The sequence below is a fragment of the Boleophthalmus pectinirostris genome, unplaced genomic scaffold (assembly GCF_026225935.1).
Source record: "Boleophthalmus pectinirostris isolate CB_2022bp ecotype Guang Dong unplaced genomic scaffold, ASM2622593v1 HiC_scaffold_7, whole genome shotgun sequence".
Taxonomy (NCBI): Eukaryota; Metazoa; Chordata; class Actinopteri; order Gobiiformes; family Gobiidae; genus Boleophthalmus; species Boleophthalmus pectinirostris.
Genome location: NW_026571473.1, coordinates 8,360,363 through 8,415,986, shown reverse-complemented (window position 1 = coordinate 8,415,986; position 55,624 = coordinate 8,360,363). Strand labels below are relative to the sequence as shown.

Genomic DNA, 55,624 nt, shown 5'->3' with positions numbered 1-55,624 from the left:
GAAACACAAATTTATTACAGAAATCTTTTTTTTTTTTTTTATTAAATCTTTCTTTTACTAAATATATTATCATGAACAAGCTGAAACTTTAAGAAAAATGCATTTTCAACACAATGTTTTAACAATAACTTGTATGCAAACAGGAATAAGTCCATATTTCTTGGAAAATCCTGGACTCGGCTCCACTTTTCTCATTTTTGACATTTTGTTGATGAGGGTGTCACGGTCAACAGTCAAAACGATCGTCCTTTAAGAGCGTTTGGAAAGAGACAAGTCTTCATTTGTGCTGCTCTGGTGGGAGGGGCCACGTACGGAGACGCTGGAGACACTGCTGTGATAAACACCGCAGAAAATTACCAATATTTTAATAGAAAATATAATTAAAATATTTTAGTAGAAAATCAGCCGAGGGCCAAATTAAAGGTCTTGGAGGGCCGGATCTGGCCCCCGGGCCTTATGTTTGACACCTGTGCCTTAGGGCCTGTTTACACGATAACGCTTGCGGGTAAAAACGCCAAAATATTTTATCGGAAGTGCCTTTCGTTTAGACAGTTAGGGTTAGGCGTTTTTGGTGCTTAAAAACACAAAAATCTGAAACCATCCTCCAGACTGGAAAAGTTAAATACATTCCACCATAGCTGTCGCCACTTTTGCATCTTCTGTTCAAACTGTTATCATATAAACATAACCTAAAAGTAACAGTTACCTGTTAATTTGAAAACTATCGCTTCATTACATCACAAGGTAGAACACCAAAAATATACATATTGAACTTTTAATAATCAATCTGTATTATCTAATTATCCAGGAATGTCCTACCGGGAGGAAGGAACATCTTGGGGTCCCAACAAAAGAGCTGGACGAAGTGTCTGGGGTGGGGGAAGTCTGGGAGTCCCTGCTTAGATTGCTGCCTCCGTGACCTGACCCTGGAGAAGAAAAGAACATGGATGGATGGATGAATATTATCTAATACAATGGGGAGGTTGAACTTCAGTCACGGTTGCCCCCAGTGGCTCATGGGGCCCCTAGCAAATGTGGTCTGTAATACAATAATCTGCTTTGGGAATTCTTAACTTTTACAGCGTTTAAATAACAAAACACAACACTGAGTCCAATACACTTGCTCTGCCCACTCTGTGTTGTATCTAAACAGCTGCTGAACTGTTTTATTTCTTCATACACCGCCTTCACTGTCTCTAGTTTCTGTGCAAACCATTAGTGTATGCACATCACTTACACTATAGCTCTGGTACCAGGGGCATTCACTGCAGATCCATCTGAACACATGCTGATAGAAGCCAAATGTGGTTGGGTTGGTTGGACAGCGGGAGAGCAGGGGGACAGTTGTACAGGCAGATGTTTGGCCCCGAGAACGTGTGTGAATCTGAACCCCTAAGACGAACTAGTCAGGAAAAATCAGCCAGAGAGTGATTCACTAACGTTTTGTGGGGAATACAATGCAATCAGATACGGCAAAACTGTAGACAAACTCTCTGGTGTGAACAAACCACAAAATCCGGTGTCTATTATTTGATTTGTTCAGCTACTCAAATGAAAAGTAAAAACTGACATCGCAAACGTGTTCCCATAATGAGGTAAATGTTAGTGTAGTATTAGCTTTAGTCCGTAGGGGGCACTAAGATAAAGAATTTTCAGACCGTGCCAAGCAATGAAGAAATACACTTTTCCATTCAAAGCACTATTTGTTAACCAATACGATATAGGGTCGCTTCTGAAGTCAGCCAATATTTATCTAGGAACTCAAGCAAAACAACACACTTTCTTCCACTTATTGACATTAATTTGGTGTTGACAAGACTAATCCACTAACAGTGATGGGAAGAACACTTTGAAAATGTATTTAGTTATAGAATACTGAATACTTGCATTCAAATGTATTTTGTAATGTATTCCGATACATGGTCCAATACTCCAATAAGAGTACTGTACTATTCTGAATACTTAGAATATGTAAAATCCCTCAGTTGTACAGGTGGAATCCATGGAAATTCAATTTGTGAACAAGGCAGAAGTTGTTGTTTTTTTGGTCGAATATGTTTCATAGCTCATCCAAGCTACTTCTTCAATTCATTCCAGTTCCAGAACAGAAGATGCAGCTTGGATGAGCTGCGAAATGTATTCAACCAAAAAAAACTTTTGTCTAGTTGACAAATTAAATTTCTCCTTTGCCAATACTTAGAATACTGTGACAAAGAGTTGTATTTAAATACAGCCTAGGATAAAAACAGCATATTTGTTTCACCATTTATTATGCATTTATTTATCATTGATCAAAGAAGAAAAAATCACACACACCACACAAGCATTGTTTTATATTTTTCTCACTACTTCTGTGCAGTTTGAAGCTTAAATTGTGTTATGATGTATTCCATGTATTCCTTTGATTTTAAACAAGTAACTGTAAACTGAATACCGCCAAATTGAGTAAGAGATGGTAAGTGTAACTGGACCAGAATATAGTTACTCAAAATTAATATTTAGAATATGTATTCTCATTAGTATCTTACTCACCGTTCTATTTTATCTGCTGTCAGTAATTCTTGTTATGTGAACCTAATATTTGGGGTCTTGTTTAAAGTCCCCTTTATCCATTCAATATCTGTTGGAGGCATTCCTTTTCTGTGCTGTACTGAGCTGGCAGTGAGTGCCCTCAGCACAGAAATGGAATATCTCTAAAAATATCTGTCTGCTATGATTAAGTAAAACTGTTTATTTAGTCTCCAGCAGACAATTTTAATTGATGTAGCAGCCTCTATAGAGGGTAAGAGAATGTCAAAACTACTTACTACATACGCATTAAAAGGTTTTTCTTATGATTTTTGTTATGTATTCATTGTTTTTACATTTAAGGTCTATTTATTTTAGTGTGTGATGAACCATATGAATCTTTAAAAGAATTATGTTCAGAGTGCACATTGTAAACAACTCTAGGAGAACTGACATTCAAGAGAAGACTATGAATATGATAAAATAATACAAGAATCCTATGCATTTCAGAACCTGTTTGTAGAGGTCTAAACTACAGTTACAACAAGATTTGTTTATATAAAGGTAGAATATTTTGTTCTTTGCAGAGGTCATTCTATTATCAACATAATTACAGCCTTTACAATTGAATGATTGCACCAACTCAAATTTTGACTTTGAGATATATTTGTCTGGGCTTTTTATTTTGTCTCTTTGTTTTTTACTCTGGACCACGAGCCTGCAATAAAAATATCTAATTTCTAATATTATACGGCCCTAGTACATTATGTTTCAGTGTGTTTAAAACCTGTTGAGTTCTAGCCTCGTAGTTTAGACATCTGCAAACATGATCTGAAATACTGGAATTCCAATCTTCTCTCAAATACCTAATGCGCCGTGTAAATCATATCGCAATCGCTATTCACATCAGAAAAAAATGTGAATTTCCAAAACTGAACTGCTCTAACTCCCAAAATAACAAACGCAGGGACACTCATTTAACTAAAGCGATTGGATTTCACAAAGTTACAAGAAGCCTTCAGATGATGTCATGTTTGAAACGGTCTGCTGGAGATCTGACATACGGCACCTCCAATGTAATTTACACAAAACAGAAACTTTATCACTGTTACAGACCACATCAGAAGCCTTCCATGTGAACAGCAGAGAGTGAGAGACCATTCAACTATTGGATGTGATCATTATGTATTTAACATGTCAGCAAACTGTGTCATCCTCTTAATCTGCAGGCTTTACAAGTTTATACTTCGATCTCGAAAACCGCCCAAAGTCACTGAAGTGGTCTCAAATGATTTCCTACATCTCATCTGTAAGTTATCCTGTCTGTCACTTTTGGAGTTTTCAAAAATTAGGATTCGATTTTAGTCTTGCATTTATTTTGACAATGGAAAAAAGAGCTGCAGCATCTCTATGTGGTAAGTTAATGCAAGTGCAGTTTAAGGAGTGTAAAGCTTCAAAATTACACCAAACTGTTGTGAGCTTTTAGTCATGTTAGAATGTTGTTACATCATCAAAACTATACCTGGAGTTATGCTTTGTTTCATGCACACATGTTTGAGTAACCTTTTATTATCACTCTGTCTACATCTCCAAAGCTCAAAGTGCTCTGTTTTCACCTTAGAAGATGTATGGAGTTTAAAAACACAGTGGAGAGAGAGGATTCAGTGCAGGAGGAATGGTCAGGGAGAGTCAGCAGATATTGTGGAAGAGCCAAAAGTGTCCCTCCTTTGTATCCTGCAGCATCACAGCAGAGTCCAGGGAGGAACCAGGTGAACACAGCAGTCCATGTGGTCCATTCTCTCAAAGTGTTTCCTCTGGAAGACCTCCTGCCACATATGGTGTAAAAAGATTGTAGCATCTGAAATGTCCATAACTAGCTCCTTAAGTAGCCTCTTGCACAGCCTCCATGGATACGAGAAAAACAAACAGTTCATTTCACACAACTGAACAGTCCCTTGTGCTCCTTCCCTCAAAGTGTTTCCTCTGAAGCTCTTCTGACACATTTAAACTTAGACAAACTTTACTGATCCAGAAGGGAAATGATCTGGACACAGCAGCTCACACATAATAATATAATATCATAATGAAGAGCAAAAATATAAATGGTAATAATAAATTCTAAATAAGTAGCAAAAAAGATAGCAAGAGACTGGTGTGAAATAAGACATAATTATATAAATATAAATGTGCAGGACAAAATAAAATAGAAAGATAAGTAATAAAATATAAAATCACAGCTTTATACAAGAGATCATAGGAAGACAATGCAACAATGATATGATGATTAACAGGACATAGGGCTATCTGTTATATAAGGGTGAATTGTTGTACAGTTGTAGGGAGTATTATCAGTTACATAAGGATGAGATATTGTACCGTTGTATGGAGTATGGTATGAATGTAGTCCTGTATCTCACACTGTTTGAACCTGTTGGAGAATGAGCTCCTCTGTCCCTCTATAGTCTGGTGCAGTGGGTACATTTGCTATCACATATGGTGTAAAAAACCTGTAGCATCTCAAATCTCCATAGTTAGCTCTTTAAGCAGCTCCTTAGCTAGTCTCTTGCGCGGTTTCCATGAATACAGGAAAAACAAATAACAAAATCTCATGATATGAAGTTAACTGAGCTCAAAAAACAAAAATTTCAAAAGCTCTGTGTGTGAGCCAGGTAGCCACAAAACACTCTGTTGCCATGGGAAACATGCAGGGTGTGTGTGTTAAAAATGTGTGAATGAAACACAACACAACTCCAGGTATGTTTTAGATGAGTAAACAACATTGTAACATAGATCAGAAAATAGAGTATTATCCTCTTGAGACGTGAGCTTTTGTCTGGTGTGCATTTTTTATTACTCCTTGCTATTTGGGATAAGTAGAACCTAATAAATAGTACCATAACTAAACTTTGTTTTTATATAGGAAGTAGTTTTTGCAAAAAATGATGTCCTCATGTGAGGACAATGGGTCGATCTTACTCTATGACACCAATAGACACCATTGGTTGAAAAATTATTATCTTCACCATCTGACATGCCTGTTTACGCCTATAAACTTTTTAAGTATATTAAAACTTTACTTAAGCAAATATATCACTTTTTTAACTGTTAACAACTGTAAATACTATTTACCTACTTCTATTGGTCTTGAGGCCAGCCTCGGGCTTGATGGTGCGTGGTCTCGGTTTTGTCTCGGTTTCGGCCTTTAAAAGTCTAGGTCTTGTCTCGATCTCGACCCTCAGAGGTCTTGGTCTTGTCCTAGTCTCAGGACTCCGTGGTCTCAGACTGGTCTTGGCCTCGATTAGTGTGATGTTGACTACCACACTATTAAACTCATCTAAATATTCTCAAGTTTAGCTAACAACATGGTACAGTCAATGACATTACATAGTCCCACATTTACTGATGCTCTAGTCTGCTATGATTACTAAAATGTATCACATTTTAATGCCATATCTATGGAGTAAGAAAGCTGTCAAAAATATTCGTGCGCATAAAATAGAAATCCGTGCGTATTTGAAAAATTACGACGTCGTAATTTTTCAATTCGTATTCTGATGGATAAAATACACACAATATATTTTATGTACGACTGGACTCATTTGAGAGTTTACAAATATTTATTTTATGCGCAACTACAGCCAAATATGCATGGATTTCCCAAATACGCACGGATTTCAATTTTATGCGCACGAATATTTTTGACAGCTTTCTTACTCCATACATATCAAGATAGAGACATTATTGTACATGAATACATTGGTTTTATTAATAAAATTTGGATATAAACTTTACCTTGCCATTTTTTTTCTTTTGGGATATTCCCGCCATTTTTCTTTGACTGAAATTGGTGTAATATTGTGATATGGTGTGGGCAGTGTCCCTCAGTGTGGCTAACTGGTCAAAGTTTTCAAAAGTTGAGTATTGTGGTGCTAAAATGTAATGTGAGACGCAGGGTCTCAAGAGGTTAAGGGCCCTTCAATAATTCAAACTATTCACACACGCTAACCACATCAATATTTGACACGTTTGAGTTTTCAGTTAGTCTTTGGCTAGAGAGACTACTTTGCCTTTGTAACTTTGTGGTAAAAAGCTGAAAGTTTTGTTTTATCTAGACCTATTATTTTCTTTCAGAGACAAGATTTACAATAAGGACGGGGTGATCCTTGCCTCAGCCTGGAAAACTTTTATCTGCATATTTTTGAGTGCTCAAGGAGACTACAGTATAAACATAAACACCCATATTTCTGACCTTGGCGGCTCCCTCCTGCTCCCGCACACGGTATTTCCACTCTAGTTTTGCATTCTTCACTTCACAGGATAAACGAGCGACAAACAGATCGACAATAAAGTGTACAATTTTACCTTTCTTTGGACTGTTTCGTGCCATTCCTGTGCTGTTGGGGGCAGTACGTGTCACCTGTGCGAGGCTTTTGTCGCTGTAGAAGTGACAAAGCGGAAGTTTTGGTTTGTCAGGATCAATGGTGAAAGAAGAAGTGAGGTGACTTCACTAAACTCAGGTATTTTACTATATATTCTTATTTTTTAAGTATTTTCTGCAATGATCGCGATCCACGGCTATGTAACACCATGCGACACGATGCTAGCTTTGTGTTTTGACGCGACATTTAGCGGAGCCTCCAAAAATAACTGGTTAACTGTTGGTGGAAACTTGGAATACGACCAGATTAGCATATTATTGTTGTTATAATACTTATTTGTGATCACTTTATAATAGTTAGCTTGTTTTAGCTCGTTATTTTTTTTTTACATTTGAAACTTAAACAGATTTAAGCTTTCAGATGGACAGAAACAGGTGTCAGCGTGATGGGAGACTGCTAGCTCAAGACAAATGATTGTTTACGATGTTATTTACACGTTTTACTTTGTTCCCTGCTGTTTAATTTAGTTCAAGTTGTTGTAAAGAGTATGCAGGACAATTTACTTAGTTGTGTTTGCCAAAGATGCTGTGAAGTTATGTGAAACGGCTAAAGGATGACCAGATGTTCCTATTTACCCAGGACAGTAAAAAAATTTTGCCCTGTGTCCCCTGTCCTAGCAGATTTATCCAAAACCACTGATTTGTCCCAGTTTTATATAAGAAATTTTCCAGTTGTATCCTTTACCCACTAATAGCAAAGAGGGGGACAGATTGTCATTTGTTAAGCTAAAACACAGAAAACTGTAGTTGAAAATAGTACTGACAGAAGTCCCTCAGATTATGACTGATCCACAAATGAGTCGAGAATGGACAATGTTGCGCACTCTTTTCACAATTTTATTTACATCAACCGTCCCAACCTGAGTGTGTCGCAGTTTTGAATTTTGAAAATCTGGTCACCCAACATACACATGAAACTGTATTTTAACTCCTACAGATATTGATTCTTTCTTTTGTCACTTTGTTTTGACCAAGCAGATGTGAGCTCCATAAAATAATATCAGCAGTTGAGCTTCTACTATAAAGTCAATGGTCAGGCTACTATGCTGCAGTTATCCACCTCCAAATACACAGTTATGTAGGTTTCAAAATAAATCTTAGTTTGAAATTGAAATTATGCTAAATTAGTTTGACCAGATGTCCCTGTTTACTTGGAACTGTCTCAGTTTTGAGCCCTGTGTCCCCTGTCCCAGCAGATTTATACAAAACCAGTTATTAGTCCCAGTTTTATACAAGAAATGTCCCAGGTGTTCCTATTTTTGACTGATTTGTTCAGTGCCAACAGTAAAGAGAGGCATAAATCGTCATTTGTTTAGGTAAAATTCAGAAAAGCTGCTTAAAATGACCAAAACACAAAGAATATGTGACTATACGGACTCATATGTTAGTCATGAATGGGCTGAGTGCGGAACAGTTTTCTTTAATTACGCACTCCTTTCCCAGCAGATTTATCCAAAACCAGTGATGAGTCCCAGTTTTATACAATAAATGTCCCAGGTGTCCCTATTTTTGACTAATTTGTTCCCAGCCAACAGTAAAGAGAGGCATAACTTGTCATTTGTTATAGAAAAGCTGCTTAAAAATGACTAAAACACACAAAAAATGTGACATGTTAGTAATGAATGGGCCAAGTGTCGAAAAATTTTCTTTAATTACTCACACATTTCACAATTTTATTAATTCCAACCACCCCAAACCGAGGGAGTCCCAGCCAAGCATGCTGTGAAGTTATATGAAACGGCTAGCTACAACTTAGAACAGGTGTCTCCAACCTGTAGCTCGGGAGTTACTAGCAACTCTTCACCAAAAAGTTCCATAGAATTTTATATATTTTTTTTTATTTTTGCAGGACATGCCCAAGAAGAGGAAACGCAGGAAGTCTACATCTTCAAGTGAGGATGATCATGCAAGGGTAAGGAGTGTTAGGCATGTTCTATTCAAAATAACGACTGGAATCGATCGATTAAAAGCAGAAAGAATTTATTCCCTATTCAATACAATTCTAATACAGAGCTCTGGGTTAAATCGCTGCCCCTGATGGCCTACAGCTACACAGGACTTAAATCAGGCGATCTGAAATATAAAACATCAGTATGAATATGCAAGTAATATGTTATGCAGGTATACGCCTTGGATCCTCCCTGAAGCTTCTACATATTCCTTCACTGTGAGGGGATGACAGCCAGGTTTAAATTACAGCCAAGTCAGTTTTGGCTTGGTACCAGCCAAGACAGCTCCACTTCAGCTGCTCTGTAAAGACTTTCCTTAAAAGCACACAACCTTCATTTCTGCAAAGGGATTGCCTTAAAAGCATATATGTTTTCACACAGTGGTACCTTTAAACAGATATATCAGATTTCAGTGGTTAAGCATTAATTCATTGTGTAATATTCAAACAAATTCATAATTTCAGTATTTAATATACACGTGTGGTGCACTCACAATAGTTTATTACTTGATACAGCCTTCAGGAGTCATTGGTTTTCTGTGATGCTGATTTGTTTATTTTTATTTATTTGTTTATTTAATTTATAATGTATAAAAAGACATTAGCATTGTCCTAACTTTAAACATACAAGAAATTAAATTAAATGAAAAGGAAACAAGAGTAATTTCCAGACAATTAACACTGATAGTTGCTTTAAAACATTTCAAATTAATAGATTCCATTTCAGTCACAGATATTAATAAATTGCCGAAATCTTCACTTTTATGTACAGCAACTTAGTTTTCTTTTTCATACATACATATTGCACGACAGGGGTGAAACATTGCATTGTGTTGTGCAAAGAATTTCTAGTCCTAAATCCACTGTTAGGAAGAAAATGTATTTAGTTACAAAATACTGAATATCTGCATTAAAATGTCAAGGTACCAGTCAAGGTACTGTATTCTGAATACTTAAAATGATTCACGCAGAGTTGCATTTAAGTTATAGTGTTAAGACGCAGCATAGGATTCAAAATAGCCTTTACTTTTGTTTCCCTGTTGGTTGTGCATTTCCTATCCCTAACTAATTATGAGCAGTTTGAGGCCTAAATTGTGTGATCAAGCACCACCAGGTATTTGATTTTAGAAAAGTAACTGTATTACCGCCAAATGAATAACACTGCTTAAATCACCAGCTTCACCACAGCCACATCCTAATGGTCCACTTCAGCCCAAATAGTGTTCTTAAGAATATACCTATGAATGTATGTTTGTTACCTTGTTATTTATTGTTTTTAAATCAATTTTTTGGAAACATTTAATTTGTCTCTAAATGTCCAAATGGCTTTACTCTCACTTCAACAAGGCCTTATGGCATGCAAATCTTTTCTTTTATTTAATTACATGTTGGTACTGCATTGTCTGTCAAGCCAAAACCTGAGCTTGCTTTGTACCAGTAATGTTAAATATTATGTTCTCCATCCCCAGACATCAACAAAGAAAACTAAAAAAGCCAAGAGGAAATATACATCGCACCACAGCAGAGAGAGGAGGTAGGTGTAATTTATTGTGAATATGGATTACTTATAATTATATACTTACTTACTCTAATTACTAACGTTAATGTTTTCTCTCTGTTGTTTCATGTAGCAGGTCACCTAAAACCAGAGAAGACCACCGCTCTCGTAAAGATGAGACCCAAAGCATACGCCAAACTAAAAAGCTGGAAAAAACAAGATCCAGAAGAGCAGAGTCCCCCATTTTTAAGGAAGAAGAACGTAGAAACAGTAAAAAATCTGAAAGCAAGTCATCCAAACACAGTTCTAGTAAAACATCTTCCAGGGATAAGATTAGAGCACAGAAAAGGGACATTTTAATACCAAGATCAGTTTCAGTTGCTCAAAAAGTTCAAAGCCAGAATGAATCGTCAAGAAAAAAGAGATGCGATGTTTCAGAGACCACCTCCATTAAAGCCACAGAAGCAAAAAAGCCCTTGCTAATTCCCAAAGATCCAGCGCCTTCTAAGAAAAGTGAGCCAGAAAAACAAAAACGGACATATGCAAAAACTAGCCTTAAACCAGCTACCGGTGTTTTGCCATTGCATCAACACAAGATACTGAAAGCTAGCTCCATTGTCCCTGCTCAACTTCCTTCTAAAAAAACAGATGTGGCAGAAAAATTTGCAAAAGACTACAAAATTTCAGAGTCATCCAGTGGCAGTACAAAATCATCAAATCAAAATGTTAAAAAGACAGATTCCAAGCCAGCATTTCGTAACAGCTTTTTACCTGTGGACCCCTCCCCATCTCTCACCTCTAATTTGCTTTCAGACTTCAAAATTCCTGCTGTCAGTGTTAAAACTGTTGCCGAGGGGAAATTGGCAAAAGACAAAAATAAGACATTGCCAGTAAAAAGTGATGATAAAGCTTTACCTGTGCACTTTACAGACCAATTGTCATCTAAAACTACTGCTACTAAAACTACTACCTGGGCAACCACAGCTACAACATCTAACCTTAAAACAACAGTTAAAGTCTCACCATCACAGCAGCGAAAGACTCTAAAAGAAACCAGTACTGTCCCTTCTTTTCCACCCCCTGCACTTCTGAAATTTAAAATCCCTAAAAAGAAAGTTGTGGCAGAAATATTAGTAAAAGATAACACAACTCTACCTATTCACAGTGATCAGACCTCTTTAAAGCTTGAGTCGGCATCATCAGTTACAAAGCACCATGAAAGTAGCATGGCAATATCCCCTGTTCAAAATGTCCAAACACAAGATCCCTGGATTTCAGCTGCAAACAGTTTTTCTTCTCATGCTGTTCCATCACCATGGCAAGACCAGGTAAAGCACTTTCTCATACATTTTCAAAATTTTAAAGGTTCACTATGCAACTTTTCTAGCTGATGGTCTGCCACATACTTGCTTTGCATGAAATATTTTTTATTGTTTTCATATATTTTTTTATTATATAATAGAACAAATATATTAACAAGATAAGCACGAAGACATTCCTAAACACTTTCAATGGAGGCAACCCTAACCCTGGTTATGAGAAACCGGGATACTGAAGCTGGTATATTCCAATAGTATCACGGTTACTGCAAACAACAAAGTTGAGTGCGCTTGCGTCCAAAAGACAAACACGTTTCAGTCTTTCTGTGACAACAGTAGCCAACATAAACATGAGTGAAATGACTGTAAAAAAAAAAAAAAAAAAAAAGAGCTGCGGCTCGCTAAACCTGCACAATCTGCACTTGTATGACCTGCACATGTATCATCTCTGAAAAGTTAAACATGAACCATCTCCAGCACAGAACAGACTCACCATCAGCAGCACATCCTGTCACAGAAAGAACACACATATTTCACTGAGTTGTGTCCTTTAGTCTGACAGAAGCTGAGCGCATCAGGGCACAAGGAGCAAGCTGTTTTTCAGCGCCTATGTTTATGCAAATTAGCCATGTGGTTTTAAGGTTTTTTTTCTGTAAAACGTAAACAAATGTGCCCAAAGCTGCTTTATATTATCAAATAGGCTGATGTGGCTCTATAGGGGTTATGGTTTATATGTTGTAAAGCTGAGTTTATGCAGAAGATTTTCATTAAGAATCTGCTGCAGTATGGAACATGTACAATAGTGTTTGGAAAGTTTGGTTTGATCTACCAGTGGATCATAGCTCCTTACCTGGTTAAGAACCTCCCGAGCTTCCTATGCTAAATGAGCTCATGGTTGTTTATATTTTTCCTAGTTTATAAAATGTATATATTTTTTGCGCTTGCGCATTTGTAAAATTATGTGAAGAAACTACATTTGATCATGTATACAGGGATATGAGTATCCCGCTTTCTCCGCGCGCATGTATGCAATATCCTGAATGCCGGGGATATGGATAATAAACGGGATACTAATGTGCATGTATACGCACTCGGCATCCAGCCTCCTGTTGATTTTCCCAACGGCGTTGCGTAGTTTCACTTATTTTCTAATCTATTTTGGCAAACAGCTCTTGTTTAAGCGCAGTGATGGTATGACTTGTTGGTCGCGGGCGCGGCCGCTGCGTCCTCATCCAAGCGGGCTGGGCCAGGTATGCTAGCCTTAGCTTCGGCCCGAGGCGCAGCTCCCGCATGCAGTTGTTCCTCTTTATTTGGTGTTGGTATTTAGTTTTTTTGGGTATGTTGGTCGCGACCCGATATTACAGCAACTTTAAGTTGGCAACCAAAGCTTTGTTGCGCTATTTCCAAAGCGAAATGGTTATTCAGAGAATGTTCCTGTGTGGAGCTCAACGAGACACAACTTTACATGGCGCTCCCTCACCCGTATATCCACCACTAGGCCAAGTTTCCGGTCAGACCTGTGGAGAGACGAGCCTATTCATAGTAAGAATGCATGTTTTTAAGACATCTAATTAAAATGCATGATAGATACGTTTAATACAAAGGCATCTTTATGGAGACAAGTATGTGGCAGACTCTCCACAAGAAAAGTTACACCTTTTTAAAATAACACAACATAAATTGAACATTTTGTGTTTTTGCGTACTGTTACTCCAGACGCAGGTGGTTGAAGAGCTGCACCAGGCTCGCTCTGAAAAACTCCTGGAGGTGGATGTGATGCAAAGCTATGGGGAGCTCACCTGCATGGAGATAGATCCACCAGAAGAGGGCGCCACAGACTCAGAATGTAAGTAGTGGCATTGTCAATTAAAGGAAAAAGATATTTATAGGACTTGAGGAAAAAGTCCCTAAAGCCGAGCGTCTCTTTTCAGGTAAACAACTACCTCAGCAGGACATTATTATCGTGCTGGACACCAACATTCTCCTCAGTCACCTGGATTGTGTGAAAAAAATTGTGAGCCGTGGTTTAAAAGGTAAAGTATTAAGAAAAAAGAACATGTTGTAAATCATCATTAATCAGAATTATATATTCTACAGCTGCATTTGAAAGGAACAGAATGTATATTCAGATCTATTCCAGTCAATGGTGTTTAAGGCTAGACACTGCTGGTGCATAGGAAAAATCCGACATTTAGATAAATTTTACTTTGGAACCTTTCCTCTAGTTTCTTAGAAAAATTGTATTACATCATGTATTTTTTTTCATACAAATATCAGGCATTGTTTATGGAAAAAATGTCCAAAAATATTTAGGACAACAAAAAAGCTGAATTAGGAGCAAAATTATTATCATATACATAAGAATTGTAAATTAAGAGTTTATTATGAATTGAATAAGTCAAATACAAATATTAAATTGATGCCATTTAACATGTAGTCAACTTTGCATTTCTTCCTCTCTTGCAGGGGTGGGCTTACCAGTGGTCCTTATTCCGTGGGTCGTGCTTCAGGAGTTGGACTCTCTTAAAAGGGGGTGCGGCTTGTCTGGGTCTGTGGCTCACCTGGCCATACCCGCCATCTCCTACATCTACAACTGTTTAAAGCGCAAAGAGAGCTCCCTGTGGGGCCAGTCCATGCAGCAGGCCGCAGACAGCTCCAGTGAGTGATACAGTGATGGGCAAATCAGTATCAATTCTCATGCAGAAATATCAATACTTACTATTTAAATATATATGTTTTGTTTAGCTTTAAATGTATTTATTGAAGATTGACTTAGCAGGAGACAACATTACATGTTGTTCCTGAAATGTACCATTCATAACATCAGAAAAATATAAAACATTCCCATAAAAGCTAGCATTATATATATATATATATATATAATAAGAATTTAATAACTGAATACAGTGGACCCAGGAGTCCTCTAGGTATTTCACTTACTATATATGAACAGATATTTAATTTTTATATCAGTTTAAGATGGGGTTTACTATACATCTAATACTATACACCAGGGGTGTAACAAAGCCACAGCTTAATGAGGCTTGCAGCAGTCATTTTAGGTCTATTTCAACATATTGTGACATTATTAAGGCTATAGTGGTAGAAATACTTATATTTTACAAAAAAAAATTTGTCTGAATGGCCATAGACACCCCTGCTATACACTAAAGCACATATTCTTTTTAAAAGTAGAAGAGTGTCAATGCATTTTAAACGCAAAACCCACTGGTTTTGTAACTCCCACCCACAGAGTGATAATGACTCTTCACTACATTATAATTAAGTGCAAATAACAGCTGTTAATGGTTTGCAGTGATAGAACAAGGAGCTGACACGTCTCCTCATGTCTTTTCATGTTCAGAGCTGTAATACAATTGATGAGGCATTAACAAGATTCTTAACCTTCAAATTTAACTTAAGCTGTTACACCATTACTGCTGCTTTTTTTCCTACATAGCATTAACAGCTATAATTATGACACTCAATAAGAATGAATAAGAATTAGTTTTAGCTTATCTGCAATTTGAATGTGATTTAATACACTTTTTAAGAATCTATTGTATATATGAAACTCTAGGTGGCACTGTTAAACTGCATCTTTCTATTCTGTTTATGGCTGCTCTGCTCCTCAAGGGCAAGCTCCACCATCTTTTAACATGTTCTTTATTATTTGAAATGTTTACATATTACAATTATCATAGTGTTATTTTTTTTTTTAATAATTGTATCCTATAATGTGTATTGTATACATTTAAATAATAAATATCCACAGGAAAAATCCATAGTACTGTTAATAAGCAAGCAAGAAACATGCACAGTAGGTCATATTCTTCAGTTAAGGTTGTCCTGACCAAGACTAGCTCAAGATCTGGAGATGGGTCCCCTTCACTAAAGGATAGTGGGTCAAATGCAGAGGACAAATTTTCTTATGGGGACAATAAAGTGTACCTTAATCATAAACACTTTGAACAATTTTAGTTATAAAGACAAGTAATTATATATGTATTTTTAATAATCATGACATTTACTTAACTGTTCTTTTAAAGCCTCAGCTCTTTATAAAACCATCTCATGCACTGAAAAATGCCATCAGACCTTAATTGAATCTGCCCCCTCCCTGCTCTGTCCTTGTGTATGCGTCATGTCTCACTGTGGTACCCTCTCTTTCTCCGGCCTCATGGTGTTTTTTTGTTGTTTTTTTTTATTCGTTCTCCCTCACTGTCCCCAGATGGTCTCCACGCAGAGAATAATGACGATCGCATTCTGCAGTGCTGCCTGCAGTACCAGCGCCTGTATCCAGAGTGCGCTGTCATCTTGTGCACGTGAGTCCCCTCCCCCAACCTCCATTCTGCTGCTACTGCAAAGTGTGTGTCCTCTACAAATAATACACACTACATGCATGTGACTGTAGCCAGATAGTTCCAGTTCTGCTTAGAGAAAGAGAACAGCCAGACAGGATAATTGGGAGTGAATAGATGTGCTGAACAAGGAGAATTCTCATGAGGAGTTTCTTCTCACAATAGCATTGTTTTGTTGTTGACCTATCTCTTTATTCCTATGACCTATTTTCCTTCTCAACCAGCACAGGTATCCATACACTATCAAATATTTAAAGGGCCCATATTACGCTATTTTCTGATCTATGTTGTAATGTTGTTTCCTCGTCTAAACATACTCAGGTGTTGTGTTTTGTTTCATTCACGTATTTCTCTCATACTGAAAACACTCTGTTCCACATTGTGATTTCCATGTGGTAATACAGAAAGTGCTTCACTGTGTTTTTACATTTCATGCACCTTCACTAGAATCATTTGGATGATTTCAGATCTGGAATTGCCAATCTCTACTGAATTAAAGGGAAAAACTACTGCTTCATGACATCTTAAGGTGGAACGGAACATTTTGAGCTTTAGAGATGAAGATCGACTTATAATAAAGGGTTACTCAAACATGTGTGAATGAAACAAAACACAACTCCTGGTCTGTTTTTGATGAGGTAACAACATTATAACATGGCTTAAATCTCCCAGGAGCCAATTTTGTGTAATATAGGACATGGAATAAAATAAATCAGTATTTAATTAATAAAGGTTCTGTACAAGAGGTGAGGTAAGGAAGTATGGTACAAAATTAAAATGGGTTTATACCAGAACCAGAACGTAATCAAACCAAGACTATATCAGGACTAAACCGGGTTCAAACTGGGTTCAAACCAGGTTCAAACCAGTACAACTGTGCATGTGTCCTTATATAACTGTGACCTCAATTATTGTCTGTCTCACACTGTTTCATTATCTCTCTTTCTGCTCCAGTAATGATAAGAACCTATGCAGCAAGGCTCTGCTGAGTGGGGTCAAGGCTTACAGCAAGAATGACCTGGAGACTGAAGTTGCCAGATCCAATGTCGGTTCCACTTTCCTGCAAAATGCCCAAACTTCTACCACAACTCAACCTCACAGAAACAGCATTTCAACATTACCGCAAGGCAGCATCAGTGTACAAACACAGGAGGTACACAGGCAAGAAGCAGCAAGCCTCTCAGGGAAGGAAGGTGAGCCAGGGATTAAATTTAAAAAAAATTTAATAAATACACAGACATTGGTTTATTCCGTTCATCAGTCATTAGGTTTGTATTACCTGCACATATACATTCTTTAAAGTTGCACTATGTAAATTTCTGTTGGGGGTCCGTCACCTGTTTGTTTCTATGGATCTGTCATTGCTCTGCCTGAAACATTCCACAGTATGACATTAAACAGCTCTTCCTTACATTTATTCAAATACAGGAAGTTTTATAGCTCAAAGAGGCATTCTGACTGTGAGCAGAGTTGACTCTCCACAGATCTGACCTGTAACTTGGCCTAGTTTGGTCTCCATGAAGATAGAAAAGTAAAATGTGAAACTTGTGACAAATTACTTGTGACAAAGCAATAACATCTCCATGGAGAAAAGTATTTGATGGACCCTCCTCTAGAAAAGATTAAGGGGGCCTATCATGCAAAATCTACTTTTTAGAGCTTTTACCCATGTTAGAATTGTTTCCTTCTCATTTCCCCTCTCGAAGTTGTATTTAGAATGATTTGTGCATATTTGAGCAATTTTTCTTCTCCTGTATCCAAGAAGTCATTGCGCCAATCTACCTATGTCATAGATTATAGCTATATAACAGATAAAAGCATAATATCATATCTTCTTTGTTCCTGTTCCTGAATGTATGAAATAACCCTGATAGCCCAATTACAAAAGGTCAAGCTGAGGTTGTGTGATATAATACGCAATATACTAAATACATATTACATTTTGGTAATACTTAATGATAACTTGATGATATTCTTCATAAAGCATGAACAAAAACTTAAGTCATAATGAACAAATAGTTTCATACAAATTAATAAGCCTTTATTTACTGTATTGTTTAATTTAAAGGGCTGTTTGCAGTGGTCCAAAATTATTCCTCTCTTTATGTATTCTGAGTGTCCTAATTATTCACTGCGATGAGTTTATAAGCACTTATCGTTACTAGCAGAGTTCTGACATTATGAAAACGCTAACAACAACTAGCACAAACTATGGCTTAATAATTAAATGCTGACAGTACACAGCAGACTTATTTTGACCTCTAGAGCTACTTAAATATAATATATCTGTACTGTAGCGGGGCAAGACACATTTTGATCTCAATACATGGTCTTTAAGGGGTTAGGGTTAATAGTAATTAGCATTATTAATGAAGTCTTTATTAAAGGTGCTTTTCAGGTTCGGGGCCCTCCACCATGGAGATGCTATTGCTTTGCCTGTAATGTTCCACAATGTGGTATTAAACTTATATAAGATGCATTTATTCAGTTATGGGTGTTTTTATAGCTCAAAAGTACCTTTCAAAAACATGCATTCTTACAGTGAGTGGGGTCACCTCTTCACAGATCTCACCTGTAAATTGGCCCTGTTGCATGTTCTTTTTGTCTCTATGGAGACTGAGAAGTTTATTGTCATACTTTGGAACATTGCAGGCAAAGCAATAACATCTCCGTGGAGACCAGCAACCAGAAAAGTAACATAGTGCACCTTTAAGGCTAAATGTGGTGTAATTTATGATAAAAGTGTTATCATCATTTATTGTTTTCTTTTTTACCTATGTGGTCTTTTTAAAATAATTCCACCATTTTGCATTTCATCCCACAGATGACAATCCACTAACCAAAAACGCTAGGAGAAGTAACTGGCACCTGAATAGACTTGGGTGTGAGTTTGAAAACTGCCTGCAGGAGGCGCTGTCGAACGTGCTAGAAGCAGAGATGAAGGCTGCATTTGGTGACCTCTGGCAGGAGGTAAACACGTGCTCTGGGAAATCATGTTTGGCTCAGTCTCTCCATCACTGGCTGTGTTCAAATGCACATCAGAAATCTGATTATAGTCTGATTTTTGGAGTTATCTGATAATTAAAATGTTGTTAATAGAGTGGCTGCAGTTACATTTACAGTCTAAATCAGATTATTATGACCTTTTTAGAGTTCTAAAACTGTTAAAATGTAAACCGCATAATAAACATGAATAACAAAACATTACTAATAGATAATAGTAAGAAGAACTGTGCACATAATTGTGCATATTGTGTATATTTTTATTTAGATTAATTTCCAATTGTCAGTGATCAGTCAAGTATTTTTTGTTGCATTATAAGAGAATATGTAAACCTTTTTTTTTTTTATTTTGGTGTTTCTAATCTTTCACATCAGATTTTGCTGTTTGTGTGTCATTTAAGCAATCTTTAAGCTCCCAAAATCAGATAATAATCAGATTTTGGTGTGCATGTGAACATAGTTACATCTGATATGAGTACGGTAATCTGATGTCTTTCACACCTGTGCAGGATTTGACAATGAAAGTTACGCAACAAAGGGCAAACTAGTGTGGCAAAGACAAAAAATAATAATAAATTAAAATTGAAGACTAAAATTCCTTGTACCTGGTCCCCCAAATAGAACAGTTACGCTAAAAATTTAATGATTAACGCATGATCGACGTGTGTCACCAGATGTTTTTAAGGGTCAGATTTCTTTTGTGCTGTTAAAGGTACATTGTGCAACTTTTCTGGTGGAGGATCCATCAAATGCTTGCCATTGATGGATCCTCCATTTGTCTGAAATGTTACCCGATATGGTATCTTCATCACCATCATCATCATTGCATTTATATAGCGCCTTTCAAGATACCCAAAGCTCTTTACAGTCCATTATTCATTCATTCATTCTAACACTAAGTGATGGTAAGCTACTACTGTAGCCACAGCTGCCCCAGGGCAGACTGACGGAAGTGAGGCTGCCAATCTGCACTATCGGCCCCTCCGACCACCACCATCACTCACGTACATACAACTTTCATACTAGGCAATATGGTTGAAGTGTCTTGCCTAAGAACACAGTGGCAGTTTTTGCCACTGGCTCCCCACTGTGGCAAGTGAAATTCCCACTGGAATTCCACTTGCCCCATCCACGTTACTATCCAATCCCGGCCTTGCTTAGCTTCTGAGATCTGACGCGATCAGGCTTTGACAAGCCAGTATGGCCACAATGATACTGTGGAACATTCCAGGGAGAGCAATGACATATCAATTGAAACAAGCAGGTGATGGACTACCGACTAAAAAGTTACACAGTGTACAGTGTACCTATAACGCAAACCAAAAATCAGATCTAATTATTGGGTTGTCTGATTATTTTAGTTATCTGATCTATACTGGACATGTAAAAGTATACTCCCACACTGTAGTTATATTGATGTTTGTATTTTGATGTTGACAGATTGTTTTAATAAAGCCTCCGTGGTCTCTTGACGACATCCTGAACTGTCTGAAGAAACACTGGATCGCTGTTTTTGGACATGTGGCGCCACGGGCCAAACAGCAGAACGTCTTAAACCTCATTCATTTCTTCTCCACAGGTATGCAAGGGTTTCAGCTTCCTGTTTATAGGCGCCATTTTGAGGACTTTTGACCACAAGAATATTTAGTTTTGAATTGCTCATTTATATCACACTAATACCATAGACAGTGGTACTATGCCATTCACAATTATAATTTTGAGAAAAATATATATCAATAAACTGGGAAAATATAAATATGATATCAAAAAGGTAACAAGTGTACAGTATATATCTAGATGGCTGTTGCTAAGTTAAAAAAAAATCTATTTAATTAAAAAAAGCGTGCATAATTTCTGTTTTTAGTAAAATGGGCACTTGTTTTACCCATCAAAATTTGGGAATAATGAGTCTAATCTACAATCTGGCTTTAAAAGATGAATAGAAAAACATTAATGATAAGTGACAGTAAGTCTATTCTTTTTTTATAGGTTAACCTTTGACTGTACATTATTGTCTTAAATTGTAATTTTTTCATTACACTCCATACAGCAGTTGCTCTCATACACCAACTACCACCAGAAAACAGTTTTGGTTTTCCATGTACCATCAGATGTAAACCATGTCTATAACGGGACTATTCCAGGTCTAAAAGTGGACTACATTATTTCCACAGTAGTTCTAAACCAGAAATTGTTCAAAAATTGTTAAAAATAACTCTAAATCAGACAGACTCACAAAATGAAGTGCTGTCTAAGTACCACCTGCAGGATCTCGCCCCACAGTTTGAGAAACACTCCCACAGACTGCATAATGCTGCATACTGCCATGGCTTCTATGAGTAACCCCTTCTTATCCGTATCTTATTTAAGCATCCTGCAGATTTTGGTTAGTCATCCTTTGGGAATAAGTATGTTTTTTTTTACCACTGGGCTGTTGCTGCACCAGAACCCCACAAAACTAAATCCAGATCGGGGTCAGAGGCTTAAGCAGGGCAATAGAATGTGTGTCAGAAAAGCGCTGAGTCGCCCACTGCACCAGTCCTGTCTCTGGCTCTTATCATGAGTCTAATAACATTACTGGAGCCTGGAGTGTTGAGAGCCTGTCCGTCCCTCTCTCCTCCTCTGCTGTACCTCTCCGTCTAATCCATCCAGGAATGTGCATTAGCTGAAACAATAGAATTCAGAGGCGTTGTTTATTGGTGTTTTTTTTTTTTTTTTTTTTTTTGGTTGGTTATTATAGCATGACTCTGGAGTTCTTGGTTTTTCACACTGGTTGGCTTTGTGCCAAGGTGTGAAAAAGGAGGGGGAGAGAGAGAGGGAGGAAGTGGTGAGAGATGGGTGAGGTGCATGGAGAGAAGGAGGGAGAGGAGGAAAACGAGGGAGAGAGAGGGAGAGAGGGGAGGGGGAAGAAAAGGGAGGAAGTGATGAGAGAGAAAGAGAGGGGTAGGGAGAGATAGAGGAAGCAGTGAGAGAGGGGGTGGGACAGAGGAAGCTGTCAAAGAGAGAGGTGCATGGAGAGAGGGAGGGAGAAGAGGAGGAAGACTGGGGGAGGGGAAGGAGAGAGGGGGAGGGAGAGAAAAAGAGTGGATGAGAGGAGGTAAGGAGAGAGAAGGGGGAGGGAGACTATGTAAAGGAGAGGGAGAGAAAGAGAAGGAATGGTGAGAAGGAGGGGGTAGATAAGGAGAACGATTGAGGGGGAGGGAGGGAACAGAGGAAGCGGAGGAGGCAAGGAGGGAGAGGAGGAGGAAGAGGGGGAGGGATGAACCAAATGTGAAACAAATCCAGGAGTGGAAAAGTACTGCATGTCATTTCTGGTATTTTCTGAAGCGTTAATGTAATTTGTTAGTTTTACAATTGTATGTGAGGGCAGAGTTGGCAGTGATCTGTTTAAAGTTCAAAAAATGCTTCCCCACATTAAACTAGAATAATGTTAATAAAATAAAACACAAGTCAAGAATTTTTCATATTACAAAATATATTATTCTTTATCCATCACATTAAAACTATTTGTGTAGATTTTTTTATTGCTTACAGCTCATGAAGCTCTAATACTACTGTAAACTACCTACCTTATTATTGGTGTTTTTCAGATTATAAAATGTGATGATGTCATCATCTCAGATTAGGCCAAGAGACAGTTTTTTTTCTTATTGATTTATTGATTGATTGATTATCCATAAGTATTCGTGGATTTCAGCTTCTTGTTTATAGGCGCCATTTTGAGGACCTTTGACCACAAGAATATTTGTTTTGATTTGCTAATGTGTTATATATCTCTCTGAAACTCATTGATAGTAGGAGCTTTGCAATTCACAATTACAGAAAAAAATAACAGCTGAAAATATGATCAAACTGAATACAATTTTAGGTAATAATATGAAATCATAATATGATATCTAGACATGAAAAAAATCTTTTTAGTGAAATGGGCATTCATTTTACCCCTCAAAACTTGCATGAGGGAATCAAGAGTCAGTATTCCTTATTGATTACATTGTACTTTTCCATGAAATATCCAGAAGTTCATTTCACAAATATTGTGCCTGATCTGACGTATTGTGACTATATTCATGACAATACTCATTTCAGCTGTGCTCCATCTGCTTGAAATATTATTGATCAGTGGTCTATAGCACATGGTGATGTCATCTGCCACTCAGCAATAATGTGTAATCATCACTGTGGGACTGTTAAGGGATGAAGTCATCACTCTCGACCAGTGGATTTCCAGCCTTATTCAGCGTAATGGCACTGTGGTGATTTTAACCTGCTCTGTGGTTTTGAACTGTTCTAACATTCAAAATTATACAAAGTGATATGTGTAGTCTTCATGTTTACCTCTAGAGTTTTTTGGGGTTTTTTCCAACAGAAATCATCAATTTATTTCTATTTTTCTTTTTAATCTTGGCCAAAAATTGCTAAATTCTTTCATTGGATAAACAGATACACCGTCTGATATTATTTTGTGTGAAACCATTTGTGTCTTGATTTGTTTATTCATCAGGTTGATTCATCAGGTTTGGATTGAACGATTGGACTTAAAGGTGCATTGTGTAACCTTTCTCCTTGGAGATGTTAATGCTTTGTCTGGAATGTTTCACAGTATGGTATTAAACCTTTCTATCTTAAAGGAGACCAAACCAAACCAAGTTACAGGTCAGATCTGTGGAGAGACTCGCAGTCTGAAGGCCTGTTTTTATAAGTATTTTTGAACTATAAAACCACCTGTAATTGAATGAATGTAAAATAGAGCTGTTTAATGTCATACTGTGGAATATTCCAGGGAGAGCTATGACATATCCATAAAAAACAGAAGGTGACGGATCCTCAACCAAAAAGTTGCGTAATGAACCTTTAAACATCCCATTAAACCACATACATGTAATACTGAACAAGTCTGACTGACTTGTTCATACAAGCCTCAATACAAGCTTGGATTTGGAAGTAATTTTTTCCAGAGCAGATCTCATTTGTCATGGCAATAAACTCCATTATAAAACATATTGTTAAAGACACACCAGTTCCACTCTGTGTTTCCTGTGGTACATGTACTATTGCTGGTATTCGGGACCCTCTTCAGTTAATTATTTATTTTACTTAGATAGAAACCTTTTAGTTACCTTATCCTTCTTTTCTTATCTATGTTTTTGTCTCATTTCAACCATGTTTAGACCTAATTTAGGCCGGAAATGGTCCAGTATTAGATCTAGCAGTACTCGTAAAGCCGAATATTATCATAGGCGATACTTTGTGTGCAAAGAGAAGCACTGCGCTAGGTGACACTGTAATTACTGTATTAAATGTACTATTGTTTTCATTTCTATTTCCTGTGTTGCTTTAGAGTTCAGTTAAATATATTTCCTATGCTGCTACTGTAATTAGTTTTGGTCTGTTTTTTTCTAGGTAAAGATGCGGACCAGAATTCTACTTTAGCAGCACTGCTTGACGCTAAGGACCTGTTAAAAGTATTTGAGAAAAGTTCAAATCGTATTCCTGGTGCTCTTTCTGTCGTCAACAACATCTTAAACACCCTTCAAACTCAGGTCAGTGTCCTCTTTTATATAAACCTTTTTTTTTTTTGCAAACAGCCAGGATAATGACTGACTGGAAAAAACTATTAGCGCTCTGTCCGTGGAGCCCTGTGTTTGTGTATGGCGAGTTTGATTGGATATAATTATTTAATTGCTCTAATGGCTGTCTGTGCAGGGAGAAGCTACAGTCGATGATGTGGTTATGAATGAAGCAGAGGACGAGAAACAGACCTCATCCCCTCAGGTCTCTCACAGCCAAGTCTGGGCCCTCTTTGAGAACATTTGGGAGCATGTTTATCAAGCAAGGTACATGACTAGTTCTGTTTTATCACTTAGATTGCTTTGATTTGGTCTTAAAGGGACTGTTCTACACTGTTTTCTGAGCTATGTTATAATCCTTCTCACAAACATACCTGGGATTGTGGTTTGTTTCAGTTACAGATGTCTAACACTGCATATTTAGGCTGAGTTCTCACAGACAGAAAACACTGTTCCACCTTGTGATGACATGCACCTTCACTAGAATCATACAAACATGGAAAAAAAAATTTGGTCATTTTGTGTTAAAAAACAAAAACAAAAAAAAAGGTTTAAAAAATGGTTAATAAACATGGTTCCCACGGTCATCGAAATCCTAGAAAAGTCATGGAATTTTTGTATCTCTTTCACGCAACTACAGCATTCTGTTAAGTTATCATTAGGATATTATGATTATTTCTGGACGTATGCGCCTTTTGTTTAAAAGAAATGACAATAAATGCATTGACAGTATTCTGAATGTTAAATTCTATACTATAATACCAAACCATAAGGTGAGTGGAAAGGGTTAACATTTCATATTTAGCCCTAAAAATATGATCAATTCTACACATGTAGGGTGCCGTAAAGCCATGGAACTTTCACTTTAGTTAATAAATTATAAATCCTCAGACAGAGCAGTGCCTACGGTTAGCATCACACTGCCAAGGAATGTCGATGACAGCAGCTGCAAAGTGTCAATAAAAGAGTAGAAATGTTGCTTGTTTGTGTATATAGACCATAGACGCTTTTAGGCACATTTAGTTAATAATAGTTTAGTTGAAATAGCTTTCCACAGAAACAGCCCCATGGAGAAGACAATTTGCTTTGATATGCGCCTCCTTCCAACCCCAAAGTTCATGTGTTTCTGTCCCGCTGCAGCCTGAGCATGTTCAAAGCCCTGGACTTTGACCCAAACGCCCCTGTGAGTACGCCCCCTGCAGGAGCCCCCCCGCCCCCTCAGGACCTCCTGCTGCGTCTGGACCAGCTCATATGCACCGTCTCACAGCTGCTGCAGACCTTTAGCAGGTAACACTGTTTAAACTGGGCTATATCTACACAGGGGAATGCTCTATTGTTATTATGGCAGTTTAAAGTGTACTGTGTAACTTTACTGGTGGGAATCTTGCTTCTGTTAGTGGAGATGTTATTGCTTTGCCTGGAATGTTCCACAGTAAAGCATCAAACTTGTTTATCTTGCATTTGTTCCATTATAGGTATTATTCCTGCTAAAATAACCTTAGAAAAACAATTATCTGCTTGTCTCCATGGCGATATTATTGCTTTGGCTCCTCAGTATGGCATTTTAAGAAACCATTGCTTGCATTTTTTCAGTTACAAGTATGTTTTTTGCAAAAAAAACAAAAAGAACATGACTTCTTACTGTGATTGGGCTTACCTTTCCACAGATTTGACTTGTAACTTGGCCCTAACTTTGCTTGTCTCCGTGGAGATACATAGGTCTGTGCCATAGTCTCAATGGAGATAAGCAAGTGGTGGACTCTCTACCAGAAAAAGTTACATAGTGCACCTGCACCTTTACTATAATAGTTTATTTTTCCACCCAGCTTATCTGTGGTGTCTGTTAGTTAATAGTCTGTTCACTTACATACTCGGGCTTTCACAAATTCCTCACTTGGATTGCCAGATTCTACATCTAAAACCAGTAGAAAATAAATCCAACTCCTTTGTATGGTATGATGTTCCCAGTCCTGAACTGATATTGACAGTCAATATCAGTTCAGGTTTATTTGTGATTATACTGTATTTTTCCAATGCATTACAGTGCATGTTCCAGCTATTACCATAACTATTTAAAATAACAAATGAATCGAAGGAACGCCTGTGTCATTGCGATCAATATTCATATATCACCTTTTTCATCAGTCACTGTCACATCTGAAATCAATATCAACAAACTGGGAGAGCCATATAGATCAATATCTTAACTGAAGTAGAAAGAAAATACAACACAAATCCCAACATAAGTGCATTTTTTCTATTTTCAGTTGATGTGTAAATCCAAGGACATTCTTTCGAAATGTAAAAATTACGCAAACCTTTCAGTAAGAAGTTATTAAGCAATCACAACAACATTTCTGTTACCTGCTTTTTCATATGCCATTTGTTAGGCCCGGGGAATTCTGAATTTTAATCAATCAAATCGAGAGGCAGTTGTTTAAAATCATCGATATTCAGCTTGTGTCTTTTTAATAGAGAGGTCCACAGCCAATGCTCTCTCTGGTTTGGAGCAGAGTTCAGACTTTGAAGGAAGAAAGGAAAAAGTCTGTAAGGTTCAGATTTCTGTCTTGTTTAATGTCAGGACGATTTTTATTTGCTTTAAAGCCCCAGTGTGAAACCTTTGTAGCCAAGAAATACAATTTTGGTTGGATGCTTTTATTGCTCTGATTCGTGATTGACAAACTCCCCTTTCAAGTATGCACTAAGATTAATTTTATTTTTCTTTCTTGAACGAATACAAACCTCACAATGCTCACACGCAAACAAATCTTGAAATTCGTCTCCCATCGCGTTACTTTTGAATAAATTGTTATTCTGGCATATATTAAATTATCTCCCACCCCTTCTCTCTGCTCCTGGCTCTTGTGTGTGGATTTTTACGCAGCACGTGTTCTGTTTGGCATTAAGCTTTGGTCAGGCTGTATCTGCTCGACCTTCAGCTTTGTCTTATCACCTTTACTGTGACGCAGACTCAGCTTCACTGTATCAACACGAAGGTCATTTATTCAGTTTGAGATTATTTCAGAACGGACATCTTCACAGATCACGTAGCAGCTGCCAACATCACTATCTGTGTGACAGTGTGTGGAGAAGAGGGGCTGGCAAGGTTGATAAATAGACATTTTTTTATGCAATTTCAATAGTCAGATATTAATGGAATCCTTCAGAAATGTGGTAAAAGGTGTAAGCTGCAGAAGCTGTGAATGGACCATAGACTTAATAATAATAAAGTGGACTAAGGGAGAGTGATGTCACCCATAGCATTCAGCTCCAGTCAAATGAAATCCAACTCCACTTTATTTATACAGTATTTTGCTAATATCTCTGTACAGCATGTCGGAAACTGCTTTGAGTTTCCGACATGCTGTACAGAGATAAAAAGAAAACAACACAAGTTATAATTGCTGAATATTTGATCATACTACTCCTAAAACAATAAAAATAGTATTAAAATCAAATACAAAAATCAAAACAAAACCATAAAATCATAAAATAGTAGTAAATAAGTAAAGTAAATAATTAAAATAACTACTGTAAAAGACACAGAGGACCACACAACTCACGCAGCTCCCAAAGAAGGGGCTGTTCGGGCATGGTAGGGATCATAGCAATTATGGAACCAATTGGAGCGAGGCCGTTGAAGGTAACGCCCCTTAGGTACACTACTAATCAGCCCTTGTGCTAACGCTAACAGGAGCGACTCTGGGGAAAGAAGGCGCCTTATTGATGTTCATATCTTGATTTATGGACAAAATAGTGAAATAAATAAAAAGAAAAGAAAAACACCAGGATCACGTAGAGCGGGTTAATACGAACATTCTAAGACCAAAATGATGAGTATCAGAGCAGAGCAACAGTTACAAAGTGAGGGCTGACATTTTTTCAACAGAAAGTGAATCGGAACCAGAGTCGATGGAGCCGAAAGCGTGTCCTTACTCACTTCCTGTCTGGAACAAGGCCGCTAGCAAGTTATCTGTGTCCATTTATACAATCTGTGGAATGGATTGTGCCACGTGGGTTTCAGGCAAAGTATTCCTTTCTGATTTGAAGGATTTTGTTACAGCAATGGTCCTTTGTTGTTACCAAAAATCCAACTCAAATCAAATATTATATCTTTTATGGCTCACAGTCCTTACAAAATCCTTCAAATCAGGAAGGAATCTTTTGCCTGAAACCCATGAATATTATTATAGGTGAAAGATTACAATACAAGATTTTTTTCTTATCTGCCTTTTTTGTAACATTTTATAGATTAAATAGTTGATATTATGCTTTTTCATATCTCCAAATCTACAGTTTGGGTTTAGTCAGTTTTTCAATATATCTTCTACATCTACTGGAGATATTCATTTCACAACAGACTGCACTCTCTATTAGCTCTATAATGATGAATAGAGATAGAATGTCATTTTCAACCTTTAAATCGTAGTATTTTCTTTATATTACCATGTGGCCTTATATCTGTGTAATCCCTCAGTGGTCCAGGTAGGTTCCATAGTGGTCCATGGGTGTATACTAGTCTATGTGCTCTTATACTTGTTCTGATACAGCTCAAGATCATTCTAAAGATATTCAGAAAATGTCTGTCTTGTGAATGTGACTTTTTTAGTATTGGTACCTGCTAGTTTCTGTACTAAAGACATATGAACCTGTAACATGTAACTTTTTTTGGTGCTGGGGGTCCACTACCTGCCTGTCTCTATGGAGATGTTTTTTTGCTTTGCTGGAATGTTCCATAGTATTGCCATCATCGTCCTTTAGGAGCAGTATTTCTCTGTTTTTGTCATTCTTCTCTGGTTTATTCTGTTCCCTTTTCCCTGCAGCAGTGACTCAGAGCTAAAAATATATCCAAACACACTACAGTGCTTTGCTTGCACATCCAAGACTGCCACATTTTCAGTGGGGAGCGGGAGGGTGCTTGCTAGTTTCAAATCTTTAACAGAGTAGATATTATGATTTTTATATATACCTTATTTGTTAATTAGAAGTGACTATTATATGCCAAACTAACTAAACTAAAGGACCACTATGTAACTTTTCTGGTGGAGGGTCCATCACCTGCTTGTCTACAGAATGTTTTACAGTATGGCATTAGATGTATATTTTACATTAATTAAATTAAGTACTTTATTGCTCAAAAATACATTGAAAAAGCAGTCTCATCACCACCGAGACATGTTTCAGTGTTGAGTAGATCAGTATTGATTGCTTTACATCATACATGTTGCGTTGCCCTGTATTGACGATCCACTAACACTAAGTAACACAGTATTGATGGTACTTTGACATTTATGGACCACGCTGTTGTCTGCATGTGAGGGCACAGCTGCATCCTCTGACATTAACCCTGTCTTATGTAAAACAGGGAGATGCTGATCGGGCTCCTGCTTTGTGCTGGAAATGTCAAATGTGTTTATGATTGAAGTTCAGATCATAACATTAGCATATCAACCTTTCACTAGAATCTTGGTAGGACAGTGATTTCCACTCAGCGTGTCGTGTTGACCAGTTTGACTTAAAGGTCCTATATTACGTTAATGCTGTTTCCTCATCACAAACAGACCTGGGGTTGTGTTTTGTTTCATTCACACATAACACACAAAATCTGCATATTTAGACCTTTTCTCAAACTGAAAACACTCCAAGTCACCACCTTGTGATGTCATGTGGTGATACAGGAAGTGCTCCACTGTGTTAAACTTCATATATCTTCACTAGAATCATTTGGATCATTTCAGCCCTGGAAGTGACTCTCGCTACTGAACAGAAGGTAAAAGGTAGCTGTTAACTTAAAACAGTACCACTGCATGACATCACAAGGTGGAACAGAGCATTTTGAGCTTTGGAGATGTAGACTTAGTAATAATACAGAGTTACTCAAATATGTGTGAATGAAATAAAACACAACTCCAGGTCTGTTTTGATGCGATAACAACATTATAACATGATTTAAAGCTCAAAAGAGTCAATTTTCCGTTATACTGGACCTTTAACCCAGTGTAGTTATTTTTAGCAGTTTATGTAATTGCATTTTGCCTTCTGCAGAACTTACCTATGCAACAGTTAGTGTCGGGAGGCTGCTGCTGCTCCCGGCGCCGTTGCCATGGAGACGGCTCAACTAATTTTCACATGCTCAGAGCCAGGCCTGTGACTCACTCTATCTCTGTCCCCATCTCCCCAGCCTCTTTATCAGAGAACACTAGAAATGGATAATTCAGCTCTCTCTCTGTCCATGTTTTAGTAGTTTTGTATTCCTAGTGTCATCTGTATTGCAATTTTGTGAGTCCAACCTCTGCTTTATGGTCTGTTTAAAGGTCTGGACGTGTGTTGCCATGATAATAAAATTACAATCTCTATTTTTTGAAGGGAATGTCCTTAATAGTCAACACAGTGACTTTAATGCTGTAGGGCTGGGCAATATGGGCAGTTTTCTCTCATTGATAGCACAAATCACAATGTTTGATTCAGTTTTATTTTTTTCTTCATAAAATATAAAATAAATATGCCTTTCAGTCCTAAAGATGCACTATGTAACTTTTTGTTTGAGGTTTTTGTCACATACGGTACTTGTTTATATGGATACGCCATTGCCATTGCTTTTCTTGGAATGTTCCACAGTATTAAACATAAAACCGCTCTACCTTACATTTATTAAATTAAAGATGGTTTTATAGCTCAAAAATACCTTGAAAAAATGGAATTCTGACTGTGAGCAGGGTCGCCTCTCCACAGATTTGACTTGTAACTTGGTCTGGTTTGGTCTCCATGAAATTTGAAAGGTTTAATACCATACTATAAAACATTCCAGACAAAGCAATAACCTCTCCATGGAGAAAAGCATTTGACGGACCCTCCACCAGAAAAGTTGCACAATGAACCTTTAACCTGCAACAAATAAATTGTAGGATGAACTGATAATTAGAGATAGAAATTATGTATTTTACTATCTACAGTTCAAGTCTTATATTTTTACTTGAAAATTGCAGAAGTCTCCCCATTATTGCAAAAAAATAAAAATAATAATGTTCTCACAATAAAAATAAATATAATAAAATATAAACTATTTTATTTGATACTTCCACAACACGATACGTTTCTACCACTTGGTCTTAAACTAGTGCTCATATTCACGGGTATTGGGGAATTGATGTTTCTCTGAAGCATTTTTAAGATAGTCAGGTTTTTTTTTTTTTTTTACTTTGGATACTTGTTCAATTTATGTATTTTTGAGCTATAAAATTGCGTGTAATTTAATAAATATAAAGTTGAGCTGTTTAATGTCATACTGTGGAACATTCCCGGCAGAGCAATGACATATCCATAGAAATAAGGAGGTGACGGACTCCCAACCAAAAAGTTACATAGTGCACTTTTAAATATGTATTTGTTTCTGGGTATATGTTATTTTGCTACTTCAGCTGAGACCTGAAGGATGGAGGAGAAAGTCTAAAATATAGAGAAAACAGTATAAAATATTCAGATGCTTTTTATGTTTGCAGCCTTGGGCAAAACAAAACAGATAGCAAAATGTCTTGATGCTTATTTTTGCATTTTATAAAAGAAGTTGCATAACAGGTGTTTTTTTTTTCTGGTAAATTCTTATAATAAAGCTTTTATTTTCTTGTCCTTGCAGCATGTTGACATCTCCTGGCATAGCTGAAGCACAGAATCTTCTCAGTCTTATGCGATCTATTCAGGCAAGTGCTCTTATAATAACTGCTACTAAAGGTCAGTATGTAACTTTTCTGGTGGAGGAGCCGTGAAATTCTTTTCTCTGTGCATGTGTCATTGCTCTGCCTGAAATGTGCCACAGTATGACATTAAACAGCTCTACATTACATTTCTTCAGTTACAGGTGGTTTTATAGCTCAAAAATACCTAGAAAAACAGGCATTCTGACTGTGAGCGGGATTGCCTCTCCACAGATCTGAATTGTAACTTGGTCTGGTTTGGACTCCATGAAACATTCCAGACAAAGCAGAACATCTCCACGGAAGCGTTTGACATACCCTCCACCAGAAAAGTTACACAATGCATTATTTAGAAATCTCTTATTTTACTTAAAGGTGCACTGTGTAACATTTCTAGTGCAGGGTCCGACACCTGCTTGTCTCCATGGAAATGTTATTGCTTTGTCTAGAATGTTCCACAACATAGATCAAACCTGTCTATCACGAGGGAGACAAGCAGGTTACAGCACTACGCTACATTACAGGTCAGATCTATGGAGAGTCGCCACTATACACAGAAAGATTTATTGTGTTTTTGAGCAATAGAAACACCTGTAATGAATGCTAGATGGATATGTCAATGTCATGCCATGAAACATTCCAGGCAAAGCAATAACCTCTCCATGGAGACAAGTATGTAGCCGACCCTCCATCAGAAAAGTTACGCATTGTATCTTTAATGTAATTTTTTTTTAAAAAGCTCTTACAAATGACTTTGTTGTTTCAGATTGCTGATGCAGACAAACTGGCCGCCACAGATCTTCTGAACTGCTTCTCACAACAAGAGTACAGGTGAGTCATGAAAACACATTGTATATTTTTATTTACACCTAGAGCTGAATTTTGAATCAACTTCTTGAATTATTTACAATAAAACTCCTGTAAGAATTTTTTTTAATCAATAACAAATTACACAGTGCACATTTAACTAAACAAAAAATTAAATAACTTGAATTTCCCTCTGAATCAATCAAGTATTATTGATACTTTGCAGTGACGTGTGTATTGGTGGAATGTTCACTAGTTCACTACCATGGAGAAACAATGCACAGATTATCAAACACTGACAAATAAGTTTTAAGATACTGTAATCTGAAAGCTCAAGAAAAAATACAAAATGGATTTAAACCACGCATTTTCAGCTGCCTGTGATCAATATGAGCTTTCATGGTCCTGTTTAGGAGTTTGATTTTCAACAAAAAAGGTGAGATTGACTAACTGAAAAACTGTTGGCTAATACTTGTTAAACAGCATAAACCAGTCGACCTGTTGTTGATCCAACTGAATCTATTTCTAGTCAGATTACGTTAAAATAAACAGTAGTGCTTACAGTTAGTATCACACCCCCAGGGAATGTTGATTCATGACATCAGATGAAAAGTGTCAGTTGTCTAGTAAGACAACTGACTGGGTACCCATGGAGTGTTCTCTGAACACTCCATGGGTACAAATATGATGATATAGAACAGGGGTACCCAAAAAATAGATAGGTGGATGGATATATGGATAAATATATATATATATTCACATCTCCACACACGGGCCTCCAACATTTTGCAGGACCCCACACACCCCGGGAACTGCCTCTTCCACACTCTCCCCTCAGGAAGACTTCAAACTCCCCTCACACGCACAAACAGGCTGCGCAACAGCTTCTATCCACGAGCAGTGGACGTGCTCCAAGGGCACAGGCACAGATAAAAGACCTGAAGGGAGTCAGTGCAATAATCTATTTATTTTATTTAATAAATGTTTTTTTTATTGGTACGGATGTAAGGATGTGTGTATATATTGTAAATTTTTACTGCTACAGATCTGCTCTGCTGAAGTTTCGTTGTATTTCATACAATGACAATAAATAAATCTATCTATATATACAGTCCCTGACAAAAGTCTTGTCGCTTATCCATTTTGTAGAAACAAAAGCTTATAACCTGACTTTAAATTAATCGATTGGTTTTAGAAATGTCTCATATGAAAGCTAAAACCCTCCCAAATTATGCTCAATATACTAAAATAAATTTGCTTCACTGAAGAAAGATTGATCATTTAATGAACACAGAAAGGTCAGATTTTGGCAAGACAAAAGTTTTGTCGCCTTGTCATATGATGCACCCAATCCTAGATTACAGCCTCACCTGTGATCAGTTACTGATCAATCAATTAGTGGGTGTGTATAAAAAGAAGCCCAGCACACCAGACCTTCACATCAACTGCAACTTGACCTCTGACAACATGCCTAAGATCCACCCTGAGACCAAAGCGTTAATTATCAAGAGGCTGAAGACCAGATCCACTGCTGAGGTGGTGACACCTTCAATGTGTCTCAGCGTCAAGTACAAAGAATAAGAAAAAGATCTGAAATGACTGGAGATGTTTTTGACAAGCCCAGGTCCGGCAGACCCCACAAGACAACTGCTCAGGAGGACCGTTTGTTGGTTTGAAAATCCACTGCCAGCCCCTTTTCCACTGCAGCAGACTCCACCAGGCCTGGTCACCTCAAGTCCCTGTGTCAACCACAACAGTTTGTAGAATTCTGTCTCGAAATGGCCTCCATGGTCGAATCAGTGCACAGAAACCAGCACTAAACAATTAAAAAACCGTGTGGCATTTGCCAAGGCCCACAGCCTGCTAAAAGGATGGACACTGGAAAAGTGGCAGAAGGTGGATTTCTCAGATGAATCCTCGGTTGAATTACATCACAGCCGCCACAAATATTGCAGGAGACCTACTGGAGCCACATGGATCCAAGATTCACCCAGAAAACAGTTAAGTTTGGTGGCGGAAAAATCATGGTCTGGGGTTCCATCCAGTATGGGGGTGTGCGAGACATTTGCAGGGTGGAAGGCAATATCAATAGCCTAAAATATCAAGAAGTATTAGCTCCTCTTACATTCCCAACCATAAAAGGGGCCAAATTTTGCAGCAGGATGGTGCTCCATCACATACTTCTAGCTCTACATCAAAGTTTCTCAAGGTGAAGAAGATCAAGGTGCTCCAGGACTGGCCAGCCCAGTCACCAGACATGAACATCATTGAGCATGTCTGGGGTAGAATGAAAGAAGAAGCATGGAAGGCAAAACCAAAGAATCTTGATGAACTCTGGGAGGCATGTAAGACGCTTTCTTTGCTATTCCTGATGACTTCATCAACAAATTGTATGAATCATTGTCGAACGCATGGATGCGTCCTTCAAGCTCATGGAAGTCATACAAGATATTAAATATGGATCTCACAGCACCACTACTTAATTCACTGACGTTATGCAACATATTTTTGTATTTGAAGTAAATTATTTGTTCAATTTTCTGTAGGCGACAAGACTTTTGACTTGCCAAAATCTGACCTTTCTGTGTTCATTAAATGATCAATTGTTCTTCAGTGAAGCAAATTTATTTTAGTATATTGAGCATAATTTGGGAGGGTTTTAGCTTTCATATGAGACATTTCTAAAACCAATCGATTAATTTAAAGTCAGGTTATAAGCTTTTGATTCTACAAAATGGATAAGTGACAAGACTTTTGTCAGGGACTGTAGATACTTTACTGATCCTGAAGGAAATTCAAAGTGGGGATCTGAGATTTTAATAATGTATTCTGATAAAATTTTGTATTGAAAAGACTGTCAGGAGATGGGAAAGAGGCCAATCTTGTCTATTTCCTAATATTTAAAATTTCAATCAAAATCAAATTACTCATACAGAAGACCATTTTATTTGCAACTGCAAACTGTCATTAGGTTTGACCCTCGATCTGCTAATGATTTACTGAGGAAAAAATGTTGGCCACCCCTGATTTTTCTTGTCATTATTATTACTAAGTGTGAAAATACAGGGATTGTACTCTACTCAGTTTGGCCACTACAACAGTGGTGGTCTTGCAAACTGATCCAAGTGGCCGTTTGCCATTTTTCAGATTCATTATTTAACGTAATGTTATTTACCGTATTTTCCGGGCTATTAGGCGCGCTCTTAAGCCTCTAACCCCATCAAAAAACAACCGCGTGCCCCGCAAGCCAGAGTGCCCTATACACGAATCCACTCGGGTGTCCCAGCACGACTTCAATAAACTACAAAGCCGCACCACCAGCAGCACACGCAAACACACACGTAGCAGACAGCGACCATGCAGTGAAAAATGCCCGCAGCCACACTCATCACTCCACGCAAACGAGGAATGGAACGGAGGAACGAACCGAAAAAGCGAGTCCAATGTGCCACTCTGAGTCACAACTGAATAACTGAGTCACTGTGAACACGCCAACAATCCGTTGGTCCCAGACAGCACCCTCCCTACACGCCACAACTGAACAAAGCCCAGAGTCACCGTGAATGGGTCAAACAAAGTCCCACTGACCCATCCAACTGTTGTGTTTCGTTTAAAGTCTGGTGCGGTTTATTTGTGAAAAAAGTTCGAAAATAGACCATTTAATGACAGTGCGTCTTATAATCCAGAACGCCTGATAGCCCGGAAAATACGATATCTATCCAGCTAACTTTGACTTGGTCTTGTTCTAGATTTTGTTTATAACATTGTCATAAAATTGTATGTGTAGGTTTTGAGGCCAATCCCAAGTCCTGGTTTGACGCTAGCTCAGTCCTGATGTAGACTTGGTTTGGTCCAGTTTTAGTCATAGTTTGGTCCTGGTCTAGTTCCTGGTTTAGATCCTGGTTTGGTTCCTGGTTCCTGGTAGTTCCTTCCCAAAAGTGCAGATATTGCTATTGCTATATTCATAATGGCGACAATCTGTACTGACCAAAAGCACCAATGTCAGTGATATTGTGTTATTTCAAAGGAAAAAAACAAACACTTAAAACACTCTAGAACAGTTTTGGACATTACAAATTAATAAATGTGTAACCTATTCATTCAAGTCCCAGTTACCTGATCTCTGCTTGTCTCATCTCGCAACTGAGAGGAAAATCATCTTAAAATCACAATTCCAAATTTCTTATTTAGATACTCACAATAATTACTATAATGATATTTACAGTATTTTTGGAGTGTCAGTATTTATCGTGAGTACATTTTCTTTACGCTACTGGGACATTTTTTGTTATTTTTTGGCTATATCTGAAGATTTAAGCCATAAAAATATGAATAAATGGGCGGCAGTAGCTCAGCTGGTAAGAGCGCTTGTCCAATGATCTGGCAGTGCGAATCCCGCTCTCGACATAAACATCATTCGCTGAGTGGTCATATCCTCTGACCCATAAGTTGGCAGTGTGATTCCAGCTCCCACAGATGAATGCTGTGTCCTTGGGCAAGACTTTTAACCCACCTTGCCCCTTGTGTCTGCGTACATTGGTGTGTGAATGGGTGAGTGGTTTCTTGATGTAAAGTGCTTTGAGTGCCTTGAAGATTGAAAAGCACTATATAAAAATCTGACCATTTACCATAAATAACTTCTATGACTCATTGCAGATGCAAACTAGGTATACTAAAATGTTTGATTCTTCTATTTATTTATTACAGCTCATGGTTTTTTAACAGTATTGTACATTTAGCATAGTTTTTGTTGTTAAAATCTATTGTCAATGGCATAAATTAGGTTCAGTATTATAATTTATCATTTAATTCTTTTTCGTGTCAGGCCTTTTCTTATCATGTCCATATAAATCACAAAAAAAATCACCAGTAATGTGGTATGACCCAACCCTAGTGGGCAAGAACGCTCCCTAAGCACTTTTCCCTGCAAACTGCTATTACTACCTGTTTACTGACCTCCTGAGATAAGCCTGATTTAGTAAAATAAACCCAGGATTAGACAAGCCCACACTGGAGTTTTCTGTGTAAGTTTTTATCCCTGTCACAATGCACGTGCTCAGATATCTGTTCTCTTCAGTGTGGCGTGCCCGGACAAGTTCAGGGCTTGTTTTTCTAGCATCACCACAGCTCCTCTGACATAAAGGCCTTCCTCTTAAGAAAGCCCCAGCAGAGAGACACAATAATGGTCACCATGACAACAGTGTGCAACAGATGCTCACACAGCACAACACAAAACGCACACCTATTGTCATGCCCCCACTGGAGTTATCGTCTGACAGGAACTGATACTTCGGTCTTTACTAAGCAGCAGTGCAAATGTACGGAAGTTAGCAGTGTCCAGTATTTTGTAGATAATCTTTTTAAAGGAGACAAAGCTTTTCAAATTACTTTGTGTATGGATTGTGCTATACAAATAAACTTTTGGCCAAGTTTTTATAGTCATTATTGATTTAGTCAGACTAAGTTGTATTTCGATTGACTTTATGTCTGTTTGAACAATGTCCTGTATTTGAGGCTTGTGAGCTCAGAGAATACAATAACTTAAATGTAAAAGTTAATACCCCAAAAGCTGAATGTTTTTTTAAACCACAAGTCTAAGATGCTTGCGATTTGTCTTGCTATTGTGAATAATATTTGCTGATGTCAGTAACAATATTTGAAAATCTATGGCAAATCCCACAAATTGAATACAAATTTTGTTAAGTAGAAATATTCAGTTCAGTAAAAATAGCAGGACATATTTTTTGGATATGATATAAATACATCCACCTCTTTAGAGTCATTTCTCATCTATTTCCACTGTTATTAGAAAAAATATATCAGCTATATATGGGAATTTTCCGACACCTTTATCTGAATAAATCCCTTGATATGATGACCACTTTTTTATTGTTTATTTTTTTAAGTGCAGCTAAGTACATTTATTTATAATATTTATCTTTAAATCCAAATATTTTCCTTTTATATTCCCAAATTGTGGGATTTTGTTTAGCTTGACTGACACACTGAAATTTCCGCAGTTATCTTAAAACATCTAAAATGATCTTCATCCATTAATACTATCCTCTTCTACTCTCCTTCCTCCTTATGTAAAGTGCTCTTTGCATTAACACCTCAAAGATTATTTTTGCTCCACTTAAAATGACTGTTACCTACTTACCCACTAATCCAGATCACTCTAGCCTTCTATATAATCTTCACTTCCTATATATGGCATAGTTTACTCTCAGATACTGACTCATGTTTAAGATATGTACAGACTAGGAATTTAACGGAAGCTCTTTGTAAAATCTGAGTCTTTTCTCCATAGAGATGTTGTTTTGTCTGGAATGTTTCACAAAATGGCATAAAACTTGGCAATCTCCATGGAATGGAGAACAACTAATGCTACTAGTATTATTAAGTATAAGTATTTTTTTGGTAATAAAAAATCTTGTAAATTAGTAAGTTTTTATCATACTGTGAAACATGCCTGGCAAAGCAATAATAGGTATATTCAATAGGTATAATTTTAATTTTTAGTGCAAACAGTGCAAACATTTTATCAATCTGAAACACATGGCTAGAGATATCATATTCATTGGTTTCCGCTTCCTGTTATATGCAACATTTTTTATCTTTTTTCCCCCATTCAGAAGGTGTAATTGTTAGTCCCTATGGTCACAGTCCTAATTTGTCCCTTAGATAGATTATTGGTGACTGCTCTTGCTACCATAGAAACCAGCCTCCATTGTATTGTATAGACCATATATTTCCTGGCCATTATGTGTCCTGTCTTCATGCCAATACCTAGAAGGTCACGTGGCACATCTCAGATAATAGTGTTCTTTGTAGAAGGTGTGGCAAAGTCAGACTAACCTTTTACAATGATTTATATCCACACAGCGATTTGAAATTGGTATAAAATTGTTTTATGATTCGTATTGATTTGTTGACATAATATAATTTGCACCTTTGCACCTTTTTTAATTGCAGTGCACACAATAACATTTCAGGCGCTAGGAATTCTGTTTGCAAACAAAAATAAATTATGTTTCCTTGAAACTGGGCTATCTGATTTTCACACAGTTGAAGGAGGACATAGGCATTTAAAAGTGTGCTAACTCCTCAGTTTTGTTTAGACCACAACAAACCTTAATGTGTATAAATTGGTATTTCCTTTTGTAAATTAAACTGTTTATGTTACAATATTCTCTCAAACTTTTTAAATAAAATCCATATATTCTGGATACAAACAAAATAATTAAAATAAATTCTTCATATGTTGTTTTTTTTTTTTTTTTTTTTTTTTTTTTTTTTTTTTTATTAACCTTTTCTGAAAACCATTTATTCCCACATTCTTAGTGTCATATGGGACAATACTATAATTTAGATATTTAATACTTAAACCAACATTATACCACCAGATTGTGCAGCAAAAAAGCTACTTACCCATGAGGTCCTCTTCTAGACCGTTGTTGTTAAACTTATAACAAAGTGCATTGTTATAATCCTTATTTGAACATAGAACTTATTCATGATATTAGCATTATTTATATTTTAATATCTGTCATTTTATTATTAAAATGCAAATTATTGTAATGACATAATAAAAGTAACAATACAATAGAATGTCATTTTATAATTTTTTAGAATGCCATAGTGGTCCATGGGTATATACTCGTCTGTGTGATCTTATACTTGTTTTGATACAGCTCAAGATCATTCTAAAGCTATTCAGGAAAGGTTTATTTCTTGCTTTGAATGTGACTTTTTTAGTATCAACACCTGCTCAAATGAGTATCTAGTTTCAATATTAGTTTTAAATTAGTGTCTAATTTTCGTGACGCAATTTCGTCCCATGCATATTACGTTATGAAAGCAAACATGAATTTTATATGATGCCGGGTCCCTTATAAAAGGAAGATTTGCGTCACTTGAGTTGTGTTTCCCTGTATCCAGCTGCCACAGACGTCACCTCTCCTTAAATGTGAGTGAGATACACCCGTGATAATGTACCACTGTTTGCAGAGTAAATAATTAATTTTACATTCCCAGAGAAGTGATCAGGGCCTTTACGGAGCGGGTGCATTATCGGCCATGTTAAATATTTGATTTTTTGCTCAGTGGATTGATATGGTGATGTCAGGAGTTATATAAGACCTCAGGGAGCAGTTCACACCAAACTGACTGAACAAACACTGCCCCAGATTAAGCCTTTACTGTGCCCATAGGCCTGTCAGTATAATAATTCTGAAGTATGATAAATTGCTGAAGTAAATATAGACGATAAAGGATAATATACAGTAGAAACTCATTTATGACACAGACACAATCACCAAGAGTAGATTTAAACCACAAAAAATATTCTTTTTTTTAATTATTAGCATTTATCTTTTCCTTTCTTTTCATACATGTGGGAGATTGGATATATCTGACAAAAATAAGGATAAGAGCAAATCAACAGCAACAAAACATAGACGATCATAACAACAAAGCCAAATAAATAAACTGATGTGTAACACAAACAAAGAGATCTTAAAGGTGCACTATGTAACTTTCTGGCACTGGGTGCGTCACCCTCTTGTTTCTATGGAAATGTCATTATTCTGCTTGGAATGTTCCACAATATGACTTTAAACAGCTCTACCTTACATGTATTCAATTACAGCTGGTTTTATAGCTCAAAAATACCTAGAAAACAGGCATTCTGACTGTGAGCGTGGTCGCCTCTTCACAGATCTGACCTGTTACTTGATCTGGTTTGGTCTCCATAAAGATAGACAAGGCTTAATACCATACTGTGAAATTTTCCAGATAAAGCTATAACATCTCCATGGAGAAAAGCATTTTAAAGATCCTATACCAGAAAAGTTACACAATGCACCTTTAACCAAGATAGTGCTTCCTGTGTAACAATTATCTCCAACCTCAGACCTCAAAAACTGTTCTAAATCTACAATGATGTTATAAAAAACATGAGGTACAATAAATAAACAGTAGAATTAAAAACTTTAGTATTTAGTTTGCATCTGTATTGAGTGATACAATTTATTAAAGGCAAATTTTCTGGTAAGAGGTTCACCACCTGCTTGTCTCCAGGAAGATGCTATTGCTTTGCCTTGATTGTTCCATGGTATGACATTAAACATATCCATCTAGCATTTATTTATTATGGGTGTTTTTGTTGCTCTGAAATACATTAATTCCTTCTGTGAATAGGGGCAACTCTCCACAGATCTGACCTGTGATGTAGCGTAGTACTGTAACCTGCTTGTCTCCCTCATGATAGATAGGTTTGATCTATACTGTGAAACATTCTAGCCAAAGCAATAACATTTCCATGGAGACAAGCAAGTGGCATCTTTAATTGAAACTTCTATACCTCAAATCTCCTCATGTAGCCAAAAAATAACAACAAATTTCCCAGTAGTGCAAAGAAAATGTACACATGATAAAAACTGGCTCCCCCAAAAGTATTGTTTCAACTTTCATATATTGAATGATAAATTTATATTGTAGTTATCGCGACAGGCCTATGTGCATAGATGTTTTTATGCTGGAGATACTGGAAAATGTCTAAAAATGCATCAAAATATTAGATGGAGATATCGTGATATTGTATCGTCAAAGTTCTCACAATAATATTTGTGGACCATCACAATATATCGAATTACAAGTCTCTTTGCCTAAATTAAGAGTTATGGTGCAGGAATAGCTTAAAAAAAAAAAAAAAAAAAAAAGACAGAGGGAACTACATAGATCATGATCCTTTGCGCCATTTAAGCGTAGACTACAAGAAGAAATAACAGTTTTAAGCACTTTTAAGTCTTAGTTCTTTGGATTAAGTCTTGTCAATGCATTTTAAGAGGAAAAAGTAGCTCATTAACAGTTTTGTTAACCTCCAAAATATCATACCTTGAGATGTATATTGAGAAAATATCATACTGAGAGATTTGGATATTATTACATCCCTAATCGTGAGCCTCCTCACCATTTCGTAAGCTTTTCCACAAATTGCAATAAATATCATAAATATCGTACTGTGAGGTTCATACCATGACAATATCGTATCGTGAGACTTGGATATCATTACACCCCTAGTAAAAAGTGAAGTATTTTTATATAGGTTATAGAGGTTATCTCTATATTCTAGTTTTGCATATCTCCAAAACACCATTTGCTATATTAGCCTATTACTGTATACAAAGTTACACACTCATAAATCACCAGTAATACATTACACAGTGATCTAAAGTTATTCCTCACTTACCTTATGCATTCTGAGCATTCTAATTACTCACATCAATGAGTTTATAAGTGATTTTCAACTTTCAGAGGACAGAGAGTGTAGTTTTGATTTCATGGTCAAGCTAACTAAACCACTAGATGGATCTGTTGGAGTTCAGAGAGGCAATGGCATTTTTCTATTTTTCTGGGTCAGAGAGACTTTGTAAGAGCTCGCCTGATGATAACTGTGTGAAGGAGTTATGAAGCGAATAGGAGGAGTCCTCAGTGATGTGAGTGGCCTTTCTCAGCACTGAGCCACTGTAGAGTTCAGACAGATGGGTTTGGATTTACCAGCATGCTAACTGCGGACTTCCTGATTGCCAGACTGTAAAACGCTCTATTGTGACTTATTTTGACCTTAAGAGTTGCTTATACGATATACAGTATGCTGGGGCAAGTTTTGCATTATTCACACTTGTTTAACACAGAAACCCTGCCTGAGTTCTTCTCAAGCTGAAAACACTGTTCCACGTTGTGATATCATGTTGTTATACAGAAAGTGTTCTTCTCCATACAGTTTCACTAGAATCATTTAGATACTTTTAGCCCTGGAATTGCCGATCTCCAAACTAAAGGCAAAAGGTAGTTGTTAATTTGAAAACTAACGCTCCATGGCATGACAATTTGGAACACAGCATTTTGACCACTGGAGATGTAGACAGACTAATAATAAAGCTGATCAAATGTGTGAATGAAACAAAACACAACTCCGGGTATGTTTTTGATGAGGTAACATCATAACGTGACTTAAAGCTCAAGAGTCAATTTTACGTAATATGGGACCTTGAACTTTACCTTTTCTGTAAACCTACTGGAAAGTCTCTTCATCTCTAGTATTTGTTTTAGTTTAAGTAAAGTAAATAAGACTACCACGTCGATAATTTGTCTCTCTTAGCTTCTACAATCACAACGCAGTCATTTGTGTGTTTGAGCTAAGCGTTTATCTCTTACATAATTCATAGCTGTCTGTTCTTATGTCACCCTCTGGCCTTATCTCCTGCTCTAATATTTGCTCAGCACTTTTATGGAAGTGACGAGGAAATTATAATGTTCATAAATCTTATCAGGCCGATGGGGACACTTCACTCAGACTGCAAACTCATTTATTTGTTTTTGCTCAAATGTGGTAGGTTAGATATGCTACAAGTCATTTGCATTTCAGTAATTTCCATCAAAGTTATAGAAGAAGCAATACAATACGAATAATTTCATTTTGCTGTCTTGTTTGATAATGTGAGACTTTATTTTCCCTCTAGTTTAGTCGCTGCTAAACAGTTGTGAAGATTTTGACAATAAATGATATTAAAGGGGCTGTACCAGATTTCTTTCATGTAATAAAGTAAAAATTGTTTTGAACCAGTACAGATATATTGTATAGTAGATCTTGACGTCACAGTGAGACTGCTGTGTGGTGAACCAGGATGCAGTGCTGGTGTGCTGTTAGCATCCTAGTTGTTTTTGGCATTACTGTGATGGCAAAGCTCCACTCTGACCTTTGAAAAGTGCTTAAAAAGTCATTGTGGTGACTTAATTAGAATGCTAGTGTCAAAATGAGACTGCTGCGTAGTGTCTGCAATCTAATCAGGTGACCCAGGAAGCAATGCTTGTGTGTGATGTTAGCATGCTAGTTATTTTCGTGACCGCAAAACTCTGCTCTGACCCTGGAAAGTTGTGAAAAGCGTTTTTAAAAAGTCATTGTGGTGAATCATTTGGATGGTCTGAATGCATAAGATAAGTGAGGAATAACTTTGGAACACTACAAACTGTTTAAAGTGAAGTAGTTTTGGTTTTCACTTTTTTGGATCAGATACATTCACTTTTTAAACTGCCTATGTTAAAATATTTCTGCATCAAAAACATACCTGAAGTTGTGTTTTTTGTATTAAGCTGAGCTCTTATGTCAAAATGAAAAGACTATTCCACCTTGTAATATCATGTGGTAATACAGGAAGTGCTCCACTGTGTTTTTAATCTCCATACACCTTCACTAGAATCATTTGGATCATTTCAGCCCTGAAACTAACAATCTCTTCTTAACAAAACGTAAGAGGTAGCTGTTCATGACATCACAAGATGGAACAGAGCATTTTGAGCTTTGGAGATGTAGGTAGACTAATAATAAAGGGTTACTCAAACATGAGTGAATGAAACATAAATTTGGGCATGTTTCTTATGAGGTATCAACATTTTAACATGGCTTAAAGCTCACAACAGTTACATGATCTTTAAATAAACCATGAGTGAGTGAGTGAACATAATTAAAAGTTTGAACTGGTACATGCACTGTTAGCTCTCATCCATTACTGTTATGTTGCACCATGATAGAGAAACAACCTTTGGGGACACTTTTATTGCTTCCTCATGGTTATCATCATCAGAGTGCCAATTAAATGCTCTGGTGATTTCAAACAGCCCCCAGTTTTATTCAGTCATTAACAAGTACCACACAAAAAATAAATAATAATGTTACAAATGAAGCCACATGTTTTGTTCACAATGTTCTGGATTTTTCTGCTTTGAATACAGCTCATTTGATTAAAGCACACAGGACGGACAGGCTGCTCACTTTACAACACTACTTGTCTTTAAACATGAGGATCAAACGTATTAAGAAAAAAAGATGGAAAGTGGCATATATATGTTTAAAATGCTGATTAAAAATATGAATTAATCATTTATCTGGTATCTATTCTATCTCAATTATTTTTAACACATGTTTTAAGATAAATAGATGGATTCAGATAAACAGAATTTTCTGGATTAATAAAGTCTTTCAGGTGCAATTTTATTTATTTATATTTGATTGGGACAGAGCATGTTTATGAACAAATATGAATTTCACAACATAACATGAATTTGCATCTGTTGTCCAAAGGGGGGCAAACAATAAAATATTGCACACTCCATTCATTGAACAGTCCCCATTATTGCACACTCCATTCATTGAACAGTTCCCATTATTGCACACTCCATTCATTGAACAGTTCCCATTATTGCACACTCCACTCATTACACACCTCCCATTACTGCACACTCCACTCATTACACAGCTCCCATTATTACACACTTGATTGCACACTCCACTCATCACACACCTCCCATTATTGCACACTCCACTCATTACACAGCTCCTATTATTGCAGTTTCAAAATAGTCTGAAAATTCAAGTAAAAATACTACATGGATTTAAACTCATTTTCAGAAGCCTGTGACCAATACAAGCATAATGGCCTTATTTCGGAGTTTGGTTTTTCAATAAAAAGATGAGTGACTTACTGAAAAACTATTTATGCTAGCTAATTTGGGACTACAATGTTTTTTGAAAGGAACTTGTTTAACCGCATCATGTCTCCTGTTGTGGTTCCATTTAAGGCAGCTCTTTTTGGCCCATGACATCAGCTGCAAAGTATCACAAAAATACTTGGTGGTGACCCTAACGCAGTCCAGTTAAATAAAACCTGATATCCAGTGCCCTTGATATGATCTAAAGTGCCGAATAAAATCATCAAGTACCTCCCAAAAAAAACAACCGTCTATTTTCAGCTTCATCAAACCCCTCGCACACCTCCCGTTGGTGAGCATGCTTTGTTTCCATGGCGATGATCTTGTGTCCGTTGCCGTCAGCTGCTTCTCGCTCGGCTGGAGAAGGTTCTGGCAATCACTCCTGTTATTATCTGTGGAGTTATGTCATCGCTGTGTTTTCGTGTGGAGCTCTCAACTCATCATTATCTTCTCCGCAGTGGGGCTGTCAGTTACCTGTCTGCATGTCTGATGCACAATTTCTATTACCAGTTTAACTTTTTGTATCCATGGAGATGTTTTAACTTTGCTTTGCCTGGAATGTTCCACAGTATCAGGTCATTATCTCTGCAGTGGGTCTGTCAGTTACCTGTCTGCATGTCTGATACACAATTTCTAGAGTTTTAAATCTACCTTCCATTACTTTCTTATATTCATGGAGATATTCTTGCTTTGCTTTGTCTGGAATGTTCCACAGTATCTCCATGGAGACAAGCAGGGGATGTGATCAGGTTAAGTTCCAGGTCATTATCGTCTCCTCAGTGGGTCTGTCAATTGCCTGTCTCCATGTCTGATGCACAATTTCTAGAGCCAGTTTCAAAGCCAACTCCTGTTACTTTTTTATATCCATGGAGATGTTTTTGCTTTGCCTGAAATGTTCCACAGTATCTCCTGGAGAGCAGGGGATGTCACAAGGGCAAGTTACAAGTAAGATCTGTTGAGTGGCAACCCAGTTAACAGTAAAAATGCATAAAAGGACATCCTAATTTAGTCCATTGATGTCTGTCATCTACTTTTCTCCACGGAGATGTTGTTGCTTTGCCTAAAATATTCCACTGTATGGTATTAAACCAGGGATCACCAAACCTTTTTCTCTGGTGGCCATATTATTGCTCCTGACTGTGATGGGGGTCGGGGTTGGGTCAGCCGTGTAACAGAACTGTATGACCCTGACGACGCAGATTATATTCTTTAAAAACCTCCACACTTTCTTTACATATCAGACAAACTGCACGGTCCTTACACTGAACAAAAATGAATCAATTGTCCACTGTTTTTTGAAAACTCAGCATTCTCTGTCAAATTTTCATACTTTAACACTTGCCATTTTGCTATCCTTAACTGCACTACAGAACTCTGCGTGTGCACTGACTGTTGTTGTTAGATCTCGAGTTTGTCAGGTGACAAAAATTTTGAGGCAAATGTAAATATGTCATGTAATTATATAAATATAAATACTTCATACAGATACAGACGGGTTAATATTTACCAAAAAGTAATTTTAAAAAAATAGGCCATGACAACTTTTGAGGATTGCCTCATAGGACCAGTTCAAGTGGTGGGGCTGGAGTCAGCCCGCAGGCCTGAGTTTGATGACCCCTGTATTAAACAGTCTTCATAAACAAGTAGAAGAACCAGGTGATGTTACAGGTCAGATCTGTGTCTATGATGCTCTGTGGTCCCTCTTTTCATGCTCCACTTTTTCTTTTTATCCATTTTGGTTTAATTTTTATGAGTTGACAAAAATGCATGCATGTAGATCTAGTCATCACTGATAAATTGAAATATTTTTTTACGTTTCATTTGATGTTTCGGTTGACAAAATGAACATTGCTTGTACATAGACCCAAATATTACATAACTCATTCGCTCTGCTCTATACAAAGCATGTACGGGTCACTGAGTATAGTGTGTGTGTGTGTGTGTGTGTGTGTGTTTGTGTGTCTGTGTGTATGTGATGTGTTGTGGTGTGTTTGTGCATCACTGACTTTGTGTGGACACAATTGGAGCTCTATATACAAGATCCACAGTATATGACAAGAATGCGTGCAATGTAAACAGGTCAAAACATGCTTGTATAGGTTTGCAGTGGCGGTGCACACTGCAGAGGAGATGCCATGTTTAATTTTATGAAGCATGCCTGAAAACATTTGTGTTACTGCCAAATGTTTATAGAGATACATTACATAATTTCACTGTAGGAAGCAGGAGATTCCGTTTCGTTTATTTCTTTTGGTGATGGGCCAATATGGATTTTTTTTTTTTGTCAATACCGATATCCTGTTGCTGTAACCGATAATTTAGCTTTTAAAGATCCTATACTCAAAATTGACTCTTGTAAGCTTTAAGCCAGGGATGCACGATACCACTTTATTGAAAACCGATACGAGTACAAGTGTAATCATATCTATACTTGCCAATACTGAATACCGATACCGATACTTTAACCCCCATGAGCATACACTGAGTGCGTTTGCATGCACCTCAGTATCCCGTTTATTAGCCAAATACCGGTTATGTCAGTATTCAAGATATGCCATGATAATATAATGTGTTTTATGCAGCTTTGCACATTTGTTTACGTTTTACAGAAACTAAATTTAAAACCACATTTGACAGAGGATGTGCTGCTGATGGTGAGTCTGTTCTGTGCGTATATCGCATTGCAGATAGTTCATGTTAAACTTTTCAGAGATTATACATGTGCAGGTTGTACGTATGCAGGTCGTACGTGTGCAGCGCAGCTCTTTATTTAACTTTTCACTCATGTACAGTCACTTTATTTATCCCAGTTTCTCATAACTGGGATACTGGCTTATTCAGGATACTGAAACTGGGATAGTACGTAATCTGTCATGTAATAGTGGTATTGGTCTGATACCCAATATCGGTATCAGTGCATCCCTATGTTAAGCCATAAAGTATAGTTACCTGCTCAGAAACATACCTGAAGTTGTTTTGTTTCATTCACACATGTTTGAGTAATCCTTTTTTATTAGCCTGTCTACACCTCCAAAGCTCAAATTGCTCTGTTCCACCTTGTGATGTCATGAAGTGGTAGTTTTCAAGTTAACAGCTACCTTTTACCTTTAGTTCAGTAACAAATGGCTGAAATTATCCAAATGATTCTAGTGAAGGTATATAGCGTTTAAAAACACAGTGCCGCATTTCCTGTATTACCACATGACATCACAAAGTGGAACAGAGTGTTTTACATTTAAGAGAAAAACTCTAAAAAAAAAACTAAATATGCAGGGTTTGTGTGTTAAACATGTGTGAATGAAACAAAACACAACTCCAGGTCTGTTTGTAAAAAGGAGACAACATTATAACTGATCTGAAAATAGCATAATATAGGCCCTTTAAAATAACAACATCTTATTTAAAGGTGCATTGTGTAACTTTTCTGGTGGAGGGTCCGTCAAATGCTTTTCTCCATGTAGATGTTATTGCTTTGTATGGAATGGCCATCAAACCAGACCAAGTTACAGGTCAGATCTGTGGAGTGGCACCCCCGTTCACAGTCAGAATGCCTGGTTTGTTTGTGTTTTTTACGTATTTTTCAGTTATAAAACCACCTATAATTGAATAAATGTAAGATAGAGTTATTTAATGTCATACTGTAGAACATTCAGTGGTCTTCTCTTTCTGGCTGAGTCCCTGCTGAAGTTATATAACAGCGTTTGGGAGCATAGCAATGACAAAAATGCACCAGTCTCTGAGCGTCTCTGAGCAGCTGTGGTGAAGAGGCCACGCTCATAAAACCTGTCTGTGCACCAAATGTGAACTGTGCTGCGAAACAGATCACACCACAACTGAAACTGGAGACACCACAACAGACACATGTGCTTTTGTATCTGAGGACATTGTGTTCTGAGGGGGAAGAAAGTTATGAGCTTGAGTTTTGTCCAAAGTGATCTCATGGGCTGTGTTCATGTTCTAGACTAGAGTTTGTCATATTTTCAGATGGAGGTCATGAGGCTGTGTAACAATGACAGAGTCAGGGTTTATGAAAGAAATGTTCAAAATGGAAAAAAAACTGAAAAGAATGACCCTTTGTGATTGAATTATGGTGCAATTTTATGAAGCAATGTTGAAAAAAAAATCGCCATAGTTAATTTTAACTTTGTGTCAGTTTAATTTTCTGCTAAATTAACCATAAACCAGGTCCCCAAGTGATCTGCTTTTCAGCTCAATTTTAAATTACACTTTCTTTGCTTTACTTAACTTTTTTTGGACCACTATTTTGTTCTTCTACTACCTCTGATTTAGAATCATGTTGTAGTTTCTGAAAAATGTTCAATTGATTGTGTTAGGTTCTATATTTTGTTATTTTATCATTCCAATTTAATCATTTTTTAATGTTTATAAAGAGTTTGTAGCATTTTATTTTCACTATTTATTAATATTTGCACAGACTGTTAATGAAGATTTCAAAAGGGCTTTAGCAGAAATATTTAAAGATTGTAAATTGACTTTTTTGAGCTTTAAGCCATGTTAGAAAGTTGTTTCCTCATCAAAAACAGACCTGGAGTTGTGTTTTGTTCACACATTCACACATGTTTGAGTAATCTTTTATTGTTAGTCTGTCTGCATTTCCAAATCATTCCAGTGTTTGATTATTTTGTTTTGTCAAATTCAGTGTCTACGGAATTCAAATTGATTTCCCTTGTGGATCAATGAAGTCTGTCTAAGTCGAAGTCGTTTTTTTTTTTTTTAATGCATGAAGCGTAAACACCACACTATCATGCTCTGACAATTTCAGAATAGTGCCTGAATAAAAGCAGTGTTTCTTGTTAACCAAATAAACTTGCCTTGTTTTTTTGGGGTAAGATAAACTGATGTAAATCAATCACGCAAATCTAGATCAGTCTTTTGTTTAAGTTCCAGAGTATAACCTGGGCTCTTTACCAGCTCCAGTGCCGTGAGGACTAGGGGTGTGCAAAAATATTGAAATATCGATATCGTACTGCTTAATTTGATGATACAGTATTGATATATCGGCAAGAGTATTTTTAGATATATTTTACTGAATTATTTTGTGTAAGAGCTACAGTTGTGTTGACATTTTCACTGTTTTGATGAGTAAAATGGGTGTTTTTTCCTTTTTAACTTTGCACAAACTTAGTGGAGTTAGTCAACTTTTAGTATCACAGCCATGATTTAGCCTTTGTTTTTCACTGAACTATATCAAGTTGATTTGAAATGTATCGTATCAAACTGTACCGTGGCCTATGTATTGAGGTATGTATCGTATCGGCATCTGCTTAATGATACCCAGCCAATCACACTCATGTATGTGTGTGTATTATTATGAACTATTGTGAGCTCTAGGTGTCTTGAAAAGTGTGATATAAATTTGATGTGAGTAAATGTTATATATTATCAGTGCTGGGGAGTAACAGATTACATGTACCGGCGTTACGTAATCAGAGTACAAATTATGAGTAACTGTATTCAGTTACAGTTACTGTTTCAGTGAGTGGTAATTGGATTACAGTTACTTTGTTGAAATAAATTGATTACATGGTGGTATTTTCCTGTTTTCACATTTTGGGCTAAACCAGGTCTAAACCAGGTCTAAAACCAGGACTAAAACCAGGTCTAAACCAGGACTAAACCAGGACTAAACCAGGTCTAAACCAGGTCTAAACCAGGACTAAACCAGGACTAAACCAGGACTAAACCAGGTCTAAACCAGGTCTAAACCAGGTCTAAACCAGGTCTAAACCAGGGCTAATATGAAGAGAACATACATGAATTTTCAGGATGTGGTTGGTACATTCATGTAGTTTTAAAAAACATGACAATATCAAGTAATCCAAAGTATTCAGATTACGTGACTCACTTTAAGTAATTTAATGGATTATGTTTCAAACTACATTTTGGGGTATGTAATCTGGAATCTGTAGGGGAATACATTTTAAAAGTCACCTTCCCAACACTGTTTATTATGTGAGCTACTCTGTCCAAGTAATTTCCCTTGTGGATCAATATAGTTTGTCTAAGCCTAATGAAAGGTAGTATTATTATTCAAACATGTGCTGATTGTCTCTCCTTGCTCTTTAACCTCATTTTACGCTTATACTTGTCCTTCCCAGTAAAGCCTACAGATTAAAAAAACATTTAAACAGGTGATAATAAAACCACAGTGACAACCAATGAACTGTAACTACAACAAGCAAGATTACTTATGGTTGTTCCGTTGATTACACACATTCAGCTCGTATTTACATTCCTGGGCTAATATTTGTGTTTCTGTCTCAGGGAGAGGCTGAGAGTGGGAGGGAACCAGCTGATGGAGGTGCGGTCGGTTCTGGAGCGCTGTTTGGACATCAACAGTCATCGTTACCCAGCCCAGCCCTGACTCTACACCATAGACTGTATTTATGAATGAACATAACTAACGTGCTAGGTGCTGTGTTCCAAATAGGACGTTCGCAGGCGGGTGATTCCAGCTCCTACTGACCCTGGCTCCCACTGACTTACATTGGAATATTGTGGTCACTCTCTCTGTAACTGCTGTTGTGAGGTTCATCATTTTGGACATAGGACCTCATTTCCTAGTGAGCCAGAGTGTTGGAGACGTGTGGAGACACTTTTTTAGATATTCCATCCAGTCCTTGTATTTGCAGAGGTCGCTGGTGCTAGGCTAGTGCATGTTAATGGCCATAGTTAGCCTGCCGCTAAAAACAGTCTTACCCACTCCACAAAACACCCAAAGCAAATCAGTTATAACACCAGACTGTCCATGTAAATGTCTGTGTTGATAGAATAATTCTAGAAGTAAAACCAACCTTGCATTTGAAGGATTTATGTCTGAGCAGCAGCGAGTTGTACTTCCTGATAGAAAGCCTGGCAGTGGCGGGTTGATATATGAGAAAATAGTCCCTCAACATGCGACGATTTATGCGATGCAAGGTTAGTTTTATTTCAAACATTATTCTATCAATACAGACATTTACATCGACAGTCTGGAGTAATAATAGATTTACTTCGGGTGTTTTGTGGAGTGGGTAAGTCTGCTTTTAGCGGCAGGATAACTATGGCCATTGACATGCACTAGCCGAGCACCAGTGACCTCTGCAAATACAAGGACTGGATGGAATATTTTAAAAAGTGTCTCCACACGTCTCCAACACTCTGGCTCACTAGGACATGAGGTTCTATGTCCGCAATTCTGGACTATCCCTTTAAAATGTTTGTATTAACCTGCTCTACATGGTCCTTTTTTTTCCCCCACTCTTTTGTCAGTCAAAAAAATCCTATTCCTATAGAGCCTGACTCCAGATTTACTCCTGTAACCGTGAGCATCATGAACTTCATTTGAGTGAAGCTGAACATTATGGGAGACGTCCACTTATTTATACAGTCTATGGTCTACTCCCGAGATAGTGAATAATGCACACTTGAATGTACTTTTTGAGTTTTCAGTTAATTGAGTTATGCTGTTTACATTTTATACAGAAATGTATATATTTTGTATTCAAACCAGAGGTGGGTAGCTTTTGTTACAGTTGTAGTTTTGAGAGTAGTTTTTAGACATCTCTTTTTTTAGACCTACTTGAGAAATATTTTTTTTAAAGTAAGAATAGTCTAACTTGAGTAAAGTAAGTCTATAACTGACAGAAGCTTTGTTTTTGTTTTTTTTGTGGTCTATCCTTTCCTTTGGAATTACCACAACTGGGCATTATTTAAAGGCACGTTATGTAACCTTTTCTGGTGGAAAGTCTGTCGCCTGGTTTTGTTCGTGGAGATCTGATTACTTTGTTGTTTTGTTGTTTCACACCCCGCTCACAGTTAGAGCCAATATTTTTTAAGTAGTCTTGAGCAATAAAACCACCTGTAACTGAATAAATGTAAGGGAGATCTGTTTAATGTCATACTGCGGAACATTCCAAGCAGAGCAATGACATTTCCATAGAAACAAGAACATGACTGACCCCCAACTGAAAAGTGACATAGTGCATCTTTAATTTATCCTTTGTCCTTCCAGTTACATTACATTCAAATTTTACTTACAGTTGCCATTACATATAGTTTGAGTTGAGTAATGGTTTCCTCAAACTACTTTTTTTTACTTTTTACACTACTTTGTACTTGTACTTGAGTAATATTATTTTGAAGTAACAGTACTCTAAATTGAGTATAATTTTTCTACCCACCTCTGATTACACCTTTGTTGTACTTTTTGAAAAATGTTCAGTTCATTTACAGTGTTGCTTTCATATTTAATTTTATTATATCAGTTTAATGATTTTTAATGTTTATAAGATTTTGTAGCATTTTATTTTCACTATTTATTAAAATTTGCACAGACTGTTCATGAAGATTTCAAAAGGACTATTTAAAGGTCCTATATTACACAAAATTGACTCTAGTGATTTTTAAACCATGTTAGAATGTGGTTTCCTCCCCTAAAACATACCTGGAGTTGTGTTTTGTTTCATTCACTCATGTTTAAGTAATCCTTTATTATTAATCTGTCCACATCTCCAAAGCTCAAAATGCTCTGTTCCACCTAGTGATGTCATGAAGCGGCACTTTTCAAGTTAACAGTTGCATTTTACCTTTAGTTCAGTAGAGATTGGAAATTCCAGATCTGAAATCATCCAAATGACTTTAGTGAAGATGTATGAAGTTTAAAAACACAGTGGAGCACTTCCTGTATTACCACATGACATCAAAAGGTGGAACAGAGTGTTTTCTTTTTGAGAGAAGAATTCCACCTAAATATGCAGCGTTTGTGTGTTAAATGAGTGAATGAAATCAAACACAACTCCAAGGTTGGTCTTTGATGAGGAAACAAGATTATAACTTAGATCAGAAAAAAACGTAATATGGGCCCTTTAAAGGCTAGTGTGTGAAATGATTTATAAATGACATGGTTTGCAAGTTTATTTGATGTTCTT

General features: G+C 37.1%; 1 protein-coding gene and 1 long non-coding RNA gene across 2 annotated transcripts; one reads left to right on the top strand and one right to left on the bottom strand.

Annotated features, from left to right (window-relative positions):
- Nucleotides 1–214: 214 nt before the first annotated feature.
- Nucleotides 215–6,892, bottom strand: LOC129412004 (uncharacterized). Its single transcript, XR_008633527.1, has 3 exons — nucleotides 6,871–6,892; nucleotides 820–926; nucleotides 215–331 (listed from the first exon to the last, which is right to left on the bottom strand). It is a non-coding gene; the product is annotated as an uncharacterized LOC129412004 (long non-coding RNA).
- Nucleotides 6,893–6,956: 64 nt separating this feature from the next.
- swt1 (SWT1 RNA endoribonuclease homolog) lies at nucleotides 6,957–53,331 on the top strand. The gene is made up of 17 exons (XM_020933370.2): nucleotides 6,957–7,025; nucleotides 8,796–8,858; nucleotides 10,364–10,428; nucleotides 10,526–11,720; nucleotides 13,428–13,557; nucleotides 13,643–13,744; nucleotides 14,178–14,369; nucleotides 15,943–16,036; nucleotides 17,027–17,265; nucleotides 18,897–19,042; nucleotides 20,516–20,654; nucleotides 24,479–24,618; nucleotides 24,782–24,912; nucleotides 25,786–25,932; nucleotides 32,279–32,342; nucleotides 33,103–33,167; nucleotides 52,980–53,331. Exons 2-17 carry the CDS (start codon nucleotides 8,799–8,801, stop codon nucleotides 53,077–53,079), a joined length of 3,009 nt encoding a protein of 1,002 aa, XP_020789029.2. The 5' UTR covers nucleotides 6,957–7,025; nucleotides 8,796–8,798; the 3' UTR covers nucleotides 53,080–53,331.
- Nucleotides 53,332–55,624: the final 2,293 nt, after the last annotated feature.

Coding starts and splice junctions, on each gene's coding strand:
- swt1 (XM_020933370.2), top strand. CDS start 8,799: ATGCCCAAGAAGAGGAAACGCAGGAAGTCTACATCTTCAAGTGAGGAT. Junction 10,429..10,525: donor CACCACAGCAGAGAGAGGAG/GTAGGTGTAATT, acceptor TGTTTCATGTAG/CAGGTCACCTAAAACCAGAG. Junction 17,266..18,896: donor AAGCCTCTCAGGGAAGGAAG/GTGAGCCAGGGA, acceptor TTCATCCCACAG/ATGACAATCCACTAACCAAA.